A 72,089-nucleotide genomic window follows, 5' to 3' on the forward strand; every position below is an offset into this window, starting at 1 on the left:
AGAGAATGCTTTGATTCTGCATTAACTCCCCAAATGACTTGAAACATCAACCTCTGAGTAGCCTCTAAGTACACCTTATATGGAAAGTTGAGGTTTTTCTTTGTGGTTGTTTTATAATGTACTATGTGAAGGTATTTCTTTTTTGTTTTGTTATTTTCCTCATATGGTTTATTCCCTGTTGTCACTCTATATGATTTTGATACCTGGAGTACTGTATTTACGTTTATTTGAATTGGGGAAGGGGATCAACAAAATGGTGAGATAAAGAAGAAAGGGCTAACCAATGTAAGAACAATACACAGATATTCTTATTCTGTGAATAAATCAAGGACCTTTAGTGAAGGGAAGGTACACTAACCCTCACTTGCATTGGGTGACACTTTAATGCCCTTCTCTAGGAACTGGGGAAGGGTAAACTTCCATGATTGATCACTGGGGCCCTGGAGACCTACAGGAATGGTGGGCCCCTGGGTCCCTTGGGACCCTTGCAGGGTCACAGCACAAACCCTGCAAGGCCATCAAATGATCAGGACTCAGAGGATTCCATGTGCACATTAGAACAATGTATATCAAATATATATATATATATGTTTAAAAAATGAGATGCAAGAAAAACAAACTGAGAACCTGGAAAGATCATTTCATTCACCTTTATATACTTAAAAAATAATTTTTATAAAAGAGAAATGTATCCATTACCTGACTATGTGACTGCAACCCCTCTGAACATCATCATTACAATAAAATTTGAATTTAAAAGAAAAATAATAATTTTTATTAGACCCACAGTAATTATACTCAATCCTTTTGCTTTTTCAAAACAACTTTTGAGACCTTATCATTGGAATGGTGATTTTACTTGTACAGTAGGTTCTGTTGAATTGGGGATGCTGGATTGAGATGGTGACATCTTAGTCATGTGGTGAACTGGGTATTGAGTTTAACTCGTATCATCTTTTCTTCATGGTAGAAGGATCCTGCCTCCCAGATGGTGAATGTGCCTGAATTCCTAGAGATAGGGACTGGGACTCAGATGATAAGTTACTGGACCTGTCAGTCCTGTGCCTTAAATTTGGGAGAGTCTCGAGTTTCCCATGACCCTGTCCCCTGATCCTGACACTATTTAGGCCCAGACCAGCTCAGCCACCATCATGCCATGCCTCCTGTCTGTGTCGCCTGGCTTCTGGCTCTCCTCTGATCACCGTGGCTTCCCATGTCAGCTTTCCATTGGGGTAGATCTGGCTTGTTGGTATTGTTTTTTCTGCCCTTTCTTTCCTCTGTGTATTTCATGACTCAGTTTTCTTTCTTTTTTAAAAAAAAAATTGTACTTTATTGTTGGGGTGATGTGTTAGAGGGGTTACAGGTATATTCATCAGGTAGTGGATACATTACATCTCATACATTGATACCCCTTCTCAGGTTTTTGCCCCCCTTTCCCTCCTCTCCCTTCCTCCCAATCATCTTCACTTCCCTATTTCAAATAAACAAATAAATGTGTATACAATATACCAGGTAACTAGGTCAGATACAGTAACCACATAAGATTAACCATAAGGAGGGGGGAGGGAAAAGAAATAACTTCATGGGGAGGATTCTGGGAAGATGGCGGGGATTCAGGATAAGCCTAACTGAGCTTTTACCCAAGATACCAGTTTTAGCCTTCTAGCAGAAAGTTCATAGCTAAAGGGTGATACCAAGTAAGCTGTAGTTACATAGAGATCTCGGTCATAGAGGAAAAAGTCAGGCAGCCTGCTGAAGAAGACAGTTTTGAGCTCACACCAATGTCTGCAGTCTGAGGTTGTACACCCCAACTGGAATAGGAGCTGGGTTTTATGAGGTCTGAGCAAGGAGGCAGAAGTTAATACAAGGGAGGTGGGAACTTCTCAGTTAGCCCCAATGGGATGTTTGTAGCTAGACTTAGGTAAAGTATCCTGCTAGAGTCAGGAAATCTGCACTTATCTTTGGTGGCTTGCCTAGTTATCTCTGTGCACCTGGGAAAGCAAGGTGGGAATCACTCATTCACAGCTCACATTCTTTGTCCTGGAAATATTAATAATACTGCATTATGTATAGTTTCTGCCTTACTGTGCTGGCTTAGTCATTAGTTGACTTTTGTACTTGAACTCTGAACATATAGATATTTGCATCTTTAGAACCTCAGTGTTTTTATGCATTTCCATTGAAAAAAAAATCCTCTATTTTCCTTCTGCACATTTAGTCTTGACCTTCTCCCAAAGTCCAGACCAGTGTTTCCTTGGAGGTCTAGGACTCTCTCAGGTCCAGAGGTATCTTCTTGAAATACCTTCAAGATTTCTAGACTTACTATTCAGAGATGACCCGATATGGAGTTCTTTTCTCTCTAACACCATTCTAGCTGTGCACATACCTAAGCATAAGCTGTCAAAACATATTTGTTCTCCCTGAAATGAACAGTGCGTGGAGAAGAAAATGAACAGTACGTGGAGAAGATCGGCGGAAGATGGCAGTGGTCCAGTGTGTCTTTCTGACCTCCCGCCAAGATTCAAGTTCTGGCAACGGAGGGGACAGTTCTTTACCAAAAATCGATTATAAGTAGGCTTTAGCACCACAGAGATCTCAGTCAGAAAGGAGAAAGGCAAAAAAAAAAAAAAAAAAAAAAAAAAACAACACAAGAAGACAAGGCAGAGTGGTGCTGGCCGTGGAGCAGCCAAGGAGACAAAGCTTCTCTTCTCAATTGGAGCAGACAGCACCTCTCGGAGGCCCAGACCCATGGGCTGCAGACAGAGCCACACAGAGCCTGCACCAGCTCAGAGCCGACACCGGCCATGCACGGACCTGCCAGCTTCAGGGAACCGGAGAATCCAGCAATCTGTGAGTACTTCTGAGGAGAAGTTTCCACTTCTGCTCGCAGAACGGCATTGGGAGGAAGCCCCCTCCCCCATAAGCTGAGAGCAGTGCCATCTTGACTGCTGGCAAAGACCCAGCCAAAGAAACTGGAACCTGAGAGGTATTGCTGACAGCGCCATCTTTCTAACTGGCAAAGGATTTCCCAGAGATTCCTTAGCCGGAAATCTGGCCCCAGCACTGCTGAAGTCTATCCTCCAGTGCCTCCCGCAGACCTGGTAAACAAAGCCGCCCGCGGATCTTTCAGTTTCATTTTCCCAATCAAGCAATCTGATCCGAAAAACCACAAAGCCAAATCACAAGAGAAAAAGACTTTCTGAAGTGTTCGGATCCCGAATCAAGTGGAGACACAAGTTTCCTATCCTGCCCCCACCCCACCCCCCCAAAAAAACCTGAAAAATACCCTTTTGTTGTTGTTGTTCTTTGTATTTTTTCATCCACCCCTTTTCATTTGCATTTTTTAGGTATTCTTATTTTTTCTTTGCCATCTTACCTACACTTTTTTTTAATGTTATATTTTCTTTCTTTCTTTCTTTTTTCTCTCTTTTTTTCCCCTGCATTCATTCTGTCACTGTGGTTGTTCCTAGAAACATAGTGACAGCTCTGAGTAAAGTCTGAATACAGATGATATCTATATGGATACAGTCACCTGCTTTTTAATCTCCTAGTTCTTAACCCTAGTATCTCTTGGGTAACGATTCACAATAGTGAGGAATCTCCCCCCAACTTTTTCTTTTTTTTAATTTTTGTTTTGTTTTGTTTTTTTCTTTTTGTTTTTCTGTTTTTGTTTTGTTTTGTTTTATGTTCTTTGCTGTTGTTTTGTTTTGTTTTCTTTCTTTTTTTAAAAAAATTTTTATCATTGAAATCTCCTATATTTACCTCCCTCTTTTCTCTATATATTCTTATTACTCTTCTTATTTTCATAACTTTTATCTAATTTTTTCTAAACTTTGTATTCAAATATCCTATCTGTCTATAACCTTAGGTGAGCCTTATACTATACCTTATCTTCTACTATAATAAACTTACACTCTTACATTATTCTTTCCTTACCTCCCCTATTGTCTCTCACACTATTTTTCTATTTCTGGTCCTCTGTTCATCCTTCAACTCTTATAATGCATGGATCTGCATTTGATGGTTGTTGAGCAATACTGTATATGTAGGTGTTCAATTATATTCTAGGTCCAGAGGGACTTAAATACAATAGAGACTGGATTGAGGGGCTTATTGTCTTGGTCATAAATAGGTAATCAGTGGTTGTATTAGATTTATCTGTAAGTGCACAAAAAGAAAGAGAGAGTGATAATACCAATCTAAAATTGTGAACATCTACTGACAGAGAACTTCCCAAATATCCAGAAGGGCAGGCCCATCCAGATACAAGAAGCTTTTAGAACTCCAAACAGACTTTACCAGAAAAGGACATAACACTGCCACATTATATTCCGAACTGGATCAATAGAGACCAAATATAGGATCCTAAAAGCAGCCAGGAGGAAGAGAACAATCACCTATAAAGTCAAACCAATCAGAATAACCCCAGATTTCTCAGCAGAGACCATGCAAGCAAGAAGAGATTGGAAGGATATATGTCATGCCCTGAAGTCAAATAACTACCAACCAAGAATACTGAATCCAGCCAAGCTCTCATTCATAACTGAGGGAACAATAAAAACATTCCATTCCAGGGAAAAGCTACAACATTAAATAGCAAAAAAACCAACATTACAGAAAATTCTCAAAGATGTGCTACACATAGAAAACTAACACAAATATAATACAGAGAAAAAATGACACTTAAAATCATGCCATCTAAGTACCACAAGAACTGTCAAGACACAGGCCATAATGAAAGCTTTTAAAAGTCACAGGAACTAATAAATATTTCTCAATCCTATCTCTCAATATCAATGGACTTAACTCTCCAATTAAACGGCATAGACTGTCTAGTTGGATCAAAAAGCAAGATCCATCATTCTGCTGTCTTCAAGAGACACATCTTGCTCAAAAAACAAACAGTTTTTTGAAAGTGAGAGATTGGAATAAACTTTATCAAGTTAATGGCCCTCATAAACAGGCTGGAGTTGCCATCCTCATATCAGATAAAATAGACTTCAAATTAAACTAGTGAGAAAAGACAAAGAAGGTTACTACATACTGATAAAAGTATCTTTCCTACAAGAGGACATAACTGTCCTAAATATCTACACACCTAATCCCAGAGCACTGAACTTCATCAAGCAAACATTACATTCACTGAAACCATACATAGATTGAAACACAGTGATTGTTGGTGACTTTAACACACTACTCTCACCTATGGACAGATCAACCAGGCAAAAACTCAATAGAGAAACCTTAGAATTGAACAACTGCATAGACTAACTATATCTAACAGATATCTGCAGAATATTCCACACAGCAACAACATAATATACGTTTTTTCAGCAGCAAATGGAACATTTTCCAAAATAGACCACATATTAGGGCATAAAACAAACCTGGGCAGATTCAGAAACACTGAAATTATTCCCTGCACTCTCTCAGACCACAAAGGCATCAAATTGGAACTGAACACCAATCTCCACCAACGAAAACCCTTGAACTCATGGAGATTGATCAACACATTTTTGAATCACCAATGGGTCACCGAGGAGATCAGAACAGAAATCCAATAGTTTATGAAATTTAACAAAAAGGAGCACACAAAATACCAGCTCCTTTGGGACACTGCAAAGGCAGTACTCAGAGGAAAATTTATAGCTCTACAATAACAAATTGGAAAAATCGCAAACCAACAATTTAATGTGTCACCTTAAGTGCCTGGAAGAAGAGCAACAAGCCAACCCTAATCCCACTAGAAGGAAGCAAATTATTAAAATCAAAGCAAAATTAAATGAATTGGAGACCCAAAAAACTATAGAAAGAATCAACAAAACAAGGAGTTGGTTCTTTGAAAAAATTAACAAAATTGACAGACCCTTACCAAATCTTACCAAAGAAAGTAAGGGAGTATACCGAAATAAACAAAATCACAGACAAAAATAGTAATATCACAACAGAAATTACCAAGATCCAGAGCATCATGAGGGAATTCTTTTCAAACCTTTATGCCAAGAAATTTGAGAATCTAGAAGAAAGGGATGAATTTCTAGCCATATTAACATACACACACTGAACCAAGAAGACCTAACCCAACTAAGCAGGCCTATTTCAAGCTCTGAAATAGAAATGGCAATAAGAGACCTTCCACCTAAGAAAAGCCCAGGGCCAGATGGATTCACAGCTGAATTCTATAAGGTCTTCAAAGCAGAGCTCACACCAATACTCCCCAACCTCTTCAACAAAATTGAAAACGAAGGCTCTTTTCCAAACTCATTCTACAAAGCCAGTGTAACCTTCATCCCCAAACCAGACAAAGATTCATCAAAGAAAGAGAACTATAGACCCATTTCTTTGATGAATATTGATGCAAAACTTTTCAACAAAATACTGGCCAACCGTCTACAACAACTCATTAAAAAAAATCATACACTATGATCAAACAGGATTCATCACAGGGAGGCAAAGCTGGTTCAACATACGCAAATCAATTAATATAATTCAATACATCAACAGGAGTAAGGACAAAAATCACATGATTGTCTCAATAGATGCAGAAAAGGCATTTGACAAGATCCAACACCGCTTTATGCTAAAAGCTCTGGAGAAACTAGGAATCCATGGAACATTCCTCAGTATAATAAAGGCTGTGTATGACAAACCCACAGCTAGTATTATACTTAATGGTGAAAAGCTAAAGTGATTCCCTCTAAAATCAGGAATGAGACAAGGATGCACACTCTCTCCACTCCTCTTTAACATAGTATTAGAATGACTAGCCAGAGCAATAAGGCAAGAAGCAAGCATAAAGGGGATCCAAATAGGGAAAGAGGAAGTAAAACTCTCCCTCTTCACATATGATATGATTCTGTATTTAAAGAACCCTATAGACTCCCTCCCAAGCTCCTTGAGCTGATTCAAAACTTTAGAAAGGTAGCAGGGTATAAAATTAACCCTCAAAAATCAACTGCCTTCCTCTATGCCAACAGTGAGAGGAATGAGGCAACAATGAGGAAAGCAACTACTTTTGCAATAGCCCTAAAGAAAATAAAGTACCTAGGAATTATCTTAACTAAGAATGTAAAAAACATTTTTGATGAAAATTTCAATAACATGAAAAAAGAAATTAAAGCATAACTGAGGAAATGGAAAAACCCCCCATGCTCCTGGATTGGAAGAATCAACATCGTGAAAATGACAATCTTGCCAAGGGCTATCTACAAATTCAATGCAATACCTATCAATATCCCAATGTCATTCTAAAAAAATAGAAGAGGCAATCCAAAATTTCGTATGGAATAATAAAAGACCCTGTATAGCAAAAATACTTCTTAGCAGAAAGAACAGCGCAGGAGGAATTTCAATACCAAACTTTGGACTCTATTACAGAGCTAAATAATCAAAATAGCTTGGTACTGGCACAAGAATAGGCCTGAAGACCAATGGAATAGAACTGAGGACACAGATATTAAACCACAGACCTATGGCCACCTAATCTTTGACAAGGGAGCCAAAAAAATAGAATGGAAGAAGGACAGCCTCTTCAACAATTGGTGCTGGCAGAACTGGTTAAGCACCTGCAGAAAACTAAAGTTGGATCCTTCTTTGTCACCCTGCACTACAATTAACTCCAAATGGATCAAGACCTGGAGTAAAAGCCGACACACTGAAAACTTTACAAGAAGGAATAGGAGATATACTAGATCTCCTTGGCACAGGTCGGAACTTTCTCAATAAGGACCAAGAAACACAACAAATCAGAGAAATGCTAGATAAGTGGGACTGCATTGAACTGCAGAGCTTCTGTAGGGCAAAGGACATAGCTAGTAAATTAAATAGGAAGCCTACAGAATGGGAGAAGTTCTTCATTAACCATACAATGGACAAAGGCCTCATATCTAAAATATTTCAACAGCTCAAAAAATTGAATCACTCCAAAACTAATCTCCAAAATAACAACCTTCCCATTAAAAGATGGGCCAAAGACTTAAAGAGAGTCTTCTCTGAAGAAGAAATAAAAATGGCCTATAGACACGTGAAGAAATGCTCAACATCTCTGGTCATAAAAGAAATGCAAATCAAACCAACTCTAAGATTCCACCTCACTCCAGTCAGAATGGCCAGGATCAAGAAAACTAATAACAACAGATGCTGGAGGGGATGTGGCCAGAAGGGATCACTACTGCACTGGTGGTGGGATTGCAAACTCATTCAACCACTATGGAAAGCAGTATGGCAGTTCCTCAAAAGACTATACATAGAGCTCTCCAATGACCCAGTAATTCCACTACTTGGCATTTACCCAATCATCCAGAAACAAGGGCATATTAAATCCACTAGCACAATGGTGTTTATTGCAGCACTATTTACCATAGCAAAGATATGGAACCAACCCAGATGTCCCTCAGTTGATGAGTGGATCAACAAGATGTGGTATTTATACACAATGGAATTCTATGCTGCTGACAGAAAGAACAACATCGCCCCATTTGTAAGGAAATGGAAACACTTAGAAAAAATCATATTAAATGTAGTAAGCCAGACTCAAAGGAACATAAGCTCAATGGTTTCCCTCATTTTTCATAATCAGTAGAAACCTTGGGCTCTCCTAGCAGAGATTTGCAATAGAGCAAAACCTAGATACGTAAGGCCATACAGTATGATGGTAAATGAAAGGATCTCTAGGATATAAAAACAAAAGCCATATAATGAGTGATTGTTGTCCTTAATGTACTATGTTATCTCTCATGTCTTTTGCTGTCCCTTGGTTATCTCATATTGTTACAGTATCTCACTTTGTTATCTGATATATTGGATATATTTGTATTCGGTCTGATATCCTATGTCACATTCTATCTAGTTAGGTTGTTACTGATTTTTGCATTTCCTTTGTTCCTTCAGATCATAAACTCCTTAACGGCAAAATCACATCCACCCAAGTTTGTATTCTGCTTCATCCTCCAGTCTAAGAAATGCTTGTTGGATGAACTATTCCTCAGTCATAATGTGAATCTTATGTTCCTACAACTAGGGTCTTGATATTAGGTAGACCTTTGTGATAGACTATGATATACCCTTCAGGCTGAAAATGACCCTGGAGTGGGGAACATAGGATCACACCTTGTGGCCAGAACACTTCTCATTTGCCAAGAGAAACTTAGTTGAATAGCTATGCTCACCACTTCCATCTTGACCTCAGGACTGGCAGTTTCAGTCCTGATTTCCATAATCAGCTTTCCCATGAATCAAAGTAGTGCCAGTGTACAAGCGTTTCATTCTTTTAGACTAACTATCTTGGCCTTTTGCAAACTGACAATATTTATGAAATGAAGACAATTAAAAAGTTTAGGATATCACGTTTGCCAGTAACATTAAAGTTGCTTAGTTTCAGTTTCTAAATTGATGATCGCTAAATTTTAATAGCCAAAAGCCATCAACCAAACAGTGCTGAGAGTTCTTGCCATCTTCTTAATTACATCTTTGTTCCTTTGGTGATGCAGACTTCCTTATCTCCCCTTGATCTGCTGTTTGGACATTCACCTATGGTTTTGTTTCTTAACTTCTTTTTAATATTATCTTTGACATTTATTGCCCATTTAGTGCACTTAAAAATAGCAGATTAACTATTCAAAGTTAGTATAAAATAAGAAGTTATAAAAAGAAAATGACATAACTGTATAAAAATAAAAATAAAGTGATAATAAAATTAAAAGATAATAAAAATCTATACTCATGAAAATTATAACAGGAAAAATGTTTTTGCCAGTCCTGGGCTTGAGCTCAGAGCCTGAGCACTATCCTTCGATTTTTCTCAAGTCTAGAGCTCTACCACTTGAGCCTCAGCAACACTTCCAAGGAATCGAACCAGGTTTTCGTGCATGCTAGGCAAGCACTTAAACACTAGGCCAAACACCCGGCCCTAACATGAAAATTTTAAGCTGAAAACATAATCGCATGGTGAGAATCATACATAGCAACAGCTGTTTTTTTTTCTGTTGAGCCTTAAATAAGTACCTAGTATATGTGGAGGACCACAATTATGTTTCATCATAGTGCTCTGTGCATGCTGTCTTTCCAGTAATTAGGCAATGGACCTACAGCTAACAACAATGACATCAAAGCCAAATGCTATTGTCATGCTGTGCGTAAGTCATAAAACCATTATTGCAATAGACAAAATCTGATTTAAAGCTATCATTCCCAGGCACTGGAGGAAAGACAGACTTTCCTTCAGTAGCTATTCTTTATTTTTCTAGCTTTAGGTTTTTTATTGGTCCATCTTATATTATAATCTGTCCTCTTCTACTGTGCTTCCTGCCTGGATGGTCTTATTCAAATACTTCAGCTTTCTCTAGGCTGTTAACTAACAATGTCAGATATCTTCTTCTTGTACAGGAATCCAGTCACAGGAAATCAGAGAAGGCACATTTTTAGAATTAGAATTTATTGAAGAGCCAGCTACTGTAAATGGACTACTGTCTCAAAGACAGTATCAGAGCATTCTCTGTAACAAAGCTTTCCTAGGGCTAAACAACAAGACATCTGCAATTCAATGAATGGCATCTCTCCTCTAGGGGATGGTAGAAATCCCCCTCCACCCAGCAAGGCACCAGGTTGGCTGTTTGGGCAAGGCAGATTGCCCAGACTCAGTTATCTTACTTCATTCTGACTGCCTGACCAACTCTCTGCTTGACATCTTCATTTGGCTGCTCTGTATAAGTTACATATACAATATCTTAGCACAGAAGCTTTTACTAGGTGCCTTCCAGTAAGGCAGGGAAAATATTAATCTACATTTAGTAACCATGACTAGTTGAAGGTCTTGAGCAGAAGGCCCACTGCCTTCAAGCAGAGTATATTTTAAGCAAAATACTGGTTGTGGGCTTCAAGACAGAAGCATCATTTCAATCAAACCTAATAAGAACTATGAATACCATACGAGGAAATTAATAATACAACTGAAGATGATGCAAATATTTTTAAAAGAATAGGTAAGCAGCCTTGTGCAATGTTATTAAGAATTTTAGGACACAGAAGAGTGTAAAGCAAATCTTCTGCCTGCAAGAGCCATTCAATCCACAATTATGCTTTTTATCTTTTACCATTCCATAATGGGATATGATACTGAGAGCAGAAAAAGAGCCTGCCTAGATAATCAGGCCCAGTAAAGGTTCTCTAACCCTTCAACATAGCCTTGAGCAGTTGCAATTGTGGACCTCTGGATATCACATCATGGATGGTCCATTTCATGGTCCAGGAAGACTTGGAAGTAAATAATGGACTGATGGATCTTGCTGTTGTTCTCTGGAATGGGCAGCCAGTCACAAGGGATCAGCAATGTGAGCTGACCAGATTTAGGAAGTGATACTGCACACAGGCTGTGCAGTGATGGGGAAAGTCACATACCCCCCACCTAGAGATGCCTTAGCAACCCTACACTGGGGTCCACATTTGGTGCTCTTCTTTGGGACCTCTCTCACCTAGCAGAATCTCTGCTTTTTCTTCCATGAATCCTTGATATTTTCTTACTTTAAGTCTTATGGACTCATTCTGTGAGGCCATACACAAAGGACTTGGTTCAGGTGAGTGTAAATCATGTGACTACCAGTATTAAAGACAACAATGACAAGCTTGCTTGTCCAATCTCCCACCACATGATCTAAATCAAATGTGAGTCTTTTAGAGAAGAAACAATGCCTAAGGACATTTCAAGGAATGAGTAGAGAACTGTCGGCTGTCTGGGGCACCCTCTAGTGAAAGTATTATCTGTCAGATTTACTGGATTCCTGAGATCCCAATGCCCTGAAGTCCATTCCTTTTTTTCTTTTTTTATTTAATTAATTCATTTATTGCCAGTCCTGGGCCTCGAGTTCAGGGCCTCTGTCCTTGGCCTTTCTCAAGGCTAGAACTCTATCCCTGAAGCCACAGCACCATTTCCGGCGGTTTTTCTATGTATGTGGTACTGAGAAATCGAACCCTGGTCTTGGAGCATGCTAGGAAAGCACTCTACTACTAGACCAAACTCCCAGCCCCAAACTCCTTTTTTTTTGCCAGTCCTGGGCTTAGGCTCAGGGCCTGAGCACTGTCCCTGGATTTTCTCAAGGCGAGGGCTCTACAACTTGAGCCACAGAAGCACTTCTGGTTTTTTTGCTACGTATGTGGTACCGAGGAATCGAACCGGGCTAGGCAAGCACTCTACCACTAGGCCAAAGTCCCAGCCCCAAACTTCTTTTTTTTTTAATATATATTTTTTTATCCCACTGGTGGAGGGCGCCCTCCCTCATGCATTTAAAATCCAGAGAGAAAAGGCTCAGCTCAGTCCAGGATTTCTGGGCCAGAGCCAAGCCATGAATCTCCAAAGCATAAGATGAGCAACTCTTCCTTTCTTTTTTAACAAAGAAAATCAAATTTATTGAACACTCAGGGTTAGTTTCTCTTCTTGCCCTGTTTGTCACGTTGGCTGGTACAAAGACTGGAGCTGTTGCATGGTATAGGGTAGAGGAGATCTTGTTGATGTAGTAGAGACCAACCATGGAGAAGGTAAAGCAAGAGGTGATGCAGACTCGGTGAATGGGGCCAGATGCAAAAAGCGCCAACAGGAGGCAGAGGAGAATCTCGGGGAAGATTTTTGCTTGGAATCCTTTACCAAGGACCAGATTCTCCAGATCGTTGAAGGCAGTGAGAGAGAAGACGAGCCCCTCAGTGGAGGCCAGCTGGCGGCTGTACATGTGCATCCCAGCGAAAAGCAGGGACAGCAGCGAAGATAGCGCCAGGGAGGTTTCCGTACCCACCTCCATCATTCCCCGGCTATGGGTCCAATCCGCGCCTTGGGTCAAGAAGAGTCGAACTGGGCGCAGTTGGCTCAACACTTCCTTCCCTTCTTTCTTTTTTAATCTCCCGCATCTTTTCTCAAACTTCTCTATCTCTCCTGAGAGGAAAAACAAACCAACACATTCTATGGGCATGAGATAAAATCATTATGCACCAGTTCTTTCTGATCCTTCTATTGTTTCTCTGACTAATATTTATGTTAAATCTTGATCTCTGCCATTGCTATTGGAAATAAAACCTTCTACTGAAGATATTAGAAAATATCTTAACGTCAGAATTTCTTACTAGAATGAAACTTTTAAATGCATGTTTCTTTTTTTTTGGGGGGGGGTGGAGGACTCATGGCGCTTGAACTTGGCCTAAGCACTGGCCCTGAGCTCTTCAGCTGAAGGCTACCACCCTACTCTTGAGCCAAGCTCCACTTCTCTAAGGTCGTTTTGTGCCTGAGCTGGCTTTGAACCTTGATCCTTAGATCTCAGACACGTGCCTAGCTAGGATTATAGGCATAAGCCACATCACTCTGCTTTAAAATACATGTTTCTGTGTCCAAAAATGTTACACAGTTAAGACACACAGGTTTCAGTGTCTTCTTGATAGATTCCATATAAGATTAGTTGGAAAGTTGTTATTCTCAATAATCCTCATGGAATAAATAGATTCCCAGACTCAGACAACCCCCCCCAAAAATAAAGCACTATTAAAATGTAAATGGCATCCAAATTTGTGTAGCATATTTGAACAAAACTGAGGATACAGCAAATGCAGAAGGTATGAGGTAAGATTCATTTAAAAAAAACAGTAATTAGAATGTGGGAAGAGGTAAAGGGGTTATAAATTAGATGTTTTTGCAAAAGAAAAGATTTATAAGGATAAAAAACTTTGGGTAAATAAAATTTAGGTAAATATATTTGCCCAAAGATAGATGATAAAAGCCCAATGTTGTCTTTATGGATTTATTCTTAAAAACTTCGCAGAACTCACACCTATAATCCTAGCTACTCAGGAGGCTGAGATCTGAGGATTGTGGCTCAAAGCCAGCCTGGACACTAAAGACCTTTAGACTCTTATCTCCAATTAACCTCTAGAAAACCAGAAGTGGCTCAAGGGGTAGGGCAGTAGCCTTTAGCTGAAGAGCTTGGAGACAATGCCCAAGCCCTGAAATAGGGTCCTACTTAAGTCTTTTGAATATGGCTGGATTTCTCCCTTTAGACCTCTAGCATGACATTTTCTTTGTTGCTTCCTTACAGCCTGGTCTTTTGAAAGGTTCCCTTTTGTGTTATCATGGACAGGCCTCTGTATAGCCAGAAAAAAAAAAGAATACTTTTACCCTCCTTACAGGAGTTTGTATTGTTGCTATAGCTACAAATGGTACTTTTACGAGCATAATAAAAATTCCGAAAAGACATTAGTGTTTTCTGGGGCAGAAAATAACAATTGAGAACTCTGGTGAAGATTGGTATGGTAGAAGAGCAGTGTCAGCTCAAACTGGTAGAAGCTGTCTACAGTTTAGACAGGTCTTTCTCCCTTGGAGTGCCACCTAAGTAACAGGAACAGGTTGGGACAGGGGACATCCTGTCTAACCTCCTACAGAAGAAAGTATATTTGAGGATGCTTCAACAGGGTTCTCTTCTTCCTATAGATGAGTTACTTCCTCTATTCTGTTATACTCTGCTGCAATGCATTCTCCAGAATTGGTAACAATTAGACACACAGATGTTTTAGAGAGAGAGAGGAAAGAGAGTGATTCTATTCTGTAGCTTTGTATGTTCTATATATCAGCTCAAGGATCAGAGAAGGTGACCAGATGAGAAGCTAAACTTCAACAACACTATTAAGGAATGGCATTTGCTTTTGTAGATCTTAAAAATGTAGAGCCCTAACCACAGTGAAGCCATTTTGACTAGTCACCAGGTTACAAACATCAGAGCCCCACACATAAGAGAGCATTGTAACCTTTACTGTTTAAACGTGTCGGTAAGATCATGGTTTGAACCAATCATGTGGTAACTCAGCTGGAAACCCCCAAGACCTGACTTTGTATAAAAACCCTGCCGACAGGAGGGTCGGGGCTCTCTCAACTCAGACCCGATGGGCCGGTGTCTAGGCTCAAGCTTGTAATAAAGACTCTTATGCTTTTACATCAGTTTCGGCTCCTGGGTGGTCTTTGGGGATCCCAACTTTGGGGCACAACAAAGACATCCAGATTAAGATGTCTGACCTCAAGGGAGTACTTTTACTTGATTTTGAAGATCTGAAGTCATCTGTGTTCAGTTCTTCATTTCCCTCTTGCAAGATCTGGACCTGCAGAAGGAATGCCATATGTAAGTATCTAGCCTACTCAAAGCCCTCAAGATGGTTGCAGCTTTCTTATGTCCCAAACAGCCACAATGTACAGTCCTTTGGCTTCTAGCACCAACCATATTGCTTATCTCATTCATCTTAGAGGACTCTATCCCTTCTGTCACTAATAAAGTGGCTCATGTTTTGTTTCTATAGAGATGGTCTGGTCTGAATGTTTAATATTCCACAAAGACCATTCATTGAATCCTCTCGTGCTGAAGAATTAATCTCCTCTCTTTGCTTTACCAATCTAATTCTCCAGACAGACTTTTGCAGTTCTATGTTCTGCCATGGGGAGAAGTGTCACTCACCTTTGTGATTGTGATTAAAGTCCAGACTATCAGTTTTATCTTGTTTTTCAACAAATCCACTCCAGTTGGGGAGAGCTTCTTAATTCTATTCTACAGGGCCAAACAAAAAAAAATGAAAATTTCCAGTTTGCCTGTGTGTTTGTTTGTTGTGTAATTGTATGCTGTAATATGACTTAAATAGTCCATCCAGGAGTCCTTGTGGGGGGAAAACCCTGTGGTCATGGACTTTCTCAAAAGACAAAAAAACAAGGCTGTTACCATGAAAGGGACACCATGCTTCCTAAAGTGGCTAACTCCACAGTGTCTATTGTTGTCATAAAATACCAGACACAAGGTCTGCCTATCTTTGTAGCTCCCCTTTGGGGAAAATGATAATCACACTATGAATTAATGCACTTGATTTCAGGTGTTTTTTTGGTGCATTGATCTACCAAACATTGGCCAAAGACTTCAATTGCCAATAAAATCCCAAAATAAAAATCCAACTAATTATTATGGTCAATTTTCATTTTAGTTTAATTTTTATGCACACTTAAAAATACCTAAAATTTGCTGTGTACCAGTAAATGAATGTACATGTGAACTTCTTCAGGATTTTCTGTTACTTTTCCCAAATAAAAGTTATTATCACTCTTTAAAGATAGTTATATTTCTCAATCAAGGCCAACCAAACATTCAAAACTCAACTCTGACTCAAGTCAAAGGATAAAGCAGGCCATTTTAAATTCAAATAGCAAAGAGTTTCTTGGGGTAATCTATTTTATTCTGGATTCAATTCTCTTACAACAGAACATTTTGACAAGGATGACTGTAATTTAAAAATTTATTTAAGGGGGGGCCGGGAGTTTGGCCTAGTGGTAGAGTGCTTGCCTAGTATGCTCGAAGACCCGGGTTCGATTCCTCCGTACCACATACATAGCAAAAAGCCAGAAGTGGTGCTGAGGCTCAAGTGGTAGAGTGCTAGCCTTGAGAAAGTCCAAGGACAGTGCTCAAACCCTGAGCTCAAGCCCAGGACTGGCAAAAAAAAAAATTATTTAAGGGTTTCCCTAAAGTCAAGATTAATACACTGATAAAACTAGCACACAATTCTCTATGACTATAACAAGGAGAATGAATTAAGGATATAGTTTTGCTCATAATAATATTTATAAACAACTGGCTTGAACAAAATATGATTTATCAAAGTGTGTAAAAGTTAGAATGGTCATTATCAAGATAACTAATCATAACAGACGCCTTGCCAAAGCGAATGCTACACACTGTTGGTGAGTATGTAAACATGTTCAACCACTCTGAAAAGCAGAATGGAGGTTCCTTTAAAAAACTAGAGTTTCCCTATGACCCAGCAATCTCACACCTGGGCATTTATCCAAGTGACCACAAAGTTGCACTAAAGTCACCAGCCCAACCACATTCACTGTAGAACTGTTTGTAAGAATCCACCCCAGTCATCCTAGGAGACCACACAGAGACAGTCATATACAGGACAAGGAGGTTTATAAGGAGACTTATTAGTAGGGTCCATGGGAGAGGAGGCAGCATGGTACCTAGCCCCATCCAGGTGGATCATTGTAGCACCAGGGCTCAAGAGGGAGGTACTCTGTATCCACAGCTAGGTCTGAGTAGAGAGTAGGAGTACCCACCTATCCTGGTAGGAGTTCTAGGACAGGGTGGAGTTCAGGTCTGGGTGGGGGTCATTCTGTTGATGCAGCTAGTAATTACAAGCTTCCCCTGGCAATGTAGTAGCAGGGCTGAGGACCTATGATCGGGGGAATGCTGTTTCTCCTTTTATGTCGAATAATAAGTAGGGGTATGGGCAGAATTAATCAGAGCTACTTCCTACTGCAAAGGGGTCCTGATTTGTCATTCAACTAGGTAGCACCCAAGTATTTGCTTGACCATTTGAAGGGTCCTGGTCTTTTCATTGAGAATATTTAAAATGCAAGGCACAATTAATAAGACAAAAATTGTGGCTAGCAGACCCAAGGGAGAAATAAGCCAGGGAGGGATTGATTTCCAGAAGGGACTATCAAAGGCCTGAGATTGTTTTCTCCATCTTGGATTGGAGACATAGCATGGTACCTGACTCCCATATTCTGGAGGGGAAGGAAGACTTTTCCAGGATCTTAGGAGTCTGAGCAGGAGGTAACAGAAATATTTAAAGGTAAAAGAGCCAATGGGCATTATGTTCTTTTCTGGCTACTTCCAGCAGTCTTGGGACATTGAGGAATCATTGGCACTGGCATCTTTAGGGTCAAGGTCTGTGCTGGGCAGGGCAGGGCAGGGCGGGCAATGTAAGAGAAACCTCTGGCTGCCTGTAGTAACAGAATGGCTTTGATTTGGTCCACATGGTGAAGGCTGGGTGAGGTCTGTTATCCTTGATAAAAAGAAACTTTTGAAAGGGTGAAATCAGGTAAAGGTTGATAAGGTGACACTTAAATGACAAAGAAGAACATACCCAGGCCACAAGCAAGAAAAGCTCCACTTGGTGCATAAGCCCAGTTGTGGCCTATTACAAGGAAGGAGGAATAACTGGGCTGGCACAGGAAGGGAAGGTCTAAGGTTTTCAACTGGGATGGGGAGAGCATTATGGACTGCTTGGGAGTAACCAGTCAGAGGCTAGGACTGGATGGCAGTGGTTACAGGCCCAAAGTGAGACCTTGGTAGATGTCTGGATTATAGACCATGTATGGGAGACCAAGGAAGGTGCCAAGCTTAACAGTCCTGAGTCTAAGATTTACTATAAATACAAATGGCAGATAACAAAGGCACATATGTGTATGTTCCTGTCCAGTTAGAAGGTAGACAGATATGGACATTAGGTGATCTCCCTGCTCCGATTATTTTTGAAAGGGTGAGTGTAAAGTGGCTGTATTTAGGGGGTAACATTATCTCCTCTTCCTCCTCTTCATGGTTCCTCACTGTCAGGATGACCTCATCCTGGAGATCTAAGTGCTCATTGCTGGGATAGCTCATTCCAGTTGGCATTCACAGGATTTTGAACTCAAGGCCTAGGCACTGGCCCTAAGTACTCCTGCTTGAGGCTAATGCTTTACCACTTTGAGTCACAGCACCACTTCCAGCATTTGGCTGCTTACAGATAAGAGTCTCTTGAGCCATGCTTCCAGACTGGCACTTTGCTGGCTAGTTGAGAGATAGAGTTCCAGAGGGATTTTTCTACCAGGGCTGGTTACAAAATGGTAGATGAGCTGCTCAGTGGCTGTAGCATTCAGAGTGACAGGATTACAGGGAGCTTATGCTTTCATATCTTGCCCCTGCCTCTAGGAATTCAGAAATGCCCATTACCTGGGTAAGGGGTATAGGACTCCACTTCCAAGAAGTTTTGGAAATGTACCATGATGACAAAATGGCTCCTCATAATCCTGATTCTCTATTATCCACCACATGGTCCATGCTAGAGAAAACTTAAGATTTAGCCAACAATAAGCAGAATTTAATAATCTCTGTGCTTAACAAGTATTGATAACAAAAACAACAACAATAAACAAAACCTTTTATTTTGTCTCACAGGCAGGCAAGCAGAGAGAAATTCAGAGAGGCAGACAGAGAGAGACAGAGACAGAGACACAGAGAGACACAGAGAGAGAGACACACAGAGAGAGAATTTCATCTGTTGAGCACTCACAGAAGTTATGTATGTCTCATAAAATATTAGGGGTCCAGTGTCCCATGCAGGAGCCAGATGGAATTATTTTTCAGTGAATATTGGGGGCCAAATTTGATTACACGAGGCTTAAGATCAGGCTCAAGATTGAGCATTTTTTCTGAAGAGTTTTAGACTGTCCCTTACCTTTGATAAGCCACCAGCAACTATGAGAGTCCTCAGTAGTGCTCTGTCCAAAAACAAAAAGCAAACAACAACAAAACAACCACCATCACAACAAAAACTAGCACATGGAGTCATCACCTGTAATTACTGAGTCCCTTGTCCTACAAGCCCTATGGCTATGGCCCCTGGAGTAGCGCTTGGAACTGGGCACCAGGATTTTTGTCTATATGACCCAGTGACCTTGCTACAATCCGTATCCAAGCCCCTGGCTAACAGTAAATAGTCACTCACCCTGGTTGGAGATGCAAATTGGCCACTGTTGTGCATGGAAGTAGAGCACTTGGTCAGATGAAAGTTGCTTTGGTGGCCCTGGGACTGGCACAAGGTCCCTGGGAGAGCTCAAACTCACAGGGGAGAAGAGTAGATTCACCAGGGGAGCCTTGTTCCTGGTCAGGGAACCAATGTAAGACTTCAACCCAGCCTTCCCAGGAGGCTACACAGAAACAGCCACAAACAGGAAAATGAAGTTTATGTGGAGGTTTATTAGTGGGGCCACCTGTCCCATATGAGAGGGGGCAATATGGAAACTGTCCCAATCCAGGTGGATCCTTGAAACACTGGGGCTAGAAAGGGAGATACTGAGTTCAAGCCACAGGACTGGCAATAAATTAATTAATTAATTAATTAACTTGCTAAAAAGGAAGATGAAGAAGACTGCCGGAGCCAGCTGGCAACAAGTCAGGATTCCTGATTTAGGGGGTGAGGACTAGAAAAGAAAAAGACAAGAAACTGATGGGGTCGGGAGGTCTACAGCCTAAGCCAGCAGCCCAAGACTGTAGCCTAAGGCTGTAAGCTTAAGACTGCAGCCCCGTTTATTTCTAGGTCCAATCTTAAATACTTTTCTTAAAACCAGGGAACTGCCAGGGGTTACATTCATATGAAACGGTCATCAAGTCTCAGGTGGGTTAAGAAGAAAGTGACAAAGCTATAAATGTTTACAATATGGGTGATGTAGCTCCTATGACAGCTCGTTTCTTTGTGTACTTAGCTCTAATCAATAGTGCAGGTCCAAGGTCAGTGAGGACCCCACACTCGGCTCCCTACAGAAGACGGGATACAATTGAAATGGGTTATTTTGAACTATGAAAATAAAACAATGAAATTCATTGAGATTATTCAGTGTAGGGGATGAAGAAGATAGGGTAAAGATAGAGGGGTGAGATTGATTGGAAAAAAATTATAAACATGTGTGGAAAGGAAACAATGTATAACAAATGTAGTAGACTAATAACAAATGAAGTTGTTATAAACATCAACATGCAGGGGGTTTTTTTGTCGTTGTTGTTGTGCTGCTGTTTTGAAATCCTGAGAATTGAACTTAGGATCTTGAGCTTGCTAAGCAAGCACTGTACCATTGAGCCAAACTGTCAATGATTTGCAGGTTTACTATGGACCCCAGGTTCCATCTTTAGATGAATATCAAGGAGTGTGACTGGTGTGTGCTAGAAGAATAGAGGTTGTTTCAGTAATTTGCCACGGTCCCTCTGAAGTGGCTGTGCAGAAAATTTTATTTTATTTAAAATTTACTTATTTTGCTAAAATCTTTCATTATAACTTCAAACTCTCATTCTCTGGTCCTAGTCTCTCAAGACATTTTATGTTATTTATTTATTTATTTTTTGGTAGGACTAGGGTTTGAAGTCAATTCTTGTTAAACAAGCACCCAGCACTTGAGCCACACACCCATCCCTACATTTTCTCTCATTTCATGTATTTATTTAGATACCAGGTCTCAGGTCTCAACATGTAGCTCTGGTTGGCCTCAATCTTGAGATGCTTTTGCTTCCATCTCCCAAGTGCTGGGATTACAGATATATGCCATCATACTCAGACAAAAAAATCAACTTTAATGAAGTTGACTGTATTAGTTATTTCCTTAAGGGACTATGCCTTTTGATGTGTGTTTACTAAGCTGTTGAACCCAAAAGTACCTACATTTCCTTATGGGGTACCTGTCTCAATTTTATGGTCATAGCAATCTCAAAAGTATGCACACTACAAAATTATTTTAGGTAATTATTTAATGAAATACTTCAAGTACAAAGAATCTTATTGTATTTTTGAAAATGCATTTGTAGAAATATTTCTTCAGAAATATAAAACAAGAAAAATACAAAAAATGCACATTTTTGCTATGCTATTTATAGGAAATAAAATTATTTAAATATTCAAATACTTATGTAACTTTATTCCATTATACTCATGTCTGAAAAGTAGGAAGATGATAAAAGCACCAATTTAACATGAACTTTAGATTTTGACTATTATTAAACTGTTCATTACAAATAGAGGATGCAATTACCTTGTAGGCATATTTTAATTGCTAAATCATGTTGCTCCATTATTTCATCTTTTTAGTCAAAATATAGTCTGAATTTCCCTGTGCTTTGTAACCTCATTAAATACAGATGTTTTGGCATAGTTTTTTAAGAAAAAGTTCCTGAAATAGAAGACACTATTAAGTGAAATAATTACTTTCCTTTAAGACAACACAAAGTAACTTGTTAAATGTATGCCTAAAAGGAGTTAGAATCAAGGAAAGCTAGGATTTGGAGTAAAGAAACTGGAGGGGATGGAAGAAAGACTACAATTTCTGTTTGGTACAAACTAGAGATTATTTTTTAAAAATCTCCAAATGTATTCTTAATAGCATGGAGAAATATGTTTTCACTTCCTCTTTGAAGTTCGTAACTTTCTCTTTTCAAAGTATAGGATTTCTCAATCATTTTAGTCTCTTTCTAAAACCAGTTTTCAAAATCAACACCAGACTTTTTGTGAGTGTTGTCAAAATGCATTTACTTTGTAAAATAGTTTCAAAGACATATCTCACCCAGAGAGCAAGTCTGAAGCCTATTCATATTTCTAGTCAACTGTTAAATCTATATGATACTGTCAAGTGGAAGATGCTTTCTTCAAGTACAGTTTGTACTTTCTGAAGAAATGCAGTTAGATGTCTTATGTACAGTATGGTGCTTTTTCTTTGTTTTGTTAATGGGGATTAAACTCAGGGCCTTGTACTTCCTGGGAAAGTTCTCTACCATTTAAACCATACTCCCAGATAGTATGACACACAACACTACAATACTTTTTAAATGGCACTCTACATCTATTTATTTTGCTAGCCTTGAGTCTTGAACTCAGGGCCTCAGCACTGTCCTTGGGCTTTCTCAAGGCTAGGGCTCTACCATTTGAGCCACCACTTCTGGCTCTTTCTATGTATGTGGTAGTGAGGCATTGGGCCCTGCTCTTTGTGCATGCTAGGCAAGCATTCTACCACTAGGCGAAACTTCTAGCCTCTAAATCATTTTTTATTTTTGAAATAAGGTTTCACTATGTAAACCAAATTATTCTCAGATTCATGGTCCTCCTTCCTCAGCATTCTGATGCTGAGACTACAGATATATGCCATAGAGCCCTGCTTTTTTTTTTTTTATCATTTTGACTAAAATGTCACCAGTGTGAACAGATTCAGCTTCCTAGACAGCAATAAATGATTCCTTCCTCAGCAGATATCCAACATCTACAAATTCTCTATCATCTTTCCAATATAGGCCATCAGCTTCTGCATCTGGCAGGCTCCAGACTGCAGCCTTACGGCTGAAGTTCCCAGAGCACCTTCCAAGGTCATGGGGAGGCTCCCAGCCCTCATTTTGAAACATTTGGGCTATTACTTCACCTGGTAGTAATAAGGATAGAAGTAAGTCTTTTTACTGTCCTATCCCTACTACTCTCTGATTACTCAACCTCAATAGGCTCTGTGTGAGTTGAGAATCTGGGGAGAACTCATTCAATCAAGCATCTATTCCTTTATTCTACATATAAGTATTTTATTAGATTTATAGTTTGCTTATACTTTATATGTTTGTGGCTCATTTTTTATTGGTTTATGTGACTTTAAAATATTGCATTGCTGAGGATTCAATTCAGGACCTTAGACATTTTAGGCAAGCATTCTACCACAGTCCAGTCCAAGCATCCAATACTTTTTAGCACCATTTTTTCCTTTTTCCTTTGTTTTCTTTCTTTTAGGCAGTACTGTGGACTGAATCCAGAATCTCTGGAATCCTAGGCAATCCTTCTATCATTGAACTACATTCTTATTCCTGATTGATCAATACTTTGTCAGCTAAAAGAAACAAAGATCCCTTGTGAAAGAAAATTTTCCAACAAGACATGGTACAATGTGGTATTTAGAAATATGATGCATTAAAAATATTATCTGAATAAGTGCTAATATTTATTAAGAAATGTTATTTTACTATTTTATTATCATTGTATTTATGCTTTCTTTTAAAAAATCATTAAGTTGTTGCTTTTACTTATATGCCAGATATTCATTAACTTTCTAGCATAAAGGAAAAGTACAAATTAGTAAAAACATTCACTTTAGATCATTTAATATATTTCTGATTGCTACTGACAAATGTTTATATATGTGATAAAAGGTCAATTTTAAATACATTTTGTTTTTTTAAGTGAATTACTATATTCTCTATTATGATGTCAAGAAGTTTGTCATCTGTCATTATTAGTAATTAAAATCTTGTCATTTGGTCAGAATACCAAAATTACCTTCCAGATGTAATCAAAAGCATAAGATATCAGAAGTCAGGTAGCATGTATTTTCTTTAAAAATGTTGCAAATAACACAGTAATTAATTGTTTTTAAAAAGACAGGATCATACCCATCCCATTAGCTCAGTTAATCAAATCACAGCTAAAAGTAAATGGCCTGAATATAAATGATAATTATATGTTGCTTACTGAGGAGTGGTAAGAAAGTTAAATACTTAAAGCTTCAAAAGTGAATGATTATTACCTACTCTGGGTAACAGTGCAATGTGGGAAGAATTTAAATAAAACAATGTAGGTTTTAATATTGGCTCCCTACTTGCTAAAATAAAGATTACAAGCTCATAAAATCTAGTAAGTGGGCTATCACCTTGCCAAGCTTTCTGAGCCCAACAGGAAATGTGATTCTTTTTCATTAGAAAGCTACTTTTATTGGATATATTTGTATTTGGTTATTTGAAATTGGATAGGGAAGGGGGGAAAACAAGATGTGGGGGGTGGGGGAGGGAAATGAGGACCAAGACATGAGAAAGGGTATCAACGTATGTGAATTAATGCACCTTCTATGTGGCGAATATAATGTAACCCTTCTATTAATTACAATAAAAATTATATGAAAAAAAGAAATATTTTGGAGTCACATTGCCTGATTTTCATTTTTGATATTCTATAGTTGTGTGACATTTGAAAAGGACTGAATCTTGTAGTCTTCAATTTCTTTACAGGAAAAAAAAATGACTAGTAATAACACCAATTTCAAAGGTCCATTGTGATGAGCAAGTAAATTAATACATCTTAAAAGAATAGTACAGACATGTGGAAGAATTAAGTATGAGCAATCATTAGTAATTTATGTTTTAGATGTGTTGCTCTACCAGAATATTTCACAACTAGATAATTCTGAAGACTATATTTTTATGCTTGTAGAATCCATATTTTATGCTTCTTAAATTGTTTAATGCACAAGGCCACTAGCTTTATTTTGTAGTAGAATCTCAGAAGAAAAATGTCACTTAGATTACAACATTTAGTTCAACTTAGAACACCCTAATTCCTGCAAAATTTTTCTTCAACTTTCCAAGCAAAATAAACCGTCTATTCTCTGCTTCTTTCACACATTGATTAGTCCAATAATTAGAAAAGGAATCAACCAATAGTAGCACACTATGACGCCCATCTCTGTGATCTAGTTGTGATTAAAAACACGTGTTTCATTAATTTTAGAATATTATATGAAGCAGGCTTCTGCTGCATGCCTGGAATCCCAGAACTCAAGAAGCTGAGGTTAAAGAATCAGCTTGAGGCTAGAATGGGCTGCATAATGAAAGCCCATTAAAAAAAAAAGTGAGATGAATGAAATGCAAATATTAAGTGACTAGAAGAGCACTAAACAAACTGGCTCTGGCTGTGTATGGTAATGAACTTCCTCATTTACAAGCATTCCCACAGAAAGGGGAAGTTTTCCTCCTGTGTCTTATGGTGATTTATAGCTCAATCTCTGATGCCAAACTAGCTGAGTTTAAACCATACTCTACACACACACACACACACACACACACACATTTATTTTATTGTTAAATAAATGCCACAATCTCTTGGCCATCTCAAGGTAAAAATGAAGAAAAGAATCCTTTACTTTTATACAGCTGTTTTGATGATTAAACAAGTTAATATATATAAGTGGAAATTAGAGTCTTCTCTGAATAAAAGAGCTTCTAAATTATGAGAGGTTTTAGAGGTGAGGATGATACAGTCTATGAGCTGTTTTGTCTCAGCATTGGCATTAGCTAGAAACTTTCAAGTCTATGCTGATCAGCTAATTTTTGGTCTGTCTGGACTTCTCTAGCTTTTTAATTCCTTATTGTAAAAAAAAATTCTTCAGGAGTGAGTATATCTCATAGATGATCAAAATAATGTAAGGCTAGACATTAGCTCTTTTATAAAGGATATGAGGAGTGTGGAGTATCAATTGAATAATATTTTTTATCAATTCCATTAAGTAGTATATAGTAGAATAAAACACAATAGAACAAAAATAGTTTATATGAGTTGGGTGCTTGTGATTCAATCCTGTCATCCTAACTACTAGGGAAACTTGAGAGCTGGAGGATCATGGTTTAAGCCCAGAATGGACAGGAAAATTCTCAAGACTCCTTCTCCAACATAGACTCCAAACTCCAACATAACCAACAAGGAGCAGAACTAGAGGCATGGTTCAAGTGACAGACACCCAGGAGGTCTCAGCTCATACCCAGTAAGCAAAAACAAATACTAGAAACTTAAACATGTACAAAAGTCTTATAGGAAGTATAAGCTAAGGAATACTTACATTTCTGAAATTTTTGGTATGAAAGAGGCATGTGTTTTTAGCTAAAATTTATTTACTTAAAGAAAACATATATTAGGGCCAAGAACATGGTCTAGTGGTAGAGTGCTCACCCAGCATGCATGAATCTCTGGGTTACTCTGTACTACATACACAGAAGAAGTCAGAAGTGGTGCTATGGCTCAAGTGGTAGAGCGCTAGCCTTGAGAAAGGTCCAAGGACAGTGCCAGGCCCTGAGTTCAAGCCCCAGGACTGGCAAAAATAAAGAAATTAAGAAAACATATAGAAGAATATACTTCTATAGATTTCTGATTTTCCTGAATCATACTGAGAGCGAATTATAGGTCACCAAGTTGGACCCAATTATTAAATCTTTAAAGGATTTAAAGGAAGAGGGAATGATAGCAGCAGCACTCACAGATGCCCTATGAGATGGCCTCTATCATCTCAAGACTGCCACTGAGTCAGTATCACCACGTTGTGCATTAGCTCAGTGAATCAAAGTAAATCTCTTCTTTGCAGCTTTCCCAGTGTTATCTTTGTTTTGTGTTGCTTTATAGTATATAGTCTCACAATGAAGCCCAGAATGGCAAGGAACTCTAGATTCTTGAGTGCTGATATTATAGGTGCCACCACGCCTAGCCAGTGTTATCTTAAGTGACACTCACAAAACTCATTACTTACAAGGACCCATTACCAAACATTCACAAATTCAAACTACTTTCTAATTCCACTGTGTGTTTTTAATCCTTCTCTCTTATAACATGCCTGATTTCTGGGTAACCAGGTGCTTCTTCCTGGGATCCTGCCAAATTATTTCATTTCTGCCTCCCTTTCCAAAATTGCTTTCCCTGTAGCCTAGTCTATTCCAAATAGGAGGAAAAGGATTTGTTGTCTAAAAACTCCTCTTCCGTCCCTTTGTTTATTATACGGCCCATCACACTTACTGCACTTTATGAGCCCCCACTTTATTATTTCTAAAATAAAATATTTGGCTCAAGTGATTTTTAAGCTTTTCTTAGGCCCTACAATATCCGTGATTCAATTATTAAGCAAATTCATGCTGCAAGAATTCATGCCCAGTGACCTTGATACATCAGAAGAAATATTTCAAAGGGGACCTCTGCATCTTAGTCCTGAATGAAGTATTCATATTCTCATTCTTTTATACATTCAATTGATATTTGCCTTTTGTTTGTTTTATTTTTGTTTCTCATTTTGAGATGATATCTTATTATATACAGCCCAGGCTGGTCTGGAGCTTCAAATCCTTCTGTTTCTATCCCAAGTGCTGAGATGACAATTAAGGGCTATTATACCCAGAAGATACCTGAAAACTATCCATTAAGACTAGAATGGAAGAGTAAACATCCCAAGAATCTCTAGCACCCTGATGTGTACTATGTCAGAATAATGTAAATAAATAGGTAATAGTGAACAAAACATAGTATTATCATTGAAAAGTACAGTGGAAGAAGTATCACTTTAGAGTAGATCTCATCTGGAAGAATATTTAATGTAATTAAAAATAAAAAGAACTAAAGTGAGATTTATTTAATCTTGCATGAATTTTTATTTACTGAATTTTATCATTATCTTTCTAATATTAATTTTCAGTAAGCATCAAATTCTGTACCCTGAGAGAAATATTTTTGGAAGGTACTGGGATTTGAACTCATTATTGTTGGTCCTCCAGATCTGGAGCCACAACTCAATCCTAAATATACTCATGCTAGGATTACATCAACTGGGCTTTCTGGGTTGTATTTCTCACAGTCTTTAGGAACATCTTGAGGTCAGTGCCTCCTGTTCCTTTATTTTCTGAGTCTGGGGATTCCTCGGATGTATCGCCTTTCCTGGCCTTGCGTGCAGGAGTCAGAATGTATTTGTCAACTATGGTCAGGTGGTAATTCCTCAGCGTGACCAGAGCTTTCACACAGCTATTATATGCTTCTTTCAAGTCAGCATTGTTGCAGGTGATGACAAACTTCCGGAGTGATGGACAGGACTCTAAGAATTTCAGGAATTCGCGGTGAGCTGGTGGCATATATTTTCTCATATCCTGGAGGAATTCAGCAGCAGATCCTAAAGCAACAGACCAAGGTGAGAAATAGGGCAGCCATGGCTTCCTCAAAGAATCATTATCCCCATCCATATCAGAGGCTCTGAGGTAAAATCACCATATATGAGGATTAAATAGTTATCTCTACCACCAATGGCAGTTATTAAAATCTACTGGTGAAAGTAGAATGAACAATACTCATTTAAAAATTTGTAACTGTTATAAAGGTGATGTACAGAGGGGTTACAGTCATGTATGCTAGCTATAAAACTCAGATACATTTCTTTCTGGGCAGTGTCATCCCTTCCCTCACTTTTTCCCAGAAAATTCATTTTTAATAATAATTTTGGCTTGTGCTAATTTTCTTATTTTCCTTGGTATTGATTCCTGCCAATAGATTAAAATACATATAGGATTATGTAAACAACACTTAGCAGATAATGATGCTGCTGAGTTTAAGAGAGTTTAAAGAATCATGTGTATATGCACGCCACGCGCGCGCACGCGTGTGTGTGTGTGTGTGTGTGTGTGTGTGTGTACATGTGCATGTGTTTGCAGGTCCTGGGGCTTGAATTTAGGCTCTAGGTACTGTCTCTGAGCTTTTTTTGCTAAAGGTTAGCATTCTACCACTTGAGGCAAAGCTCCACTTCTAGCTTTTTAATTGGCAATAAGAGTCTAATGATCTCAGCCTCCTGAGTAACCAGAATTACTTTGAAATGTGCCCAGATTAAGAAAAAATATTTTTCCTAGCCAAGTTATTTTCTCTGTGTTCAATAGAAACAAGAAGGAAAGAAAGGACAAAAACATTTTCTTCTCCATCACTGAAGCTTCTAGAAAGAATATATGAAGTATGGCTCATCTTCCCCTGTGCTGTAGATCTCACTCATTCTGTGCCACTGAGCTAGCTGGGTGGCTCTCTCTAAAGTCTCTGCCTCAGACTTCTGCCCATGGTTATGTTTCATCTACAAGCAACTTTTTTCAGATGATCCTACACGTTCTAAACCTGGGATGGCTTTCCCAGAAATTCTTACTACTGCTCAAGTCTCAAGATTAAATGGGTAATAAACTCCGGTCTGAGATTTTGCTTTTCTAGTTGATTAACAAGGATTCCCCGCCCCCCCCCCTATTTTTAAGTTTCTACTTCTTCACCTATGAAATGAATGCAGGCTAGATAATCCTTACTTGGCTGCCAACCATAGATAAATGCCAATGAGATAATGTCATGGCTGGGAACCAGAAGCTCACATCTGTAACCTTAATTACTCGAGAGGCTGATGTCCAAAGATCACAGTTTGAAGTTAGCCTGGGAAGGAAAACCCATGAGACTCTTTCTCTACCTCCAATTAACTGCCAAAAAACAGGAGTAGAACTGTGGCTCAAGTGGTAGAGTGCCAGCCTTCCTTGAGCAAATAAAGCTCAGAGACAGTGCCTGAGGCCCTAAGTTCAAGCCATAGGATCAGCACACACACACACACACACACACACACACACACACACACACACACACACACACACACACACACACAAAGATATTCATATGCGAGATGATTAGTATTTGTCATTTCCCACCTACCTCCACTGGTATTCTGCTCTGTTCCCAGAAGGACATCCAGGCTCTGAAAGATGCTGCTTTGGGCTGCACTGCCCCCTGCAAACTCTTCGGGAGAGTCACTGACCCCTTCATAGACCAGACCACCTGGAAGATTGGGATTGCCTTTCCAGCTAGACCAGGAAGGAAGGAAAGTCCAATATAAAACCTCTCAGTAGAAGTGATAGAAGGTGACAGGCCAGATTAATAGTGGTGGAAGGCACCAGTGGAAGTTTGGTGTATTGCTAGCGTCAGGCACAAGCATAAAAATACATACCCAGACAAATATATGCGGAGAACACTGAAAAACTGATTGGCATCCACATACTCTGTAAAAATATAAATGATGAACTTAATGGTATGAGAGGTACACAGGCAGTTGAGAGAATTGTGAAAAATGGACAGGACTTCAGCAGAAGCCATAGGGAGTACAGCAGGGCCAACCTAACACGATCCAGCTGCACCTGTCCGCTCCAATCAAATTGCCAACATTTCCTTAGCACAGCTCTATGTGCTTATACAGATAAACTGCCTGAAAGAAACAAACCAAGGCTCAATTGCAGCTCAATTGCGGGGTACTTACTTAAAAGCCCATGAGACTTTACTGCCATCACGAATGAATGAAGCATAAACCCATGGGCCACCTTCCTGGGTCTTCCTCCCCAAAGCTTACTAACGCTTGATTTGGAGCTCTGCCTCAGCCATGGCCAGTCCTCAACCACACTGAACCCACCTGTAACCTATTTATTAAGTCTGGACAGTGGGGCAGATTTTGCTCACAAATACTGCATAGATAGTGTTTTCAGGTTTTTTATTTTCAAGCTGCTGTTTTTGCAATAATGTTGAAGCATACTTGGTTTTCTTTGTTGTTTCTTAGTGAACTAGCAGAAAGATCTGTTTAAGCCAGAGCTGGGTTGTTTTTTTTGGGGGGGGGTTGTTTTGTTTTTGTTTTTGTTTTTTTGCACTTAATACTGCTTTCACATTTTGAAGGTTTCTTCTTGATTTCTTAAAGCAGGTAGGAAACTCTAGTTGCATAGGTCTACTTGTAATTCTGGCTTCACTGTTTACTACCTGGGACACCTTATTTTATCTTATTTTATCATCTTATTTTATCTCACTGACTGACATCCTAATCTACAAACTGCAAATAGTTAAACTCAGCACAAGGAAAGGATTTAGAGAGACAAAACAGACCAAGCAGAAACATCATAACAACTTGTTACTTCTCTCTTCTCCACAACCCTTTATCTTAGTCAAGCAGAAATGTTAACTCTTAGCCTAGAATATTCTGTACAGGATACTTACTGTGCATTTCCTCAAATGCCTTGCGGGCTTCTCCCAAACAGGAACATATATGTAGCAGTGCCACTTTTAAAGCCTCCTGGTCCTTACATCGCACAGCCTTGACTATCTTGGGAATTTCCTGAAAAAAAAATGCATAAGAGCTTCAAGTACTAAATATTGACACCAGATAAACTTCTCTCATCTTTGAAGATTAGCAAATTAAATTTGTTTCTATTGACATCTAGAAATATTGACATATTTCTAGATTCAAAATACTGCATGCTAAACCAGATGTATAACAAACAACAATGGTAACTCCTTTGTACTGCTACTTAACAATAAAAATAACAATAAAAAACTAAGGAAAGATCATACATGATGATCAAATTGGTTTCATTTCAGGGAAGGATAGTTCAACATATATAAATCATAAATAGAATACAACAAATAAACAAAATCCAAGATGAAAAAAGATCATGATCACCATAACTGATTGGCAAAAGTCAGCAATATCTCGTTATTAAAGCAAAAAAGAAATGAATTTTAATATAATAAGACCTATATAAAGCCTGTACCCAATATCATTAGGAATAAGGAAAGACAATCCACTCTAATACTCATATTCAATATAGAACTAGTTCCTAGACAGAGCAATTGGACAAAAGAATGAAATAAAAGGTATTAATACAGGGACAAAGACATTAAATTATCATTGTTTTCTGATGATAATAAAACATCCTAAGTATTACACAAAACTCTTATTTGATCTATACTGTGTTATATCCTGGCAACAAAACAAGGTATAAAGTTAACATATCAAAATCCATGTGTTTTCTGGGAAACTATTCCATTCTATTCAGAACAGGCTCAAAGAAAACTATGTATAAACAACTTAACCAGTGACGTGAAAAACCTCTAGAGTAAAAACTATGAAGAAAGAAGCTGAAGTAGACATAGGAAGATGGACATATTTCTTATGTTTATGGATTGGCAGAATCAATATTATGAAAATTAATGTCAGTATCATGAAAATGGTCATGTTGCCAAAAGCACATTCAGTGCAATATCCATCAAAGCCCATTGTCATTCTTTGTTAAATAAATAAATAAATAAATAAATAAATAAATAAATAAACTTAGTCCTAATGTTCATAGAGAAGTATGAAGACACTCCAAGTAACTAAAGTATTTCTAAATAAAATTGTAACCCTGGAGGTACCATGATATTAAGCTTCAAATTATTCTACGGAGCCACAGTATAATTTTTGTGTTACTATGTACACACACACATATACACACACACTCACACACACACACAGACACACACACTGGGTTAATGACTTATGGGAGGATGTATGTGTGCACACAATAATTTTTCATGTAGCTGTAATGAAAAACAAAACTGTCAGAAAGGGGATGGAAGTTGAGAGCATCATGTTAAACAAGGTCAGTCAAATTTTTAAAAATTCCATGTAGCATAAGATTTTGCCAATTTGTGGAATCCAGACCCCAAATGATGATGGTGATGATGTTGCATAAATGTAGAGGGCAATTATGTGTAGGTGATTAGTGGGAGGTGGGAGAGGGAAGGAAAAAGAATAAATATGGTGTTTGCACAACATAATGAAACCTACCAAGATTTCAAAAGATTGGGCAAAGGAGCCTGGGAATGCAGTGAGCAGGTGAACTTGTTCAAGGCATGTGTGGAACTTTGATAGTGAAATCCCCTTGTGGTATATGTAACATGTTGCTAATGTAAAAGTAAAGTGAAAAATTATCTGAACATGTCAATAGACTTTCATAAGAGTAAAAAGTTTCTCTTTCTATTTCTAAAAGACGTTGGTTTGTGAAACTACATACTAATGACAAGTTGCATCAAAGATTTTTTTTTCTCATAGGAGTTTAAAACTTGATTTAAAATATCTGGCTTCTAGATTTATATTTTAGGTGGCACACAAAAACAAATAAAATGTTTACATTCAATGGTCTATAACCTCCAAATAAATAATCTAATGCTTTAATTTAATCAAGAGAGTCTACTCATTCTAGTATAGTTCAGTTACTAAGAGATTGCTCTGCTGGTATAAACACACACACAAAATCCAAGAGTGAGTGGACATACTTGGATTGCAGGAGAAGCTGCTATTTCCACCAGCAGAGAAACCAGGAAGAATCCTTTGCTGCAGTCTCCACCAGGAAATGCAAACAAAGTGTCCATGTTCCTAAGCAAATTCAGATAGGAAAGATGTTTGGTAAAATTATTATTTTCAGGGGCCAGGAGCTTGGCTTAGTAGTAAAGTAATTGCCTAGCATGCACCAATACCCAGGTTTGATTCCTCTGTGCCACATACATAGAAAAACTAGAAGTGGTGCCGTGGCTCAAATGGCAGAGCACTAGCCTTGAGGAAAAAGCCCAACTACAGATTTCAGGCCCTGAAGTCAGGCCCCAATAATGGAAATAAGTAAATAAATAATTATTTGTAGAGTAACATAGCTTTCAAGCATTTTGTTTATATCATCTTATTTTCAAAATAATTTTGAAATCGTGGTATGGCCAGTTTTACTGTTGCTACAATGTATTTGAGAATATTGCATCAGTTATATCAGCCCATGGCTTAAGACCATATTCAGTAAACAAGGTTAAGCTGAGACTTGGAAACATATTCAAGAACTTGGCATATTCCTCTCCCCCCTAAAAAAAGATTTATATCTATCCTCCCATTAGCTTTTTTATAACCACCTATATTGCCATAGATATTTACTCCATGGTGAGAGAGAAAAATTTGAGAAAGAATTTTCTTGTTGTTTAAAGAAATCTAGTCACATTTATATCTTTTGTATAGAACACTGATTTCTCAGTGGTTTTTCTGCTTTACAAAGGAATTTACTTAGAAATTTATAAAACTGATTGGACCCTATTTTTCTTTTGTATTTAAGTTTTGCATGGATGGAAAAATTCTCTCAGAGTCTATAAAATGGTGAATTCTGGTATATAGTTAGATTTGTAGTCTGAATCTCTAAACCTTCCATTCCTTTTTATGTATTTGCTATGTGCCCCTGGCCAAAATCAGTCCATGAGCTATAGACCTCTCCCCTGTAACTGAGGACTGACAGCACCAACCTGATGCTGAAAAATCACAGAGATTTTAAAATTTCTGATCATAGACTAAAAAGGCCCTATACAATCATATTTTGCCAGTCCTTGGGCTTTGTCATCGGACTTTCTCATGGCTGGAGAGCTGCCACTTGAGCCACAGCACCACTTATGGCTTTTTTTCTATGTATGTGGTACCACAGAATTGAACTCAGGTCTTTGTGCATGCTAGGCAAGCACTCTATCCCTAGGCCAAACTCCCAGCCCTATACAATCATTTTTATTAACTATTTCTCCATTCTTTTCTCATCTTGTTATCATCATTTGTCATATTCAGTGGCACTAATTCACCTTCAGCTCTGATGATGCACCAAAAGTTTTGTTATTGCAAGAATATCATGATTGTTTTCTTTTTCATCTTCTTACTCAGTCCTTCTCTGTCTGCTGGACTCAGACAAATTGATCAGGGATTCTTCCCTTTAACGTTTTACTTGATTAAAGTCCTTAGCACTTTTTTCCTCTTCTTAATCATCACATATTCCTTTCCTTTTTCTTATTCTAGCATAACTGGGCAGGATTGCACCAGCCATACTTAGTTTTTCCAGCATCTATATTGTTGCCTAGTTTTAGCAAGAGGTCCTAGGTCATAGATCCAAAATATTCTATATTTATATATATTGGCTATATACTTTACATGTGTTTTATATATGTAACACACAAATCATGTGTGTATATAACTATAGATATAGCATCAAATACATGCAAGCCAGATATACCAATCATTGTTATTAAGATATTTGCTACTCATAAATTAAGGACTGGTATTATTTTTCCACCACATAATTACTTAAACTAGTTTTTATGTGAACCCTAACATTTAACATATATTTGACTCTACTGATGAATGTATATTCAGTATAAAAGAATCACATACTTACTCATAAGTCATGGGTCTTATGAAAGCAGCCAGAAAATGATGAGTAATTGGAAGAAAGAAAGAAAATTAATTTTCAGGTTAAATAGTGTGGATTGTCGTTATGACTACTACTTAGTGTGAACTAACAGCATGTAGGTAAAGGAGAAACAAATGTTTTAAATACTTCCCAGGTTTGTATTGGAATATTATGCAAGGATTACACATAGTAAAGATTGATGTTGCTATTAAGACACTTCCTTGGTCAATTCCTTTCATATTTTGGGGCTCCCATAAAGAATACCACTTATAAGGACATTGTGTGGCTACTGGTCACTTTAAGTCTCTCATCCCCTTATTGCAGCAGGTTCCATCCCTACTTCAGGGAAGTAGTTCTGAAAGCCTAGACGCTTCCACTCTCCTGCCAAAGGTGCATTCACTCTTCTCTGAATACCAAATTGGTGCAATCTCACAAAATATGCTAGTCAAAGGAAGTCAAACACAGAATGTCTGCTCTCTGGCTTTATTGTTATGAAATTCAGTTACAAAACCAACTAGCTGGACATCATATTCTTGTAATCCTACAGTTCAAGAGTCTGAGGCAGCAAGATCACAAGATCCAGGCTGGCCCGCAATGCATAGCAAGTTGGAGATGAGACTAGATTACATGGTGAAAACTTGTCTAACAGCAACACCTCTTTTTTGTTAAAATCATCTAATTTTGTTAAGATAAAGTAGGGTATACTTGCATGGTATAGAGGAGGGAATTGATTAGAAAAGATAAATAAATTTTCCAAATGATATACTGTACAGCTTGCTAGGGCGGTTCTTTCCTATGATATATATGTAATCCTCAAAAGCAAACTGAATATAAAGGATCTCTGTTTATTCTGTATGCTGACTATATGACTGTTTCATTTATTTGTTTATTAATTTATTTTAATAATCAGAGTTTGACTTCAGGGCTTCATGCTCAACTTGCTTGCTGTGCTTGCCATTTGGGCCATGCTTCCCATTGGCTTTTTGCTACTTAATTAGAGATAAAGCTTTTCTGCACAGGTTGGCTTTGAATTGTAATTTCCTAAATCTCAGACTCCTTAGTAGCTGAGATTACATGCATGAGCCACAAGAACCCAACTTACAACTAGCTTTCAATGACATGTATGCCCATTCCTGGCCTATGAACAGTGTACTCACCCACTAGGATCCTTTTTCTTCCAGTTTGCCAACACACAGTCTGCATAAACCAGAATGGGTGGCAAGTCCAGCTTCTTAGAGAGTTTGCAGTAGGGAACAGCAATGTTTCTTGGCAGGACCTATAGAGTACAGTGCTCATTTTGAATCTTTGCATCCTCTTGCCTGTCCTTCAAATGCTTATGTTTGGGGTTTAGATTCACATAGCCTCAATGGTCCCAAGCAAGAACATAAAATGACCTTGTGAACATAAAATGACCTAATGAGCTATTTTCCCTCTTTCCTTCATCCATTCAGCCCAGGAATATTTTAAGGGACTTCACTATCCATTTCCACCACATTATCCATTGACAAAAAAGATATAGTCAGTTATCTCAGAGATGCCTACAAGTTTGGGGTTTTGTATTTAAGACCTGTGTCATCCAACACTGGTGGCTTACACCTGTAATCCTAGCTACTAAAGAAATTGAGCTCTGAGGATTGTCATTTGAAGCCACCCTCTACAGGAAAGTTGTTCATGAGACTCTTATCTCAAATTAATAACCAAAAAGCTGAAAGTGGAGCTTTCAAATGATAGAGCACCATTCTTGAGTGAGAAAGCGAAGGGAAAGCTTCTGGGTCCTCAGTATCACAAAACAAAACAAAAACAAAAGCAAAAATATATGAGATTGGCTGGGAGTTTGGCCTAGTGGTAGAGTGCTTTCCTAGCATGCACCAAGACCTGGGTTGGATTCTTTAGTACCACATGCATAGAAAAAGCCAGAAGCGGTGCTGTGGCTCAAGTGGTAGAGCTCTAGCCTTGAGAAAGCACAAGGACAGTGCTCAGGCCCTGAGTTCAAGGCCCAGGACTAGCAAAAAAAAAGTGAGATTTCACTGGAAGTGTAAGCAGATGCTTACCTTGATGCTCAGTGAAGAAGAGGATGGTGATGTCTATGTCTATACTGAGGAAATTTCACTGAGAATAACACTGATGCTTGGGCTCAAAGATATTCCTGAGTTTGGAAGAGGAAGCTTTTATCCCTCACTGAGTATTTCAGACATGGATAATTTAAAATGGCCCTCTTAGCTTTTTCAACTCTTGTGCTAACTTACCTGTCCCCAGAGAAGATAAAAAGCCTTTTCCAATTGTCGTCTTTAGAAGTAAATTCATAGCTCAGCCCTTTCTTCTTCACAACACTTCTATTTCTAGTAAAATTTTGTGATCAGGCATTTAGTAAAAGTGATATGCCCCTGCTGGACAGTCCTGTACCTGTCTTCTACTCTCTTTGACTTGCTAATGTGACGATTAAGCTTGATTGTTAGCTTCATAGAACTTGGCGGCACCTAGGCAGTTGGTTAACACCTCCTGGGTATATCCCAGAGAGGATGAGCTAAGGGGGTAAAGGCTTGCTCTGAGTGCGGGCAGCATCAACCCTTTGACTGTTGGAATAAAAGAGAAGGCCTCTAGTGCAGGCTTTCTCTCACCTTCCTGGCTGTAATGAGGTTGAAGATCTCCTCTACCATCTTTTCCTGGTGCCATTATCCTATGCCCAAGCATTTTCAGTACATGTTCCTGTACTGAAGCCTTATTGTCATGAAATTCAATTACAAAACCAAATAGCTGGACATCATAATACATTCTTGTAATCCTAAAACTCAGGAGTCTGAGGCAGCAAGATCACAAGATCCAGGCTGGTCTGAAATGCATAGCAAGTTGAAGATGAGACTGGGCTCCATGTTATAAACCTGTCTAACAGCATCAACACCTCTTTCTTGAAGCCCTTCTTTTAGTGGCTTCCCTCAGCTGTCTTGTCACAGAGATGGAAATCTACCTTAGATAGTAGGAAAATTTTCTGATTCAGAGCTCTTCCAGACTACTGGTTTCAAACAATACAAAGAGCATGTTCTACAGCAAACAGCCCCATGGGTTACACAGCTGACAGTTTATTCTCCATCTGGTTGACTTCACTAAGTAATCATCACTTGGCTTACACTGGGCTCATGTAGTAATTGTGGTAGTCATGTGTGTTCACCAGCAGCCTGGAACTGAAATGCAAACACTAAGCAAGGGAAGAAGAGAGATTCAATGACTAGTCTCCGGAGGAGAGTGGGGTTGGTGCTGCAGTTCCATGCCATTGAGTAATTATAACTTGGAAAAAGTGTAAGAAATGTCATAATACATTTTTGTTCTAGACATTCCCGCTATGAAACACAATGACTGATTTCTTGCCCTTTCTCTAACAAAATGTGCCTTTTATATGCTTTACTCACTTAGTTTCTCTCTGGACTAAATTCCTCCCTTTAAATTTAATACATCTCCTACAGAATGACGAAATATACAAAAACACAATAAATTAAGAAAAAACAAATTTCATCTTTTCTATCATAATTGTGACATCTAGTCTGACAAATCTCTTATTTTTAGCTATGCTGTGAATACTCTATCCTTCGCAGCTTGTGCTATTGCTTTCCCTTGTATCTGATCCATGTTGTGTCTTTATTTTATGATAATATCACTACCATTGAAGCCCTCAGAATCCCTGCTCAGAGAGCCTAGCAAATGCTGACTCCCTGTCCCCATGCACAATTTGGTATACACTTCTAGCAAGTCTAATGAGATAGTAAAGTTCAGTAAAATTTAAGCTATTTTAAAACAGTAGAACAAATGTGGCAGTTTGGTGATTATAGTATATGAAGAAATGAGAGCTAATGAAGGCCTCTGAACTTCTTCCTCTTATTTCTATAACTCATCTTACTGGTGGATTACAGGTGTGCAAAGACAAGCAGCTATAAAATATAAATTTCCTTTATCCAAAAGGTAAGATTTTATTAAATGGTAGAAGGTGCTGCTAGAATGTATTTTGTTCCTTTGTGATTTGAAGTTCAGGTACTATATAGTCTCCTTTGGTTTCATGTAATTATGGTTGCCAGTAAAATATAGAAAGCCAGTAAATTTTTATCATAGCATATGTGTACTAAAAATCTTCATTGTTTATCTGAAAATCAAATTGCCCTACAGTATGAGTAAGGCGGGACTTCCATTGCAATGATGGCTAGATAATGAGGAGATGCTGGCAGTTACATATTTTACTTTAAATTTTCTCCCTCTCTTTTTCTCTCACCTTCTTCCTTATCTTCCTTTGTCCTGCACTAATCCCTAGGGAGAGTTACTGGAAACATCTTTTGCTTAGCTTTACAATGAAATTGTTATTAAGACTAATTCATAATGGTTATGTTCTTATAACTGCTACTTTTATAGACAATAAGAGCACGACTAAAATATGTGTATTTGTACAAACCTTTGTGTCAAAATTAATTATTTAATGCTGTAAAAAGTGAAACCATCTATTCCTCTATGTGGATAGATACAAGCACTAGAGCATTAACTAAGAGAGACAGTCAAAAGTATCACAGTCGTGTGATTTATAGTAGACAAATACCATAATGCATAATATTTATCAGTAGAAGATATAGTAAGTAAAGTTCAGAAATTCCATGAAAAAGAATAGAGCTATTTTGAATGAGTAGGATGAAACCTCGTAACAACACGATTTTCATGATCTGCTTAAGTTAAAGCAACAAGATAGGTTTAACAAAAGCAGAAGGCTAAAATAATAACAGATGGTATGCTGTCAGTACATGATTGTATTCTTTTCCTGTCTATTCTTTTACTCGAGCTTAAAGGTTGAAATTATAGTACTTAAACTATTTTTAATTCCTTCTTCAGAGTTCTGGAGATAAACCCAGGGCTTTCTACATGCTCTGCAAGAGCTTTGCCATTGAGGTACACTAGCCCTGCATAAATTGTTTATGTTCAATCCTATTGAGTTTCATTCTCACAGAACTGAGACTCCATTGTGAGGCATAAGCGACATGGAGAAATTTTCAAACCTTTTTGACGTCTCCATCACCTCTGCCCCACACGTACGCCATGGTGATGCAGCTGAGAGCCAAATGTGCAAGGCGCTGACACTTGTGTCCCTGGAGGCCGTCCGCATTGAGCATGGGTAGCTAAGAACGAATGGAGAGATATTTGTCTGCGATCAGTCTTGGTGATGCTTCAGGTTTCAAAAGCAAAGAGAAAGAGGTCAATGAACAAGAGGACAAAATAAATACAGCGCACCTGCTCAACCTCTGCTCGAAGCTGATTATTCTCAATCAGTGTGGGCAGATTTTTAGCGATGTAAATCCAAGCATTATAATCATTAGGTAGCTCTTCCTTGAATAAAACAAACATAAGGCTTTGATTTGATTACTGTAAAATAGGAAATTACTATAGTGAGAATTGTCTTACAATGTCATTCTTTATGTCCCTCTGGAGTGTATCTGGTTAACTAGCAGGACACTAACCTACAAAAGCCAGTGTACTCAGAGAAATACAAGGAGATGTCAAAGGTCTTTAACCAGTCTGTGTAGAAATGTGCAGGCAAACAAGCAGGGGGTGTGACAATCCATCTAAGGCATGCTAGAAGATGTCTCCTGCCCAACAATCCTGATTCCCTTCACCAAGGTAAAGCTCCAGTGGATCCTGCTGATTTGAGACGAAAGGCACAAATCACTTCAGATCCACTGAAGCTGAGACTTTTACATCCTCCTCATCCTTTTCTCTCTTGACTGTTAGCTATTTGTGCTCTCTTCCACTGGTGATGTTAGACCTGAAGGAGTGTATGAGCAAAGAAATGATGTGATTTGGTTTCTACGCTACTTTGCAATTAGATAAATTTTGGTAAATAGCAATCTTTGCCAAGTGTACCAAATAGCAAAGTGTGCCAAATTTGGATCCTTGGCATAGTGCTGGTGCTTATAATTATTGAATTAAGAAATGCTCATTTGAGTTGAAATGTTTTATGACAATTACTTCAAACCACAGAAAATAGCTTAAGGGACCCTTAAGTGTTTTGTCTCATCACTCTCATCACATCTACTTAGTATTGTCATTACAGAGCTCTGGCAAGTATCTGTTGGTCAAGTTACCATTCCCATTGGCCTCCTGGAAATAAAAAGGAAAATTAGAAACAAAAAGGGCTTTTGTGGGGCCGGGAGTTTGGCCTAGTGGTTAAAGTGCTTGCCTAGCATGCATGAAGACCCGGATTCGATTCCTTGGTACCACATACATAGAAAAAAGCCGGAAGTGGTGCTGAGGCTCAAGTGGTAGAGCTCTAGCCTTGAGAAAGTCCAAGGACAGTGCTCAGGCCCTGAGCTCAAGCCCAGGACTAGCAAAAAAAAAAAAAGGTAGGGGGGCTTTTGTGCCAAAGGCTCTTTCAATTGTAGTTCAAAGCCAGCCAGAGCAGAAAAATCCCTCTGAAAAATCCATCTCACAACTAATCAGCAAAGAGCTAGGCTGGAAGCATGGCTCAAGATCTCTAACCAGTCCAATGCTGGAAATGGTTCTGTGACTCAGACTGGTAGAATGCTAGGCTTGAGCAGAAGTACTCTAGGACAGCACCGGGCCTTAAGTTCTAACTCTGATAAATGCCAGCTGGGAGGAGCTATCCCAGCAATGAGCACCTAGACCCCCCAGGACCAGGTCATGCTGACAATGAGGAACTACGGAGAGGAATAGGAGGGCTCTACTTATAGCCACTTTACACTCACCCTTTTCAAATTAATCAGAGCCGGGAGATCAGGAGAAATAGGTTGCCTGCCAACCTAATGTCCATATGTGTCTACTTTCAAACTGGACAGGAACATATATTCTTGCCTTTGTTATGTGCCATCTGTATTTATAGTAAGGCTTAGACTTGGGAATGTTAGGCTTGACAGCTCCCTGAGTCTCTCATACAAAGTCTATAAGCCAGACTCCCATTGGGCCCTTAACCACTGCAATCCAGCCATAGTCTCTGATTGGTTATTCTCAACCAGTCCACCATGCTTTCCCCTACCCAGCTGCCAGAAACGCTCAACACTCCCTTCCTGCCCCAGTCCAGTTATTCCTCCTTTTTTGTAATGGGTCGAATGGCTTATGTTCCAAATGGAACTTTTATTGCTGGTGGCCTTGTCATTCATGTTAAATGTCGTGTCACCTTGTCAGCCTTTTGCTTGACTTTTTCAAAAGTCTCTTTTTAGCAGGATAACAGACCTCACCCAGGACATGGCTTGGGAATGAGTCAAGGCCATCCTGTTACTACAGGCAACCAGATGTTTCATTAACACTGTCCTGTCCAGACCAGCACTCAGACCTGGATCCTAATGGCTCCAGCCTCAGTGACTCCCATGCCAGCAGCAGGAAGTAGCCAGAAAAGACCACGAGGCCCATTGGCTTGGATACCTTTAAATGTTTCTGTTATCTCCTCTTCAGGTTCCTGTGATAGTAAGATAAATCTAGGAAAGTATTACTTCCCCTGAAGAATGTGGGGATTCAGATACCATGCTACATCTCTGAACCAATATAGAGAAGGCAATCACAGCTAGATCGTCGCTTCTGGGAATCAGTCCCACCCTGGCTTATCACTCTCTTGGATTTGCTAACAGCAATTTTTGCCTTTAACTAATTGTGCCTTGCATATTCTGGTGCATGTAGAACATCCTTACAGGAAATGAGACTTTTTACCAGTTGGTCCATCAACCAGAAGCTCCTACGAGGATACCTGGTTGAGTGCCCCCCACATTGACTATTTCACCAGCTTCCATAGCAGGAAGCAGCCCGTTAGCCCATGCTCCCAGCCCAGTGCCCTGGGATCAATTATTAAACTGAAGTGTGGGGCATGTTAGCCCAATCGCCTCCTCTCTCAAAGCTTAGCATGCTCTCTCCCTAGGCAGCACTAGACACATTTAGTAGAGGTAGTAAATAATTAGATTCCGTCAGCCTTTACCTTGAGATGGCACTCCTTTGGAGCAGCTATAAGAATATAAGGCAGCAAGCTTTCCTAAAATTCACAGAATATAGGTCACAATAGCGGCCACTGCTCTCCTGTGTGAAGGGGTCTTCTTGTCAATAAAGCTTTCCTTTGTTCTTTGTAGGTGGATGTCTGCATTTTCTGGCAAAGTCTAATTTACTCTAACAACAGTAAAATAGGATTGGCTTTCCACTGACAGCTCTCCTTTTTTCAAGCTCCATTTTATGCAACATTGACCAGAAAAACACCCATCTCTACACCCATCTACACACCAGCCATGCTTTGCCACCTCAAATTTTCTCTGCTCCCTGTTGCCTCTCTTCAAACATGGAGTTATTATACCCATTACAAATGTCTACTCACAGTTCCACAAAAACCTTTCTTACTACTGCAGCCAACACCAATCTCCTCTAAGGCTTACTATTAGATCGCTTATTATCTGCTACTTTTTCTTCTCAGCTAAACTTTCAGTTCTGTAAGCAGAAAAAACAAGGATGTATAAAATATCACTGTGAGAGACAGAATAAAAGATGCTTTTACTAGGTCCTGGCACTAAAAGCCTCCTAACGTTGAATCTATACACACTGATTTGGTCTACTCTATAGAAATCCTTTTGGACTCATGTTGGCTTCTAGGAAAAGAGCATTCACTAAGTATCCTGAGAGGAAAGGAAACTTTCCCTCAAAGAGAAAATGACTTCTTATCTTTAAAGGAAACAGCCTCAGGAGATTACCTTTCAGACAACTTGTACCAATAGTAAAGTGATAATAATTTGCTAAAACTCCTCAAACAATAAAGACTGGCATAATAGTCAAGTAGACTACACCTGTGGTTTGGAACTGTTTTAACTATACAGGTTGTTCTCATCTGTTACCTCCAATTCTCCCTAGTTTAACAGTTCATATCTGTACATCAGGAACTGGCTGAAGACTTACTGAAGTGGCTTTTCACAACTGCCAAGCAATGACTCTCCTTTCCCTACCTTTCACCACATCTTTTTGTTTGGCATGTGGAGGTGAGATCTAACACTAAAATAAACACTGAGGGTCTAACAAAACCACTAGTGGATTAGTGGAGTCTACTCAGTAAGGTCACATATGCTATTATTTAATTCTTGTTATTGTCCCTAAAGTTGTTTCTGTGAGATTAACAAAAACTCTAGGATCAGTTTATGTAATGTTTGTATACAGTTTACCATGACTGATGTCTCTTCCATTACAGTCTACTTCAGAATATGTCCCTGAGTTATGACAGTGCACCTGGAAGGTTTAACAAATCAATGTGGGTAAGGCTTCAAGCTTCATAATAACATATTACAATTTGGGCTGGGAGTTTGGCCTAGTGTTTAAAGTGCTTGCCTAGCATGCACGAAGACCCGGGTTCGATTCCTCGGTACCACATACATATAAAAAAGCTGGAAGTGGTGCTGAGGCTCAAGTGGTAGAGCTCTAGCCTTGAGAAAGTCCAAGGACAGTGCTCAGGCCCTGAGCTCAAGCCCAGGACTGGCAAAAAAAAAAAAACACATATTACAAGTGAACTAGAAAGCAACTGTCAAGATTTTTTAATAAAGTAATCCAAAATTTCCCTAACTCTCTTAGTATTTCAGGGAACCAAAGTACTTTTATTCCGTGGTTGCTATTTCCTTTTTTGTTTTCTGCTTAGAATTTCTTTCCAAATAGTCAAGGGAAATTTTATTTTATTTTTTTGGTTAAACATTGTTTGTTGCTGTTTAACTCTTGTTTCTGCAATTACCATAACTGTGACATTTTTTTTAAAGCCTTGCTCTTTGTATGCTCTATTCTGAAAAAAAATTCCCTGTACTGGTAAAACGAGTATACTTCCTGTAGACTCTGTCCAGAATGTTCTGTGAATATCTATTTTTTTTATTATGCTGTTTGCCATTCTTTTCTTTCTTTTTTCTTCTTCCAATTTGTCTTTCCTTTTTATCTTTGGTTGATTTCCTTTGGTCACTTCTTTATTTCTGTGCCCTTTGTCTTGTATACAAGTTTATCTGATTTGGGGAGGGAAAGGGAAAGCACAGAAAGGGTGGACAAAGGTTGTATCAGTTCAGCAGTGGTACTCACTAGACACTGTGTTGGAAATGAAGTGTACAACTTCAGGGGAAAGGAAGATGGGAGGGAGAAAATGGAGATGAATGAGAGAGGGGGGTGACACTGTACTTTAACCTCTCTTCACAATAAAACTTTTCTTTAAAGAGGAACAAAATTGGGGGGGGGAGAGCGTAATTTAACTCTAAATTTTTTATAGAGATGAGCTGTCCCTTGTTGAAAATAGGGTGAATTCCCACACTAATTAATATTCCCACACTAGTATATTGCCACCTGTCTCTTCCATATTTTCACCTATCTCTCCACCTTTAATGCTGTGTGCTTTATAAAGTTAGAGGTTCTGGCACTTGTTTTATCCTCTAACTATTGCTATACTAACCTGATAATTTTATTTTCCACGATGTTTTCAGATAGGAGCACAGTGGCTTCCATTTGAGGTGAAGTAGCATTTTGCACCCTGTGGTTTGGGGCTTCCCAGGCCACGTGGCTGGCCATGAAGATGCGTCCTGCGCAGGGCGGGTCCCCTGTCCCGGGCGCCCGGCCTCCCCTCGGGTGCTGGGTGCTCTTTGGGGACCGCAGGCTGGCTTTGGTCCCCCCTGGGTGTCAGGGCGCTGTGTCCCGGATCCAGGGGCGGAGCGTGGAGAGCCCCTCTGTCTCCAGGAGCCACCCCGGGGGACTGGGACACCCTGAAGGGGAGCAGGAGAGGGAGGTGGCCCCGCAGCCGGGTGGGAGCTGGGAGGAGGGACACCCGTGTCCAGGGGCCGCGCAGGGAGGGGCCGCTGGCCAGGCTGGGGAAGCTGGACCACAGGCGCAAGGGCGGTGCGTTACCTAGCGACGCGCGCGGGCGGGAGGGTCCCTGGGGACCGCCATCACCTTGCCCTGCGGGGGTCCCTCCCCCAGAGCAGGGGCCGCCCTCCTCAGGTAGAGTGGCTCTGTTCCCGGCTCCGGATCCGGGGTCTGACCCCGCTGACGCTCAGTCAGCATTTATCCACATTCTTTGGAATACGGTTTTCACCACGCAGAAAGAAGAAAGGAGGAGCAGGGGAGAAGGAGAAGCAGAGGGACAGGGGCAGGGAGGGAGGGGAGGGAGGGGGAAGAGAAGAGAGGAAAGAGAGGGAGAGGGAAGAAGGAGAGTAAAGGGTGGAGGAAAGGGTAAGAAGGAGGAGGAGAAGGACGAGGAGGAAGAGGAGGAGGAGGAGAGGAAGAAGAGGAAGAGGAAGAAGAGGAAGAAGAAGAGGAAGAAGAAGAGGAAGAAGAAGAAGAAGAAGAAGAAGAAGAAGAAGAAGAAGAAGAAGAAGAAGAAGAAGAAGAAGAAGAAGAAGAAGAAGAAGAAGAGGAAGAAGAAGAAGAAGAAGAAGAAGAAGAAGAAAAAGAAGAAAAAGAAGAAGAGGAGGAGGAGGAGGAGGAGGAGGAGGAGGAAGAGGAAGAGGGGAAGGGGAGAGGGAGAGGAAGAGGAAGAAGGAGAAGGAGAAAGAAGAAGAAGAAGAAGAAGAAGAATAAGAAGAAGAAGAAGAAGAAGAAGAAGAAGAAGAAGAAGAAGAAGAAGAAGAAGAAGAAGAGGAAGAAGAAGAAGAAGAAGAAGAAGAAGAAGAAGAAGAAGAAGAAGAAGAAGAAGAAGAGGAGGAGGAGGAGGAAGAGGAGGAGGAGGAAGAGGAGGAGGAGGAAGAGGAGGAGGAGGAGGAGGAGGAGGAGGAGGAGGAGGAGGAGGAGGAATAGTTCAGGCTCTCCAGATTATCTGTTGAATCTTGTATTTGGTAAGCAGCAAGCATTAGAAACACAACACAAAGATTATCTGATGTTCCATCTCAAAAACCCAGTCAATTAAAAATATATATATTGTACAACTGGAGAGAAATCAACAGTTAAAAAATGTTCCTATGATTCATGGTCTATTGATGTCTTCTACCCTTTCAAAATTCTCTTTGAAAATGCAGCTGTTATAAGGTAGTGAACTTCTCATCTCTACAGTACTATTCTCATGAAACTCAAGAATCTTCCATAGTTTCCTTGTCCCAATACTCTATGTTCCATGTTTAGCAGATAAGCCAATGGCAGAATTTCTAGGACAAAAATTCTAAAGACAGAGAGAGACACACTTGTTTAAAGTCTGTCTCTGATCTTGCACAGCTTTATCCAATTGTTTAGCAGAAGCTGTCCAGAAGAACTTTACTTATTCTAGAGAGTAACGAGAATAAAATAGATCTCCCCATAATCCCCTACTATCTCTTACCAGTGGATGCACCAAAGCAAAGCCCATGTCTTTGTGGATGTGGTATTTCTCCAGGCTTTCCAAAGCCCCTTCTGGAGATTGCTGATTGGCCATTGTCAAAATCCTCTCTATGGATCTTCTTCACCTATTGAGTCTCAAGAAGTCTTGAGAGCATCTATTTATGATGGTCACCAGGGGAGCCAGTCCCTTCATGTAATCACGTCAGCAGGGAGAGATGACTTCCACTTTGGAGATAGTTTCATTTTCTACTTTCCTTATTTGTCATTTGATAAATAATAAAACAACAAATCACTTCTATTCATCATATAAAGAAACTGAAAGTTCATATTCAGTTTCAGATGTGGATTATCTTGGAACATTCTTTCCTTGATGAAAGATCTGTTGGAAATGATCAGAATATGGATACAGGTCAACACCATTAAATCTTGGATTTTAAGTAAGAACATCACCATGAGTATCACCCCAAATTATCATTTAATTCAACCACTGGCCATTATTGTAGACTCCAGAGGTCTTTGCTATCAGTATAAGCAACCTTGACATTCAGCTAACACTCGGGATTCTCTTTTTTGTTCAGAAGAAGAGATATCATCTTCTCCTCACATTCCTTGTTAGGCACATTTAGGAAAGTTGCCTGGCATCTCTACCATACCTGCCAGTCAGGGCCTGAGGAGCCCACAATCATGTGCATCTAGACACTTGTCAATATGTAAAAAGCCAAGCTATGATAAGATACCCCGAAATCATTTGTTGTTGTTTTGCAGAATATACCAACACTCTATCTGGCAAACATGTTTCTAGTTCAGGCTATGTTCATAGGTTCAGTTCACCAAAACTGAAGCAAAAGAAGCATATCATTCTTTTTGGGGATCAAAAGGCATGAGAGAAAGTTATTCATGTTCAGTACAGGAAAAGACACTCTGCTTGTAATCCAGGTTATCAGCTTTGAAATAAATTAGTAATTCATGGCCTTAGTACATCTTGTAGGTCTCACATTACTCTTCCTGTGACTATCCTGAGAACAGGTGCTTTTACAAGAATGTGTTCTCTTTATAAAAAAAGGGGAGGAGGGGTAAGAGAAATTGAAACCAAAATAACAGCAGAGGGAACACAGGAGTGAAGCTGTTTAAAAGATGATTCATGAGGCTGATGTGTATGGAAAAGGCCCCAGGGTGTGGTTGTGTGAATGATGAATTTCTACTGTATTTACTTGGAAGAGAAAAACAAAATATGAATGACAAGAAAATATGTGATATTGCGATTATCTTTTACTCTTTGCATCTGAATCTCCTCCTCCTCCTCCTCTTCCAGTTCCTCTTCGTTCTCCTCTTTTCCCCTATCAAAAGCCCTATGGAACCAGGTGCTGGTGGCTCAAGTCTGTAATTTTAGCTATTCAGGAAGCTGATTTTTGCCCATTGTGGTTTGAAGCAACCACAGGGAGACTCTTATGTCCATTAAACTACTCAAATAAGCCAGAAATGATGATGCTGTGGCTCAAGTGGTAGAGCATTAGCCTTGAACTCAAAGTAGCTCAGGGACAGCATCTAGGACCTGAGTTCAAGCCCCTGGATGAGGTGGGGGGGGGGGCGGGAGCACCATGGAAGCACTGTGGCTTAAACTCAAGCAAGGTATGACTCCATCCCATTTCACTTTGGTTACTCTTTGAGATAGGGTATTGATTTTGCCTAGACAGAGCCTGTGATCTTCTTAATTACTCTTTCCTCTGTGGCTGGAATGACAAGAGCACTCCATCATTGCCCACCCTTTAGTGTTGAGATGTGGTCATGTGAACTTCTCTGCCCTCATTGACCTAGAATACAATCCTATCTCAGCCTCCCAAATTGCTGCAATTACCAGAGTGGCCAACTGTTGCATGGCTGAATTTTTCAACAATGTTTCCGATGATTCCAACTTGGAAAAAAAATGTCATAATTTGCTATTCAAGTAGTAATTTGTTTAATTACATTAAATTTTGTTCACATAATTCGTTCACCACATCTATCCTACCTTTAGCTGTAGGAACCAACATTCTTTACTGCTTTGGGTCTATGTCTACCCCATCCTTCCCCATCCTTCAAATTGCTTCTCTCATACTTCTGAAACTATATTCTCAACTAAATGTACCTACATTCATTTTGCGTTTTCTTCATTGAAAACCTTTTGTCCCATGGTGGCAGGAGGACATTTCCCCTTATCTTTCTATTTGTACTCAGGCCATTAAGCAAAAGTGTAATCAAAAGTCAGACATCCTCCTTTTTCTCTATGGTCTTGAGGTCTGAGGCTTGATATGGATCTGCTTCCCTTGATATTTTCACCTGCTTTAATAGCCTGGATGTTCTTTGCTGTAAAATAGTTCTTTACTGACTTATCTCCTAGCTATAAAAAGGGTATGGACCTCATTGACAGCTGAACTATTCTAAGTTCTGCAAAAGAAATTTACCCAGGGCCATGCCAAATGCAAATTTAGTCCCTCTTAATATGTTATCCTCAATAACACATCCAACTTTGGTTTACCATTGTGCTATGCTAACTTATGATTGATAAAAGCTGTACATTTTAAAGAAATAAATTCTTAATTTAAAAATATTACAATGAACTAGAACACGCAACAAGAACAAAAGAAATCATTGAAGCAGCAACATTCACTGGTGTTCAGCATTAACACTTAGGATTAAGTTTTATACCATTTAATTTTGTTCAAGTTAATAATAGACAAGTTTTACTGTGCCTGTAGTGGCCAATTTGGTTCTCAAAATTGCCTCCTTAGAAACCCTCCATGGATGTTCCTGGAAGAAAAAAGTATAATGATTCAGAATTTCTAATGAATTTAACTGCCTAAACAAAACAAGATGAAATTCCCTATTAGGGAAGAGAATATTTTAGATCTCAAAGTATTTATACCATCTTAATAGACATATAATATTTACTAAAAAATAAATTTGTATATGGTACAATCTTATGGAAAACAGTAAGCTATAGAAAGATTTAAGAAACAGGAGATTAGTTCTACAAAAAAAACACACCAACTTTGAAATTCATTATTTAATATATTCAAAAATTTTAAAAGGAAATAGTTTGGAAGCCATTGCAAATGAAAACGATAGCCAAATGCATATTCTAAAATCTGCATAATGGAAACTATGAACTTTCAGATGTTGCAAGGGAAAATATAGAATAAATGTAAGAGAATATAAACTACAATGATTATGGTGGAAAAAGTAAGAGAAAGAATAGAGATTGATGATATAGCAAGGAAATTCAATATATATTCAATTCTACTTTAAGCGGGCAAGCAGTACCACCTTGACCTCAAGCAGTAGAAGGCCCTTGAAATCATTTGATCATGTGATCCTAACAACAATCAGAATAATATAATAGCACAGTATAAATTTCACAAGAAAACAGCCTCTGGAAGAAAAATGGATTGCCAGCATAGTAAGGATGTGGTCAGAAAGTATTTAAAGCACTAGAAGCTGGTGAATTTTTTTTGCCAGTCCTGGGGATTGAACTCAGGGCCTGAGCATTGCCCTTGGGCTTTTTACTCAAGGCTAGCTCTCTGCCACTTGAGCCACAGCACCACTTTTTCTAGGTGTGTGGTACCAGGGAATCAAACCTGGCTCTTCATGCATATTAGGCAAGCACTCTACCACTAGCCCAAACTTCTGGTCCAAGCTGGAAATTTTTTCAGCATGATAAGAAGACACTGACTCCCAAATAAAACAGTCAAATGAATAAGTAGAATTAAAAAAAGTCTCATTACCTTTAGTACCATGTTGAAAGTGTGTATATATTGAAAAATACATACACATTGTGTTATACAGGGTATGTAGGGAAGAATTCTGATAAGAGTCAGGTTTGATATTTTATGAAAATGGCCAGTTTTAGGCAAATGATATATACTCATCCTTAAAACATAACACGAATTATAACTGATGTTTGCATTTATATGTATTACCATTTTAAGTTTATTAATTAAAATTTTTCACATGATGTAGAAAGACCCACTTAGGTTTAAAAAATATTGCCATATTTTGAAGTGTAATATGCAATGCTTAACATATTTTTTAAAAAGTTATTAACTTAAAAATAAATATACTTTAATTTTTTGTCCATTATGGGGTTTGAACTCTGGGCTTGGGGGCATTGTCCCTGAACTCTCAGCTCAAGGCTAGAGCTTTACCACTTGAGTGCCCCTCCCAAAAATAAATATACTCTTTACCTGACTCGTGAAACAGTAACCTCTCTGTATATCATCTTTATAACAACAATAACAATGTTGGAAGAGAAAAAGAAATAAAAGAATGTGAATAAGTATGTGGTGGTATACACCTATAATCTTAGCTACTCAAGAGGGTGATATCTGAGGATCAGGTTTGGGCACAAAGCTAAATGACTCCAATTAACTCCAATAAGCCAGCAAATAACCAGAAGTTGGAGGTGGAGCTCCAGTGGCAAAATGCCAGCTTGAGGGTGGGGGATAAACAGATAAGGAAGAGTTCTAGGCCCTGAGTTCAAGCCCCATTATCTACAAAACCCCTAGTCGAAAGAAAGACGGAAAGAAAGAGAAAGAAAATTTTTTCCAGTCCTGTGCCTTGAACTTAGGCCCTGAGCACTGACCTTGGACACTTTTTGCATACTCAGTCAAGGTATGACTCCATCCCATTTCGCTCTAGTTACTCTTTGAGATAGGGTATTGATTTTGCCTAGTCAGGGCCTGTGACCTTCTTAATTACTCTTTCCTCTGAGGCTGGAATGACAAGATCACTCCATCATTGCCCACCCTTTAGTGTTGAGATGTGGTCATGTGAACTTCTCTGCCCTCATTGACCTAGAATACAATCCTTATCTCAGGCTCCCAAATTGCTGCAATTACCGGAGTGGCCAACTGTTGCATGGCTGTATTTTTCACCCGTGTAAATATCTGCCACTTGAGCCACGGCACCACTTCCGGCTTTTTCTGAGTATGTGGTATGGAGGAATCGAATCCCGGGCTTCAAACATGCTAGGTGAACACTTCTACTACTAGGCTATGCTCATAATTTTATTTTTTAAGTGTACAAGAATATCTATTTTTATTATCTTTGACAGATATGCAGCATGTCAACCTGTGAATACTATGGCTCTTGATGTGTGTTATCCCTCTCATCTTTTTCCATCCCAACTAAGTTAACAATCAAGAAAATACTGAAGGGGTTTTTGTTTATTTTTATGAGATGAAAGTACCAGGAGTAGTAAAAATGCAAACCAATAAAAGAAACTACTATCTGGAAGAGTGTAAATGAGTGCCTATAAAGCAATGAGAATTATTTCAGCCACCAGCAATAGTATGGATTTTTACTTGTAGTGATGATGTATATGCACATACACATGTGTACATATGTATTGATTGAATTTAAATATACCACAGTTCATCTGTTACAAATATAAGCAGAAATGAAAATGATATTGACCTCTCTAGGAAGAAAGGTGAGAATGAACTGAAAAGATTTTTGAAAGTTTGCATGCAGATGTCTGATCTAACCTTTAGGCTTCTTAATAAAAATTATATAAGAATTTATAAGCATATAAGCTAAAAGATGACAGAAGTAAATAAATTGCAAATAGTACAAGAGGAGATATTTTAAAAAAGAAAAAACTGATAGATCGAATAAAGCAAGTCATTCAATGCTGTACAAATCTTTGGTATTATCTTTGTTGTTATTATTTACTAGGACCAAGGCTTTTACGCAGTGCCTCTCATACTCAGCTGTCTAGTTTGTAGCTCTAACACTTGAGCCGTACCTCAAGAATGGCTTTTGTTGGTCACTCTACAGTCTTCCATAATCTTCTCCCCAGGCTGAATTTGAATCAAAATCCATTTTCAGCTTGAGAATCTGAGATTGCAAGTACCTGGGTAGATTTTATTACTGTTTTTAATAGTGTCTGTTCATCTGTCAATGAACCTGTGAGTTGGTGCCATATCTTAGCTATTAGGAATGGTGCAAGGATGAACATGGGAATATTTCACAGCCTGATTTCCTTTCCTTTAGTACTGGGATTTCCATAGTGACTATAATAGTTTAGATTTGCACCAATAGTAGCACTAGATTTCATCTGTTGATATTTTGTTAATTATTCTTAAAAGTCTATGTTTGGAGGAATATCAATTTCCAAATTTTTTTTCCATTTTGCCAGATTTTGTTTTTTCAGGGCTGGAGATCATACCCAGGGCTTTGGCAAGGCAAGTATTCTGCCACCCAGCTACATATTCAACCTTTTGGGCCCGATTTTACATCACAGTTACATAAACCTCACTAACTGGATTTGGAAACATTTTTGTTCCTGTATTCTCTGAAGGAGTCTGGATAAGATAGGTATTATTTTGTTGTAAATATTCCATGAAATACGCTAATAGAGTCATTAGGAATCTAGAGCTTCTTTTGTTGGGGATTCCAAACTATACCATTAGTTTTTGTGGGAAAATTGCAACTAATCCAAGCTTCTACCTATTCCTGGGCCCATTTGGGAACTTTGTGCTGCCCAGGAAGTTTAAGCACTGTTCTACCTGAAGCTCACTTGGTAGTCCAATTTTCAAGCCTACACATAACACTGTGCTCCTGACTCAACTGGAAAAAATAATGCAATTTTGCCCTGAAATTACCATGCCTATTGTCATAAAGGAATTTCCAAGTTTTCCTCATGTGTACTGATTTTTATTTTGAAGATTAAATTGTGTGGACTCTTTCTACAGCCTTGTGCAGTGATTCTTGCTATGCATTATTACTACTTTTTTTTCCCAATTCTCTCAACCTGAACTTCTCTAGCCATGAACTAGCCGCTCTCCCTTTCCTTCCCTTACATGGTGCTAACTGTCATCATTGTGCCTCTTGCCTCTACAGATTTAAGTCTTCTGTCTAGGTCAGAAATGGAATCATAATGTTAATGATAAAGCACATAAATATTTGATATTTCATTACCATCTGTTCTGCATGGTGTATCCATGTTGTAGCATATGCCAGAATTCCCTACTTTTTATAGGTTGAATCCTGTTTTTGTGAGACTTTTACCATCCAAGGGCTTCGGATAGACTTGGGCATTTAAAAAAAATAGCAAAACCAGTTCAGTGGTGGTCTTGAAAGACAAGGTATTTGATAGGTGGGTATGTCTGAGGAATTCCACCTTAGTGTTAAGAGCTTGCCCTTCATTTCTCCTTGGTTAAATATTGTGGGGTTTACAGTCTCTACCAGACATCTGCTATATTACATTACCGTTTGTGGTAATTCAGATACATGCACTTCTTGAGCCTGGTTGAGTTTTAGAAGTGGCTTTGGGCTGTTGCTATTACTCACTTCCCTTTTGTTCCTTTGTAGGAGAAGACTCTTCTAGATATGTGTTTTCCATCACATCCACATTTTCCCATTGTGTTGCCTTATATTCCTTTGCTGAACAGGTCCTAGTTCTCTTAAGACTTTCTAATGTATGAACTTTGTCACAGAGCAGGTTGCTATGCAAGCAAGCTATTGGTAATTTTCCACTCAAATGCCTTGCCCTGAAAATGGACTGCCACCAACTTGATTTCTAACATTTCATTTTGTGTATTGACTACCATTTTGCTTATCCATTCATTCATCTGTGAATATTTGGGTTGTTTTCAATTTTGGCTAATGATAAATAATGCTTCTGTTCATCTAAAGAGGTGCTTTCATTTTCTGGGATGTGTCACAGTGAACTGTTGTGTCTTTCATCAATTCTATTCTGAGGATCTGAGAAACTGACATGCTGCTATGATATTGCACAAGGGTTCCAGTTGCTTCATTTCCTACCCGTACTTGTTTTCCACTTGGCTGTTCTTTGCAGCCACAGTGTCGTCTTACTGAGGTTGTATTTTCTTTCTCTAATGTGTAATGATACTGGATTTTTCTCAGGGGCCTACTGCCATTTCTGTATCTTCTTTATAAAAAGGTCTCTTGTCCTTTTTCCTTTTTTGTTGCATACCACCACATTTTGTGGACTTAAGATGTTTTCCTCTTTCTGCGTAATAATTGAACAGTTCTGATTGCCTTCATCAATGATTTCCAGCATCTCATAAATTCTTTTACTGTTTCCTTTTTACTTGCCTCATTTCTTTCATACTGTCCTTTGTGACTCTCCTTTGACATCTCTGCTATTTAACTATTTTTCATTCATTGTTTGCATAAAGTAACACAGTTGCTGCTATTTCCCTGTTGGACATCATTGCACCCTGTACAGAATACGGAAGCAAACTATTGAGAAGTTAAATGAGATCAGCTTGGTTGAGATAAGGTAAATAGTATCAAGTGGGTTGAGGATTAAGACCACAATTTAAACAATAATGCAGAGAAGATAGAGGCTTATAACTTTGGTTTTTCTTCCTTTATATTTGCATCATCACTTCAAACAAACCTAGAAGAAGCATTGGGTAAAAGGTCTTTTTATAGTCAGAGGATTCTAGAAGTATTTGTACATTTTGAGAGCTGTGGGAGGAAATATCCCTTTCCCCTTTCTTTTGTATTATGGTCCTTTTCTAAGTCCATGTAAACACTTCTGTAGAGATTCTGACATAAGTACCTAAAGTCCTGAAAAGAAACTGGGAAAGGTACCCAAAATCTCTAAGGACCTGGGAATAACACTTATTATTTTCCTCTTCCTTTTGTTTTGTCACTTTAAAACTGACTACATCCATACAGGCTGGTCTACCAGTGCACGAGCTCAAAGTCATGTTGCAATCATTATTCTGAACAAGGAAACTGATTAAAAGAGCCTCAGAACATTTAACCATACAAGAGAAATCACAAAGAGGAGAACACTCAAGAATTGCATCTCTCAATTCTGTTTAAAACAAACCTAGCCAGGAGCAGTGCCTCACGCTTGTATTCCTAGCTGTTTAGGAAACTGAAATCTGAGGATCAAGGTTCAAAGCCAGCCTGGGCACAAAAGAACCTGAGATTCCTATCTCCAATTAACCTCTAGAAAATCGGAAGTGGGGCTTGACTCAAGGGTAAGGAGGTAGCCTAGAGCTGAAGAGCTCGGGAACAATGCTAAGGCCAAGTTCAAGCTCCATGACCCACAAAACAAACAAACAAACAAAAAACCCTAAACTGTAGCTCCATTTTAAACAGGCACATACTTAGAGCAGGCACAGAATGCAAATGGCTGCTCAAATGCCAGACTGGCCTTTGAGAGGTACATGCACACAACAGATCCCAAAAAAAAGTTCTGAAAAATAAACTAGTGTCAAATTATTACCTATAAATATGATATGACCCTTGATATAGGCCTATTCAGAACTATTGTCTGTTAAATACACACACACACACACACACACACACACACACACACACACACAAATAGCACTGATCAGAAGATTTTAACAAGATTGAGAACCTTGCACTGTAATGTTAAAAATATGATAGTGCAAAGAAAGAGAACTATAGACCTATATCTTTGATGAACATCGATGCAAAACTTCTCAACAAAATACTGGCCAACCGTCTACAACAACTCATCAAAAAAATTATACACTATGATCAAACTGGATTCATCACAGGGAGGCAAAGCTGGTTCAACATACGCAAATCAATTAATATAAGTCAACACATCAACAGGAGCAAGGACAAAAATCACATGATTGTCTCAATAGACGCGGAAAAGGCATTTGACAAGATCCAACACCCCTTTATGTTAAAAGCTCTGGAGAAACTAGGAATCCATGGAACATTCCTCAAGGTAATAAAGCTGTGTATGAGAAACCCACTGCTAGTATTACACTTAATGGTGAAAATCTAAAGCCATTCCCTCTAAAATCAGGAACGAGACAAGGATGCCCACTCTCTCCACTCCTCTTTAACATAGTACTAGAATTCCTAGCCAGTGCAATAAGGCAAGAAGCAAGCATAAAGGGGATCCAAGTAGGGAAAGAGGAAATAAAACTACCCCTGTTTGCAGATGACATGATTCTGTATTTAAAGAATCCTATAGACTCTACTCCCAAGCTCCTTGAGCTGATCCAAAACTTTGGAAGAGTAGCAGGCTATAAAATCAACCCTCAAAAATCAACTGCCTTCCTTTACGCCAACAGTGAGAGGAATGAGGCAATAATCAGGAAAGAAACTCCTTTCACAATAGCCTCAAAGAAAATAAAGTACCTAGGAATTAGCTTAACTAAGAATGTAAAGGACCTTTTTGACGAAAACTTTAAAACCCTAAAAAAGGAAATTAAAGCAGAACTAAGGAAATGGAAAAACCTCCCATGCTCCTGGATTGGAAGAATCAACATTGTGAAAATGACAATCTTGCCAAGAGCTATCTACAAATTCAATGCACTACCCATCAACATCCCAATGTCATTCTTTAAAGAAATAGAAGAGGCAATCCAAAATTTCATATGGAATAATAAAAGACCCCGTATAGCAAAAACACTTCTTAGCAGAAAGAACAGCGCTGGAGGAATTTCAATTCCAAACTTTAGACTCTATTACAGAGCTATAATTCTCAAAACAGCTTGGTACTGGCACAGGAACAGGCCTGAAGACCAATGGAATAGAACTGAGGACCCAGATATTAAACCACAGACCTATGGCCACCTAATCTTTGACAAGGGAGCCAAAAAAATAGAATGGAAGAAAGACAGCCTCTTCAACAAGTTGTGCTGGCAGAACTGGTTAAGCACCTGCAGAAAACTAAAGCTGGATCCTTCTTTGTCACCTTGCACTAGAATTAACTCCAAATGGATCAAAGACCTGGAGGTAAAAGCTGACACACTGAAAACTCTACAGGAAGGAATAGGAGATACACTAGGCCTCCTTGGCACAGGTCGAAACTTTCTTAATAAGGACCAAGAATCACAACAAATCAGAGAAAGGCTGGATAAGTGTGACTGCATTAAACTGCAGAGCTTTTGTATGGCAAAGGACATAGCTAGTAAACTAATCAGGAAGCCTACAGAGTGGGAGAAAATCAACCAAACAACGGACAAAGGCCTCATATCTAAAATATATCAACAACTCAAAAAATTGAATCACTCCAAAACTAACCTCCAAAGTAACAACCATCCCATTAAAAAATGGGCCAAAGACTTAAAGAGAGTCTTCTCTGAAGAAGAAACAAAAATGGCCTATAGACACATGAAGAAATGCTCAACATCTCTGGTCATAAAAGAAATGCAAATCAAAACAACTCTAAGATTCCACCTCACTCCAGCTAGAATGGCCAGGATCAGGAAAACCAATGACAACAGATGCTGGAGGGGATGTGGCCAGGAGGGATCACTACTACACTGTTGGTGGGAGTGCAAACTCGTTCAACCACTATGGAAAGCAGTGTGGCAGTGCCTCAAAAGGCTAAACATAGAACTCCCCTATGACCCAGCAATTCCACTACTTGGCATTTACCCAACCACCCAGAAACAAGGACATACTAAACCCACTAGCACAACAATGTTCATTGCAGCACTATTCACCATAGCAAAGATATGGAACCAACCTAGATGTCCCTCAGTTGATGAGTGGATCAACAAGTTGTGGTATTTGTACACAGTGGAATTCTATGCTGCTCTCAGAAAGAATGACATCACCCCATTTGTTAGGAAATGGAAAGACTTAGAAAAAATCATATTAAGTGAAGTAAGCCAGACTCAAAGGAACTTAGGCTCAATGGTTTCCCTCATTCGTCATAATCAGTAGAAACCTTAGGCTCTACTAGCAGAGATTTGCAATAGAGCAAAATCTTGATACATAAGGACATATAATGTGAAGCTAATTGAAAGTACCTCCAGGATAGTGAAACAAAAGCCATATAATGAATGATTGTTGTCCTTAATGTACTATGTTGTCTCTCATCTCCTTTGCTGTCCCTTGTTATCTCATATTGGTATAGTATCTCACTTTGTTATCTGATATATTGACTTTATTTGTATTTGGATATTTGAAATTTGATAGGGAAGGGGGGAAAACCAAGACGGGTAGGGGATGTGGGGGGGGAGGGAAACGGGTACCAAGACATGTGAAAGGGTATCAATGTATGTGAATTAATGCACCTTCTATCTGGCAAATATCATGTAACCCTTTTACTAATTACAATAAAAAAAAGAAAGTGTACCCTATTTACTGGACTATTCCTTATCATAAGCAAGTACATTTGGGAGATTATAATAATGGCTGATCTAGTAATTAAATGGATGTACAGTAATAGTTTCCTATTTAGTCCTCATGCAATCAGATTTTGTCATCTAAATGATGTAAATTCAAGAAGAAGGGTAAACAGAAATGTGGAAACATTAAAGTTTATGCCTTTCCTTTGTGTGGACAAGTGAACAAAGTATTTCCTTTATTTGTAAAATATACTTTAAAATGGCTGAGTATTAATATGTTCTAATTGTTACTTTAAATAGAAATCTTAGAAAACCTTCCATGTTTTTCTTTTTATTGTTTTTAGTGTCATAATCCTTCCTTCAATAATAAAAATAATAGATAGCCAAAAAAAATATGATAGTGATGGAGATACACACTTGTATTCCCAGCTTTTGGGAGATTGAGGTAAAAAGACTGAGTTTGAAGTGTTTAAAACAGATCATCAACAAAATGTTGCAGATACAAAATTCATTGCATTCAAAAACCACAAAACTCTGAGCAAAATGGAAGAGGTAAATTCAGTCTACAAGTACCAATCCGGGCAGAATACAGATTATAATCTTCCCCAAAAGGCAAATGGGAAGGTTCCTAAAATCAATGAAGAAAAAGACATTTCTGTCAAGAACTAAAAAAAAAACAAACCAATTACAAAAGTATAATATAGTATAAAATGAACTCTTAGTTGAAAATGTGTTTGTCTCAAGAGCACAGTAAATATGAAAGAGGGAGTATTAGTGAATGTAAATACCAATCAATACAGCTATAAAACCTGGAAAACCATGAGAAAAAATTGATTTAATGTGAATTAACAGAAACTTAGGTACCTATGACATAATATCAAGACTTTGTGTCCATGGCAAATCTGGGGGGAGGGGGAAGAAGAACATTGATGCCAATGGATAAATTTGCAGATATTTTGAACCTCTCAAAGTTGAAAAACAAATTAGATTCAAGAAGCTTATTTAGCCAGGCACCAGTAGCTCATGCTTGTAATCCTAGCTACTAAGGAGGCTGAGATCTGAGGATCTCAGTTCAAACCCACCCTGGGCATAAAAAGTAGTGAGACTCTTTATCTCCAAATAATCACCAGAAAACTGAAAATGGCCATGTGGCTCAAGTGGTAGAGCACTAGTCTTGAGATAAATTGCTCAGGCCCAGAGTTTAAGACCCACAACCAACCAAAGGAAAGGATAATAAACTACTGAAATTAGGGCCAGGAGTTTGGCCTAGTGGTAGAATGCCTGCCTAGCATGCACAAAGGTATTTCACATTTCACAAATGTGAAAGGGTATCAATATATGTGAATTAATGCACCTTCTATCTGGCAAATATCATGTAACCCTTTTATTAATTACAACAAAAAAATAAATTAAAAAAAATAACTGGAAAAAAAAGACCCAGGTTTGATTCCTCGGTATCACATACATAGAAAAAGCCAGAAGTGGTGCGGTGGCTCAGGGTAGAACACTAACCTTGAGGAAAATCCAAGGACAGTGCTCAGGCCCTGAACTCAAGCCCAGGACTGGCAAAAAAAAAAAAAACCTACTGAAATTAAAGGGAGCCACCAAAACATGATTCCATATAAGGGAACAACCATTCATTCCTTTGAGACATCTTAAATGTGATATTTTCTTTAAAAGTGTAGAAAGAAAAGAATTGCCAACTCGGATTTCTACAACCAGTGAAAAGGAGGTTTGTAGCTTATAATGAAATGATTCCAAAAAGAAACATTAAATTTCAGGGATGAAGGAAAAAAATTAGAGATACATGGATAGCTTCTCCAAAAGGAGTTTCTGGAATTCCTCAATCTGAGTCTCAGTTGTAACACTGGAATTAGGGAGACCTTGAAGAATTTTATCTCCATGTTGCCCTTACTTCCAGAAATGTCTCTGATAATATCTTCTATCTAGGGAGGCTATATATGTAACCATGGAGGATGGACAAAGCTAATTTATAGCTCTCTTGACTCACAAGGGCTTCTAAGGTGAACAGCAGGCACAAGAGAGAAAGAAAGCTGATAGTTGCAAGTCTTTTGGGAAGGGCAATGATTACAACACCCACTTGTACCCCAGTATACCTTGCATGTTGATTGACTTACATTGCTTCCAGTTGTATACAGCAGGACTGACAGAGCCTCCTGAGGTTGAATGCACTTCTCCATCCGCATAGATTTTCCCCTTAAAATTTTCCTATCGGAATGGATACAGAAAATGTGGTATACATATACAATGGAATTCTACACAGCCAACAGACAAGATAAAATAATGGCATTTGCAGGGAAGTGGATGAATCTAGAGTGAATCATGTTGAGTGAGACAAGACCAAAGGAACAAATGCGTATGGTATCCTTAATATGTGGTGATTATATCCAAATAGTACAAGAGCGAGGACTCAATATTTGTGTACCCAATGCTATGAACATGATATTGGAAATATAAACACAACTACATAGACATAAAATCTATGACTGTATAGACATGCTTTAGTACATAAATATGTATCTATGACATACAAACCCTCAGCCTAATTTTAATAATGTTCTAAAATCTAAGTGCCAGTGATTGTATATAGATTCCCTTCTTGAATACTTGTTTGTTAAATATGTCAGTTGAAATACGATGTAAAAATCAATGTAAAAAAAGAATGATGATTGAAAATTAACCAGTAAAAAAAAATTCCTATCAGTCTGGGCTTTGTAGACATTCTGTACAAGAAAAACTAGAAAGAAGAGTCTCTTGCAGGTAGGGCCCAAGAGTAAGTTTTAGGGCATAATTCTCCCCCTTAATTAGACAAGTGCTAGCAAATCCCCTTCTCGCCTTTATCTCTGTTGTTGTTGTTGTTGTTGCTGCTATGGATTGGAATAAATTTGAAAATTGCCATGGTAGTGGCGAATGACCCACCCCACACCCTTCAGTCTAGGTGAGTACACATCTACACACTTTCCCATAATCGGAGCTAAATCACTAGCCAAGTTTTCTATTTAGATCTTTATTTCAAAATAGGCATTTTGTAGTTGTGGTTAATGTTCATTACCAGAAGTATTAGGACCTAGATTCTTGTGCCAATCAGGTCAGGTAAGCAAAAAGAGCAAGAAGTAAAACAGGTAGATATAGTCGAACTTTCTGGCACTTTTATACCTTATGTCTCTTTGCATTAACCCCTAAAAGTCAGAAACATGCTTTCAGAGAACTTTGAGATCATTTCCTTTCATTTTAAACAGTGGTGGAAAATTGAATCTAGGACCTCATCACTGCTAAACAAGGACTCCACCACTGAGTTTCACCCCAAATTTATCATCCTTCTTCCTTTCTTCTGTCATGTAGGTTGAATTATTGTTTCTCAGGTATAAAATGTAGTGGCTTATCTACATTTTTATAGTTTTATTACACTGTTCTTTTATTTAGTAATCATGTTCTTTGCTTTCCTTGTTTTTACCTTCCTCACAATGCACTTTTTGACTATACTATGAAACGCCACCACCTGACCCATTATGTGTCCTCCAAGGCTTCATCCTTTATTTGCACATTCTAGGGAATTATGCTGTTATAATCAAGTGGCCGTATAGTTACTTTTCTGGTTGCAATAATGATGAAAATTGCATGAAAACTGAAAATGGCCCATGAAACACTCCATACAATTTTTAAACAATAAAAATTAATAAAATGATTTGTATTATTGTTTTGACAAGAGACACTAGTGAACTAAACCACTTTCAAAGATAATACAAAACTATCCCCTTCACGTTCAAGAAACAGTGAACTAAAATACAGCAGTCCAAATAAAATAAAATAAAATAAAATACAGCAGTCCAATAACATCCGTGTGAATGTGAGAGAGCAGGATTTTTGTAGAGGTGTGCAGGCGTGTGCTCTTACCAGTTGCACTGGGCTCCAGAACCAACACCAAGACACCAAGGTGTCTTGACCCCTCATCTCAACGAGAGAGATTCAGATATAAGGTACATTGTATGAATTTATTATTTCTCCATGAAGAAAGGGTCATGTAACAATTCCTTGGGAATCCTAGTTTAGCATTGCATTTATTGACAATTTACTCTCTTCCTGATTTAATAATAGACCCCTAGAGCCAAGGCTGGGTAAATACCTCACAAATGGAGTTCATCAAGGTCCTCTTTTTTAATATTATTCTTCTCCTAATATTATTTCTTCTTTTTCTTAATCTTCTTCTTTCTTTTTGTTTTGAGTCAGTCTCACCATGTATAAAGCCCAAGCTGGCTCATGCCTCTCAGTCCTCCTGACTGCTTCCCCTGTGCTGGCCTCACAGATGGGTACAGATGTTCTCATCACAGCTGGCTCTATCCCTTTTAAGCCAGTGTTGACCTGTGGTAAGGCTGGTGGTGGTTTGAGAGGTTTGGGGTCTATTATAAAAGGATGTCCTAATAGATGTGTCACTTAATAGGTGTTATACTTCAATCCCAGAACCAGACTATGACCAACATCTCCAGATTGTGAGACCTTAAATGTTCTAATACATTAATCTATGTGTATATCAGTGTGTGTGTGTGTGTGTGTGTGTGTGTGTGTGTGTGTGTGTATTCATATATATTCTATGGAACATCATTTTTTAGACAATTCAAAACAATTTTGCCAGTCATGGCTTGAAATCAGGGCCTGAGCACTATCCTTGGGCTTTCTCAAGGATAGAGCTCTACCACTTAAGCCACAGCACCACTTTTGGCTTTTCTATATATGTGGTAACCAAGGAATCAAACCCGGATCTTCATGCATGCCAGGCAAGCACTCTACCACTGGGCCAAACTCCCCACCCAATCCAAAACTTTTATCTCCTGAATTCTTAAAATTAACATGAATTAATTCTACAAGCATGTTTCATTTTAACTATATTTAAGACATTTAAGTGTATTTAAGACAAGGAGCTTTTGCCAACTTTTTGTTAAGAGATCTGATAATTTATATATATATATATATATATTTACTGAAATTATACTGTTTCTCATCAGGCAAAGGAAATCAGAGAGATTTTTAATATATATAATTTTAATTTAGGGATTCCCGGGACCTGATTTCAATGTATGCCTATGGACAGATGAAGCACTTCAATTAAGAGACTGCAAATAAGGCCAACATCCTGTTTTTTAGTAATATCAAAAGGGCAATTTAGGTGGGAAAATGAACAGTGTTTATTTTTAACTTTTGGTAGTTTATATATTGTGAAAGTGTACAAGGTTTACCAGGTTTTCCCTTGTAAGGCAAGTTCCCCTGAAAATGGCTCCATGGCCCTTAAACAACATCTGCTGGACCAAACTCGCAAGGAGAGCTCCTTAGTGGAGTTGTCCTGGACGCTGTCTTGGTGCAGGGAATCGGGGAGAGAAAATGGTGGCCATTTTTTTAATGGGTTGCATGATATTTATTGATTCAGGAAAGAAACACAGAATTCACACTAAGATGACCTGAAAATTGCCAAAGGTCAATGAATACCACCAGTAAGAAAGAATGTTTGGAATATGAAGGAAGCCCTCAAGTACTATCCTATGCATTTAAACTGTATTGGCATTAGCCTGCTTAATGTAGTCATTTTATGTTTTAGAGCAGAACAAAAGTTCATTGAACCTATCTGTCTAGTTTTGATGCCCATCAGTCCTGGTTTTTCTCAACATCTCAGCTGAGCAATAGCATATAAGAAATACAATATGGAAATGTGGATCAGGTGATCGTGCATCTGCCTAGCTACAATTAGCCCCTTAGTGCAAACCTCAGGACCACCTCCCCCAGAAGAACACACAGGTGCTTCTGCCTCATTATACCCATACATTGTGAGTAAGGAATCAGTTCGTTGCAATCGGTAAAAATATTAAACATTTGGTTTTGTTTGTATACTATACAGTAATCAGTTTGTCTTCTTATGCTTGAGTCAATTAGATGAGTATTTTTAGAAGCTGTTTCATCTTATCTAACCTTTCTACTTTCTGCCCACATGACCAACTGCGGCCTGTTTGACTCTGTTTAGCATTCAGAGCTAACATGACCATTCCATTCCTGACCTGGCTTACTTGCTCCTCTTCATTATTTTCTTGGTTAATCTTACCAGTGTCCTGTTTGCTAGTCTCACATGTAACATTTCCTTATGTTTCAGATATGATATTTTTTTCAAATTTTATACCTTATCTCTTCTCTGATATTTTTGTATGTATGTGTTGGGGTTTTTAGTCCTCGATCCCTCCCGATCCGCAGGAGGAATAGAGAGAACAGGCCCCACCAGGACGAGACGAGAAAGGATAGGGCCGACTGACCGCCTGCACCCAGCCCTCCCTGTCAAGGCAGGAACTCTTTTATTGAGGAAGTACATTCAGCTAATACAGGGCAGAGGAGGTCCATGTGTTTACTCTCGCTATAGGTCTCAGCAGAGAGTGATAAAGCAATAACACATTCGTACCCAATGGTAATCAAGTCTCAGCAAAAAGTGATTCACAATACCGACGATATAGCTCAAAGCTAGGCATGGCGTTCATACATGACAGCTCATTTTTTTGTCATTTTTTTGTGTGGTTATCTTACTCAGTGATGCAGATTCATGGGCCAGCCTGACTCTGCACTCGGCTCCCAACATGTATGTATTTTAAAACTTAAAAAATATTTTTGTGTTTCCAAAACATGAAAAGAGAACAGAATAGGATAACCCTTTTGTAAATCACACATCTATGATTTGGGGCTAATATCTAGACTAAATAAGGAAGTTTTCTTTTTCCAGTCCTGCGGCTTGAATTCATGGCCGGAGTACTGTCTTTGGGCTTTCTCGAGGCTAGGGTTCTACCACTTGAGCCACAGCACCACTTCTGGCTTCTTCTCTATGTATGTAGTACCAAGGAATCAAACCCTGATCTTTGTGCATGCTAGGCAAGCACTCTACCACTAGGCCAAACTTGCAGCCAAATAAAATTTTTTATAACTCAGAATACCCAAAATTATGCAAATAAGTAAAAGTGATCTGAACAAACATACCTCTACAGAAGACAGAAATGATCAAGGAAATGCTTAAAAGTGTTAACTTGCCTCAAGGAAATGCAAACCAAACTCATTTGAAGTATTCTCACATGAATTTGCAGAGGATGAGCTTGCATTTACAAGGACGAATAGGAACTGGAGCCCTCACATACTGTGGTGAAAACGTCTGATAATGGGTATGAAATTCTACCTAGTCAGAAACACTTTGACATTTCTACTCAAGGTTAAACACAGTGAGATAGATGATCCAGAATTGCAATGTGGTATAGATATACCATGTTTTTCCTATACCTTTAATTCTTTTACCAATTAAATAACATTTGGGTTGTTTCAATTATTCACGATAATGAATAACACTGTTATACATGTTTATAAATGTTTTTGTGGGGTCATATGTTTTCATTTCTTTGGGGTAGGTGTGTAGGAGAAGCTGAGAATTTCAAATATGTTTATGTTGGACCTTTGAAGCAACTTCCACAACTGTTTTCCAAAAGGGTTGGATCATTTTACATTCCGTGTTTATTGCCATGACAAAACACCCAAGCAAAACCATGAAAGGGAGGAAAGCTTGTTTTTGGCTCATAGTTGCAGACAGGAAGAAGAGGGAGATGGAGAGAGAGGAAGAAGAGCAGGAGATAGAAGAGGGAAAGTAAGGGAGAGAGGACAGAGTAAAAGGAGAGGAGCTAGAGAAAACAAGAGGGAGAAGGAACAAGAGGGAAGAGTAAGGGAAGAGGGAAAATGAGAGGAAGAAGAAAGAAAGAATGAGAGAGGGAGGAAAAGATTGAGAGTGTCTTTGTTCCAAGACTTACCTTTTTTCTCTCTCTCTTTTTCTCTTTTGCTACATTTGGGACCCTGGCTTGTGGGATGATATTATCCACATCAGGGCAGGTCTTTCTCTTAGTCCTCTCTGGAAACATCCTCACAGACACACCAAGAGATGCTTCTCTGTCCAATCAAGTTGACAAAAGAGATTACGCACTCCACATGCCCGCCTGGAATACATGAGGCATTTTTTTATTCCTATAATATTATGAACATATTTCTTTATTTGTCATTTTTATTATAGTCATACAAATAGATGTAGAGTGGTTCCTCTAATCATTTCATTTCCTGATGATAAAAGACGCTAAATATCTAACTGTTGATTATCCAGTCATGGGTCATTTCTCATATTTATTTAGTATCACACTTTAGTAGATTTTGTCCAGTTCTTTTGTTGGTCCAGTTCTCATCTTCTTTTCTACAAACTATATTTAAGTCCTTTATTAGATAAATGATTTGTCAATATTTTCTCCAATTTGTTCCTTGTGTTTTAGTCTGTAAATGTAGACATTTTTTGACAAATTTAGCAATGTTGTGCTTCACTAAAGCCTTTTGATATCAAAGAAGTTACCTTGATCCAAATGACAAAGAGATTCATCTTTCTTGTGTTCAGTGAAAAATGGGTTCATGCACAGAAACAACTTCACTCCCATTATTTCACTAAAATTGCCAGACGACATTTCTCACATACCTCATGGTGTATCTGTGACAATACTAGACACGGCTCCATCCAATTCTGGTTTTTGCCTCAGAAATAATTAACTGAACTGTATTTTCTCTATAAACAAAATTCTAGCTAACTTCAAGTATTCTTTTATACCTCTGGTCCATAATCTTTTTAAATCATTTATTCATTTATTTTTATTATAAGGGTGATGTACAGAGGGTTTACAGTTACATAAATAAGATAATGAGTACATTTCTTAAGCCAAAATAGAAGCCTTTCCTAATACCCAGTACCAAGAACAGCTTGTCACAAGGTAAAACATTCTTTGATTCTTAGCCACTCTCTTGTGATATATGGTCTAGTGACACTATTTCTTGAGCCCAGTTCCTCATGCCTTTGCTTACTTCTCCCTATAAAAGAAATAACACTGGAAAAAAAAAAGCTTGCCTAACTCTGAGGGCACAGGTCATATAACCAAAGAATTAACTTTATTTTGCTAGTCCTCCTATTCCACTGCAATAAACCTGTCAGGAGACATCTCTCTTTACTACGTCTAGAATTGATTTTACGTGGCAAGTATATTTATCAGCTTTACTTATATGAATTTTGTTTTTATGTCATATTTGTTTTCATGTTTTTGTTTTTTGTCATATCTAAGAACTCTGTGTAACAAAGATATAAAACCTTTTTTCTTCTAGTTTTTTTCTTCCATCTTTTTTTAAGTGATCTGTAATTTTAGCTTTCAATGTTAGGTCTTCAGTTTACTGAGTAATTTTCATGAAATGGACAAGCAAACAAAGAGATACAGAAGGGCAGGGGTGCACTCTAACAGAGTGTGTGAGTCCTCTCTTAAGGAGACAGAGAAGCACACAGCTCTTGGGCTGCTGGGGTATTTATAGAGTAAAGGCAGGGGGCCTGGCTTCAGTGTCATGACAAGATAGATGCTTTGTCTTTGCTCTAATTGCACCTGGTGTTACCTTTTGAGCTTCCAGGTAAGAATGCATCCTGCTATAAAACAGAAGCTTATGCTTCTTTTTTTTTTCCTTTGCCAATCCTGGAGCTTGAACTCAGGACCTGGGCACTGTCCTTGCGCATTCCTCAAGGCTAGTGCTCTTCCACTTGAGCCACAGCACTGTGTATGTGGTACTAAGGAATCAAACCCAGGGCTTCATGCATGCTAGACAAGCATTCTACCACAAGGTCATGCTCCTGACCCCAGAAGCTTATCCTTGACACAAAGAGGCACCCTGTTACCTGTCTTTTGGGCAGGTAGTTTAAGGTACCTTAAGGTAGCTTCAGAAAAGCAGGTAGCTTTTCTCAGAAAGGCATACATTGTCAGTTAGCTCTTAAATTGGGTGAGATATGCATCACTCAGGAAGAAATACATTCTGTCGTCTCTCTTTGAAGCAAAGAGAAGCACTTGTATGTTTCTAAATATCATATTTTTGAGTTGCCTTTACCCAGCCTCAGTTTCCTTAAGTTGCTTCATTTCCCCTAAAATTACTTTGGTCCCCTATTCTTAAGGGAAATAGATAGACAAGCTTGAAGCTTCAGTCCTTTTGTCCCTGGCAGCTGTTTTGTTTACCATGTCTCATTTTCTTCAGGCTATCCTGCCTCAGTGGGTCTCACCAAAGAATTTAGAGCCAGACACAGAGAAGTCTTAAATCACACAGGGATCAAGCAGTCATGTACCTGTTCTCCTAGCTCTCTGGCAATTGTGTAGGTGGGCTAAATGATTCTGCTATGAATATGTACTACATTGTGCCGATTTCTGGGAAATAGGAAGGTTTTTCCAAGAACTCAAAGAAAGGGAGTGGTTTACCTAATATTTTGCCCTCGAGGCCAAGATTGGCAATGCCAGGGGATCATGTGTGCAGAACAACTTTAACAAGATATATGAGGCCTCGGTTAATACTTAACCTTCAGTAAGTTCCTGTTGGTATCTGTTGCTGGGGAACATTGGCCGTTCTACCAAGTAGTCTGGACGTTGCTCAGCCATTATACCAGAACATTAGTGGAACAGGATGTCTTTTCCTTACCCACCCACTTCATTATAATGTATTGTTAAGCCTTATACTTCAGCATTGTTTCTTTCTGATCTTATCTTTTCCTGCTTTTACTTTCACAATGCTTATGCTGTGATATAAAAATACATTTGATTTTTCTTGGTCTGATTGATTTTATGTATTTGTCCTAGCAATTTCTCACACGCAGACTCTCTAGAATTTCCACACAGAAGATTGTGTCTCTATAAAGGAATTTGTAATTCATCTTCAATCTGCATGCTGCTCATATGTTTTCTTTTCATTTTGAGAATTTCTATTTTGAATCTGTTATGAATTTCATTTATAACCATAATAGTTATTATTATTTTGGTTCTGAGACAAGGTTTCACTGTGTAGCTCAGGCTGGACTTGAACTCATTCTATGACCAAGGCTAGCTTCAAATTCCTGATCCTCCTGCCTCTTACCTGGTGAGGCTTGTATCATCAACCTGGTCATTATTTACTTATTTTTATTAAAGACATAGTAATTTTGTATATTTACGGAATACAATTATGTTTTCATTGTAGAAAGAATCAGACAATAAAATTAGTACCTGTTATTTTGTTAATCAGTTAAAAATACATACTATTAACAATGGATTAATAAAATGGAATCACTCATGCCAAGGGATGGGAGAGATAGGGAGACAGAAGCTTTAACCACGAATTGAGGTTTGGTATTTTGTCCTTGAATTCTTGGCATAATTCATACCTGATTTGAGTGTATAATATTTTTTTGAATTTCCTAAATTTACATTGTTGATTTTTTGTTAAGAATCTTTGCATCCCTGTTCATGAAACATATTGGAATGCAGGTTATTTTTTGTAATGGATATGTTTAGCTTTAAATTTAGAATTATGCATCCTTCAGTTTTGTAAATGTCTAAGCTTATTTAGCCCATTGAATACTTGTTAATTTGCTAAAAAAAATAATCTGCTTGGATTTTTTTCCAGGATATTTTGATGAAATACCTTCATTTCATTGAGAAATACTTTTAGGTTTAATTATATAGATTTAATTAAGAAATGGTTACTACTTCAGTGTTGTTGATAAATTCAGTGTTAGGTTTTCAACTTCAAACTGTATCTTTCTAGGTTTGTAGGCCTTTTTTAGTATTACTTGGAAATAACAAATAATGCAGTTTCTTATGTACTAGTTTATGCACAGATTTCATTAAGGTGTAATCCTAGGTAGTTTTGAAGCTCTTAAAGGTGGTTTAGTTTTACGAATCATTTCTTGTCTTGGATCCTTTACATGTCAGCACTGCTAAGCCTACTAGGTAATCATAATAAAAATAATTAGGAGATTCTTTTGGATTTTCTACACAGTAATTTTGTCTAAAAGTAAAGGTCCTTTAATCCTCCTTTCCAGTCTTATATTTCCTTGCCTCCAATTTAGCTATTTCCTGGCATGCAGTAGAAATTCTAAGCATTTAGATCCGGCATTCTTGTTTTCTTTCTGGTTCCAGTATTCATGATTAGGTGTGATTTTGTAGTGTTTTATTAGATTAAGGGCCTTTACTTCTATTCCCCAAATTGCTATTTTTTTCATGAATAGATGCTGCATTATCAATATTTGGTAGATTTCTGAGATAATTATAGTCTATGAATATAATAAATTGTATTTTTTAAAATTTCCAGTCAAATTATTTGAAGTTTAAGAAAAATATTCGATGATTTACAGTTTGCTGGGTTGACATAGCTAATAGTTTGTCTTTAAATCACTTGAGAAAATACCTAAAAGTACCATGGGTAGGCAGTCTCTTAGACATGCGTGATTTTGTAAAATAAAGGACTTTACAAAGTGACTATAACATTTTATAATCACACCATCAGTGAATGGGAGCTCTGGATGCAGTGTTTGCATCAAAACTCTGCATTGTCAAGGTTTTGATAGATTTTAGTTATTCTAATAGGTGTATAATTATATTTCACTGTGATTTTTGTTTTGTTTTGTCTTCTTTCGGGCTTGTATACT

At 38.5% G+C, this 72,089-nt stretch overlaps 1 protein-coding gene and 1 pseudogene across 1 annotated transcript; both read right to left on the reverse strand.

The window, feature by feature from the left end:
- Positions 1–353: 353 nt before the first annotated feature.
- LOC150049081 (dolichyl-diphosphooligosaccharide--protein glycosyltransferase subunit KCP2 pseudogene) lies at positions 354–12,803 on the reverse strand (annotated as a pseudogene).
- Positions 12,804–27,793: 14,990 nt separating this feature from the next.
- Positions 27,794–47,580, reverse strand: Ido1 (indoleamine 2,3-dioxygenase 1). Its single transcript, XM_090353751.1, has 10 exons — positions 47,467–47,580; positions 40,455–40,550; positions 40,223–40,342; positions 36,356–36,474; positions 35,184–35,198; positions 33,274–33,373; positions 31,174–31,291; positions 30,146–30,197; positions 29,854–30,002; positions 27,794–28,303 (listed from the first exon to the last, which is right to left on the reverse strand). Exons 1-10 carry the CDS (start codon positions 47,557–47,559, stop codon positions 27,957–27,959), a joined length of 1,209 nt encoding a protein of 402 aa, XP_090209877.1. The 5' UTR covers positions 47,560–47,580; the 3' UTR covers positions 27,794–27,956.
- Between the last annotated feature and the right edge of the window lie 24,509 nt (positions 47,581–72,089).

The sequence above is a fragment of the Megascapheus bottae genome, chromosome 20 (genome assembly GCF_031878675.1).
Source record: "Megascapheus bottae isolate mThoBot1 chromosome 20, mThoBot2.hap1, whole genome shotgun sequence".
NCBI classification, from domain to species: Eukaryota; Metazoa; Chordata; class Mammalia; order Rodentia; family Geomyidae; genus Megascapheus; species Megascapheus bottae.

Bases quoted from the DNA above. Each gene is read 5' to 3' on its own strand.
- Ido1 (XM_090353751.1), bottom strand. From the start codon at position 47,559: ATGGCCAATCAGCAATCTCCAGAAGGGGCTTTGGAAAGCCTGGAGAAA. The intron at 40,551-47,466 runs GTAAGAGATAGT...GTTTTATTCAAG, and splicing joins TTGCTTTGGTGCATCCACTG to GAAGAGCTACCTAATGATTA. The intron at 30,003-30,145 runs GTATGTATTTTT...TTCCTGGTCTAG, and splicing joins CTCCGCATATATTTGTCTGG to CTGGAAAGGCAATCCCAATC.